This window comes from Symphalangus syndactylus, chromosome 9 (assembly GCF_028878055.3).
Source record: "Symphalangus syndactylus isolate Jambi chromosome 9, NHGRI_mSymSyn1-v2.1_pri, whole genome shotgun sequence".
Taxonomy (NCBI): Eukaryota; Metazoa; Chordata; class Mammalia; order Primates; family Hylobatidae; genus Symphalangus; species Symphalangus syndactylus.
In genome coordinates, this window is record NC_072431.2 from 104,369,064 (window position 1) to 104,424,201 (window position 55,138).

A 55,138-nucleotide genomic window follows, 5' to 3' on the forward strand; every position below is an offset into this window, starting at 1 on the left:
GAGTGGAGACCATGGGCATTTGAGCCACTTCCTCATGTAACTTACTTGTGCCTTCAGGACCTGCTCGAGCCCATATATACCACTTCCATTTGATGATGGAATGCTGCTGTGCACGACCCACTTTATGGCTAGATGGGTCAGAAAGCACCCACTTCATGACAGGCAGTTCAGGTTTACATGGTGACTTGATGACCCATAGTCAATGTTCAGTTTCCACCAAAGCCCAGTAACAGGCCAAGAGCTGTCACTCAAAAGGAGAGTAGTTATCTGCAGAAGAAAACTCTCCATTCTCCTCTTCCCCCAGCCCCTGGCAACGTCTATTCTACTTTCTGTCTCTATGAATTTCCCTATTCTAGGTACCTCATATAAAATACTTGTCCTTTTGTGACTGACTTATCTTACTTAGCATAATGTCCTTAGGTTTATCCATTTAACACACACACACACACACACACACACACCACAACACATTTCGTTTATCCATTCATCCATTGATGGACACTTGGTTTGCTCCCACCTTATGGCTATTGTGAATAATGCTATGACATAAGTGTACAAATATACATTCTTATCCCTGCTTTCACTTCTTTTGGGTATATACCCAGACGTGGAATTGTATGGTAATTCTATGTTTAAAATTTTGAAGACTCATACTATTTTCAATAGCAGCTTTACCTGTTAATTCATTTTTTGCTACATATATTTTATAGTATAAATATAATTCTTTAGATATTGCCAAACTTTTTTCTAAAGTGGTTTGCTAATATATATATAACCATCAACAGTGGATTAAGAATTCCTAGTGATCCATATTTTTGCCAATACTGAGTATTATCAGATTTCTTTATTTCTGCCAATTCAGTGGCTTTAAAATGAATATCTTATGATAGCCTTGATTTTAATTTCCTTGATTATCATTGTGATCACTCCTCATTTTATATGTTTGAAAGTTTTATTTTTCACATGGAAGTCTTTAGTCCATTTAGAATTATTTTTGAGATGGAGTTTCCCTCTTGTAGCCTAGGCTGGAGTGCAATGGTGCAATCTGGGCTCACTGCAACCTCCTCCTCCTGGGTTCAAGCGATTCTCCTGCCTCAGCCTTCCCAGTAGCTGGGATTACAGGTGCCAGCCACCACACCCTGCTAATTTTGTATTTTTAGTAGAGACAGGTTTCACCATGTAAGTCTCGAATTCATGACCTCAAGTGATCTGCCCGCCTCGGCTTCCCGGAGTGCTGGGGTCACAGGCGTAAACCGCAGCACCAGGCCCATTTAGAATTATTTTTAATGTATCATGTATGATACGGGGTCTAATTTCATTCCTTTGTTACACGGACCACTGAGTGTGCTGGCTCCATCCTTTTCCCAGTGCACCTCTTACATGCCAGGTTTCCGTATCTGGTGGGTCTGCCTCTGTGCTGTCCATCTGTTCCCTTAGTCAATTTGTCCACTTAGGTTAATGGCATCTCTCTCCATAGTGATGGATGAAGAGAGACTGATGCTGGGTTAATCAGGCACTTATCCCGTACTGTAATTGCACCTGCATATGGACTATGTGGTTAGAATTGGCCCGCTGGTTTAATAAAACATGGTCCATGCACTCATGGAGCTCCTAGACACATATTTAAATCCTGATGCAATGTAATAGTGTGGCAATGGAAGAATATTTGAAATGTTATGAGAAAAAAACAGTGGAGGAAACAATTAATTCTAGGAAGAGGGTGTCCAAGAAGGTAACAGTTATGGAAGCTGACTATGTCAAACAGTAGGTGTATAATATCACGGGTGAGAGCCGAGATCTAGAGGTAGACAAACTCATATTTGAATCCAAGCACCCACACTCATTAGCTGTGTGACCCTGACAAATCCCTGAGACCTCGATGAGCCTTGACATCCTTACCTATCCAACAGGGGTAATAATAGTGCCTACCTCAGACGGTTGTTGGGAAAATTAAAATACATCATGTGTCAAGAGCACATAGCAGTACCTGACGTATTGTTAGGTGCTCAGTAAACATAAGCCTCTGAATTCATCCAATAATACTGAGTACCTACTATGTGCCAGACATAGTAATATGCTATAAATACAAGTCTGAGCAAAGCAAATGGTCTCAGCCCTCATGTAGTTTTCAGTGGGATAGATAGGTGCTCATCAAATACTGACACAATTAGATCATGAAAGACTTTGATGAGAACTATAAAGGGAAATTATATAGTAAGCTAAGACAGAGTTGAATAGGGAAATGTGATTTATGATTATTATTTTCACTACTTCTGAGCTGAAACTTGAAGGATGATTAGGAGTTTCTGGGGGAGTGGCAGGAGGGGAAGGTCATTCAGGCATTCTGAGCTTCAGAGGAAAAGGCATGGAACGGGGAAAGCTCTTCCTAAAGTCAGGGGCAAGGGCGAGGTACTCCTCACTGCCCAGAGGCTTCAGGGGATTTTTCTTACCTACCTTTCCCAGGGGACAGGAAGGAAAAGGAAGCCAAGTGACTGCCTGTGGCCTGCAAAACATGTCTTGGCACTCAGTGAACCCCAGTTTTTGGTCAGTGTGAAAAATTCTCAACGCCACTGGTCAGCTCCTTGTTAATAATAGGCTGAACATGAATGGCGAAAATGGCTCAAATTGAATTGCAGTGAAGTCTTTTTGATGTAAGTGTTGATTAGAAAAGGATTTAGGACTGACTTTAATTTAGTGCTCCAAAGCTCAAAGATCAGAAAAAAAAGCACTCAGAGAAAAGAAAATTGTGATTAAAGGTTTTCCTAAGACATATGTGAAGTATTTTTACAGGCTGACAGTGAATACTATTTCTCATTTAGAGTAAATGTGATTAAGAGTTATATTTGCAAGAAGGGAAAACTAGGTGAGTATGAGGGATTTTTTCTGGAATGAGTACAGTCCAATAGCTCTCAAATTTTAGTGGAGCCTGCTAACAAATTTAGGCCCCTTGGCCATCCCCTAGACTCAGTGGGAGTGCTGTGGGCCCAGGGCTCTGCATTTTTAACAAGTGCCCCGTGCCACCCCATCCCCAACCTGCCCAAGGGAATTCTGATGCTGGAGAATTCACTGTGAAAATCCTTGTAGACTTAAGTCTTTAACTCTTTCCTTTCTTTGTCTTTGCTTTCAAATTCCTTTTTTAGAAGGATCTCAAGAATGGGCTCTGGCAGGGTGTGATGGTTTATGCCTATAATCCCAGCACTTTGGGAGGCCGAGGCCGGCGGATCACCTGAGGTCAGAAGTTTGAGACCAGCCTGACCAACATAGTGAAAACCCATCTCTACTAAGAAAAATACAAAAATTAGCCAGGCGTGGTGGCAGGCACCTGTAATCACAGCTACTTGGGAGACTGAGGCAGGAGAATTGCTTGAACCTGCGAGGCGGAGGTTGCAGTGAGCCAAGGTTGTGCCACTGCACTCCAGCCTGGGCAACAGAGTGAGACTCTGTCTCAAAAAAAAAAAAAGGATGGACTCTTTCCTTTCCATTTCCCCTCACCTGCCTCAGTGTCAACTGGGCACCTTAGGCAGGATTTCCTAGACAGGTAGCGTGAGAATGTGAAACTGGGGGGTGGGAAACACGAATTAAACTGATCGGGGAGCCAGCCTATCCCAGCCAAGTCAATCTGCTTTTCTACAAATTGTTCTGGCCAAAAACACATATCTTTAAGCTTTATGCTGCTCACTGCTGCCAACTGGCCACCCAACCATGGATTCATATAAAAGTGTTGGAGTTAACAGTATAGGCTCTGGACTTGGTTGACTTCAGTTAGAGTCCTAGCTCTGCCACTTACTAACATACAACCTTGGACAAATTACTGAACCCTTCTGAGCCCTTCCTTCCCCTCTGGTGTGGAAAGGCTTCTGTGAGGATGTAACAGGATAATAAGTGAGTGTGTCTGGCACAGTGGCTGGCATATAGTGAGCAGGCAACATGGGGCACACTCCTACCCATCGCATGGAAGGTGGACAGCGCCAGGCAGAGATCTGGTCCTGCAAACAGCCCCTCTTGTTCTGACCTCTGAACTTTTGCTGTTACTTCTCCTCGGATAAATTTCCATCTCATTCTCATATTCATTTTTTTTTTTTGAGACAGGGTCTCACTCTGTCACCCAAGCTGGAGTGCAGTGATGTGATCACAGCTCACTGCAGCCTTGACCTCCCAGGCTCAAGCAATCCACCCACCTCAGCCTCTGCCTCCCACAGTGCTGGGATTACAGGCATAAACTGCTGTGCCCAGCCATAGTTCTCATATACATTTAACTAAATTATTTTCAGAGCTCAACTGAAGTCCCACTTCTATGAAATCTTTCACTGTAGCAGTAGCTTTGGCTTCCAGAGATGCTTTCTTTCTCTAGATTACTGTTATGGCTTTAATCTACACCTGCCCCATTCAGGTTCTGGTTACATTCTGCTTTATACTGATCTTTAATCATTATGTGGGCATTTTGTCATCTCATCTAAAATAAAACTCTTGGAGGTGAGGGTAAATATTTTGCTTCTAGTAACTGCAGGAAAAACCTGTATATGTGAAAAGGAGGTAGAAGTTTTGCATTGCCAAGCTGGGCGTGGTGGCTCACACCTGTAATCCCAGCACTTTGGGAGGCCAAGGTGGACAGATTGCTTGAGCCGTGGAGTTTGAGACCAGCCTGGGTAGTGTGGTGAAACCCTACAAAAACTACAAAAAATAAATCAGGCATGTTGGTAGGTGCCTGTAGTGCCAGCTACTTCAGGAAGCTGAGCCCAGGAAGTCGAGGCTACAATGAGCTGTGATAGAGCCACTGCACTCCGGCCTGGGTGACAGAGTGAGACCTGTCTCAAAAAACAAAACAAAACAAAACAAAACAAAACAAAACAAAACAACAAAAAAAAGGAGTTTGCATTGACTAGCTTGAGGTAATCTCTTCTTCTTTCTTTTTCTTTCAAGATGGGGTCTTGCTCTGTTGTCCAGGTTGGAGTGCAGCGTCATGATTATACTTCACTGCAGCTGTGATCTCCTGGGTTCACGCAAACCTCCCACCTCAGCCTCCCGAGTAGCTGAGACTACAGTTGTGCACTACCTACCATGTCGGGTTAATTTTATTTTTATTTGTTATTATTATTTTTTTAGAGACAGGGTCTCACTATGTTGCCCAGGCTGGTCTTGAATTCCTGGGCTCGAGCGATTCTTCTGCCTCAGCCTCCTGAGTATCTGAGAGTACAGTCTTGAGCCATCATACCCAGCTGATGTAATTTTTCTTGCTTAGTAAAGAGCTAAGGCTCTGAATTTTCATAATTTTCATATATGAATTCTTACATAATTTTCAAAGAATCATGCATTCTTTATATTCGATTATATATTCCTATCCATTATAAATATAGAAATATGAGAAATTCATTAGCAAACTATATCTATCTACCCCTTTCTCCTCAACACACGCACACTCCAAAGGAGGGACAGTTGGAGGCCAAGATTATCATACATAAGATGTTGGTACTGGGATGCTAAACTCTGCAGTTTCCACTGGGGGCTGGTGTCCTCTCCTCTTATGTGCACACATGCTGATGGCGGGGTTGTCATCCTCAGTCCCAACCCCTTCCTGGTTGGTTGTGAATGGGTCTGGAGGCTTCTGGTGGCTGTCCCTGTCACTGCCCCACTGTGGCTGTACTCTGAGGCAGAGGCTCTGCATCACTGCTCTTCAAATGTTTTGCTTAGACACTGTTCTCTTCCCATCCCCAAAAAGGACACCCTCTTCAAGCAAAATGCCCTCGGCCAGCAGTGGACAGTCTGCACTGAATGTTATCACGGCTGCCCAGAAGCAGGTTGGCAGCTCCTGGGAGGCTGGGCTAGAGGCATTCGCATGACACATCCCTGTGTGGCAGTCTTCACCTTTGGTCTTGAAATAAAGCATGCAACTTTTGGATTTCCTCTACCTTAGTTTTCTCTCTTCTGGGGATGTTGTTTCCAAAAGGGCGGCTTTCAGGGGTCTCACCCTCATGGTCTGGGAGCTTGATCTTTCATCCCCAGCCCTTTCCCTTTTCCTCCTGGGAAGCCCAACATCTTTCCTGCAATGTGACTTCTACAGGCCTGCTGTGGCATTCCAGTGACATCCAGGAAAGGCCCCCCCCCCTTCATCTTGACACCAAATGTAAGCATCCAAGGTAAGCATCCTGCCATGAAGTGGGTCTGGAAATGGGTGAAAGAATCTTTTTAAAAAGTTACCATTTCTCTTAGAAGAAAAATCTCAGTTTAAACTCTGACAACCAGTTTCTCTGGTCAACTCTTGTTTCTCTAGTACATTTTCACATGAAGTTGGGCAGACTTGTCCTCCCACTTTTGAGAACAGAGAACACCTAATTTTCACAGTCCAGATTCCCTATTTGTATTAAAAGAATCTCTCCATATGTTTGTCAAACCCCGAAGGCTTTCTTGGCTTGTATGATATTATCCTTTACAAAACATGTTACTCAATTTAGGATGAGAAAATAAACCCATGACAAACTTTCACTGCCTGTGGGTGTTTACCATAAACTCCCCTACTGCCTGCAGAGACTTTTTGTTGTGGTCCTGTAAGTTGACGAATGAAAAGAACCTACTTTTCCAACTTTCTTTGGCTTTACTTTGTAGTGAGGTTTTGCAAGGTTCTCAGCAGGAGGAAATTAAGGAAGACCAGAACCAGACATCTACAGATCTGTCCGTTTCTAGAGAACAAGTACATTTTACAGGACTCTACAAAAGACAGTTTGCAGCACTGTACTTCAGAGCGGAGTCAAAAGACCAAGCCATGTGAAGTGCCTTACAGTGAGGAGAAAAAATGACCTGGTGTCTTTTAGTTATGAAGTTGCTAATACTCATCTTGAGGGAGAAATTCACATGAGTTTCACCAACACCATAAGCTTCCAATTCAATTCAAAAACCCTGATGTTGCCAAATAGAAACGTACACCCTTATTCATTCTCAAGTAGAATGAAATAAAATTGATTGTCTATAAAATATTTATCAGCTCTAGGCTAGTGTTTGAATTATAATATCTCCTGCAGGCTTTAAAATGTCCTGTCTCTGCTTATTTCATTATTGAGTAGGCAGACAAAATTTTTTACTTAATGCAGTGACTATAATGTGTTTACTGGGATTAATTTACACACTCTTGAGGATTAATTTAATTCCTTTATGATAGCAATTTTTCCTGGGATATTTTTCCCCCAAGGGGTCACATTCAAATTTATTAGACTGTTATATGGGCCACAATTATTTGGGTGTAACTGAATAATTTATATCCATGTTTGCCAAGCCTGGCTGCCTATCAGAGTTACCTGGGGAATGTCTTAAAAATATAGATTTCCAGGTCCTTCCCCAGATCCAGTGAAGCAGAGTACAGCCCGAGAATTCTTGCATTTAAAGGTGCTCCCCAGTGATTCAGGTGTAGCAGCCTAGTTAGTGGATGAGGGTTTGGGAACTGATCAATATAGTTTAGTTTCATGTGATTTTAAGGTAAAAGGTTATTGCTATTAGCTGTAGAATTTTCTGTTGCTAACATCACATGCCCTTATCTCTTTTCCTCCTGCCACTCACCAGAGTTGCCCAAGCTTCCCTGCCTATATCAGAAGTAGAAATGAGAGGAGGAGAACATGTGAGATGAAAAAGTTTTGGAGTGGAACTGTGTTGTCACTGATGGTGGTCACTGTGACCAGAGGAGCCAGCAGGAGCAAACAGAACAGACCCCAGATAAAGTTCTTACTCTCCTCCCTGCTGGCCTGGCCTGTCCCAAGCTTTTTGAGTCAGTGTTGCCCTATTCGACTGGGTCACTGTAAGCCCTCAAAAAAGCGAGGTTGGTCCTGGGTTATGTCACAACCTGAATTCACCTTGCTCAGTGATATGCATTGGTATCTGGGCACAGGACTTGAAAAACACTGACCAGTAAAGTTGATTGATGAGTAGAGATAGTTACACCATTTCAAAGCCATCAAGTCTAAAACAACCACAACAAAAAACACTAAAAAAAATCCTTAGGTGTTGTTTCCCTCTTCTCAATGCCAATGAAAGGCTTTTCTGTGCTGCACGAAGGACATCCATCTATTTTATTTATTTATTTATTTATTTATTTATTTATTTATTTATGAGATGGAGTCTTGCTCTGTCGCTCAGGCTGGAGCGCAGTGACACGATCTCAGCTCACTGCAGCCTCTGCCTCCTGGGTTCAAGCGATTCTCGTGCCTCAGCCTCCCGAGCAGCTGGGATTACAGGTGTCCACCACTAAGCCTGGTTAATTTTTGTATTTTTAGTAGAGACGGGGTTTTGCCATGTTGACCAGGCTAGTCTTGAACTCCTGACCTCAGGTGATCCACCTACCTCCGCCTCCCAAAGTGCCTGGGGTTATAGGCGTGAGTCACCACTCCCAGTCTAGATCCATCTATTTTGAACTAAAAATTAATCTTCTGGTTTAATCTAGGATTTTATGAAAATAAATTTATCTATTAGAAAAGTCTTACCTGTGCTACAAAAACATTTTAAGGCATGCGTTTTGGGAGCACATGACTAGTTCCAACCATACAAAAGGCATATGGTAAAAAACAAGCTCCTTCTCATCCTTTCTAGGTTTTATTCCTTAGAGACACACACTGATACCACTTTCTTGGCTATTCTTTGAAAGATGTTTTGTGTTCATATCAAATACTAGCTCATACTATGTAGGCATCCCCTTATAAAACCAGTTGTTTCCAGCCTTTTTGCTGTTATAAAAAATGCTCTAATGAACATGTATACGTATACATACCTGTATCTGTGTCTCTGAACCATGGGGCAGTATATCTGAAGGAGAAATTTTGGGAAGTAAGGTTACAGGCTCTATGAGTTTTGATAGATAGTCCAAATTGCTCCCAAGGGCTTATGCCAGTTTACCACTCATCAATGGTGTGAAAGACATTTTGCTGTATGTTCTTATTGTTTCTAAAAGCATTTTGTTTTTTGAGATGGAGTTTTGCACTGTGACCCAGCTGGAGTGCAGTGGTGTGATCTTGGCGCACTGCAACCTCCCCCTCCCAGGTTCAAGTGGTTCTCCTGCCTCAGCCTCCCAAGTAGCTGGGATTACAGGCATGAGCCACTGTGCCGGACTTTTTTTTTTTTTTTTTTTTTGAGTCAGGGTCTCACTCTGACACCCAGGATGGAGTGCAATGGTATGATCAAGGCTCACTGCAGCCTTGAACTTCTGGGGTCAAGCAATCCTCCTACCTCAGCCTCCCAGGTAGCTGGGACTGCATGTGCACGCCATCACACGCAGCTAATTTCTAAATTATTTTTAGACATGGAGGTCTCACTATGTTGCCCAGGCTGGTCTCCAACTCCTGTCTAGAACTCCTGGGCTCAAACGATCCTCCCATTTTAGCTTCCCAAAGTGCTGGGATTACAGGCATGAGCCACCACACCTGGCCCTCTAAAAGCTTTTCTGTTGTTTTTGTGTGTTTTTCATGATATATAATAGTCATCTGCAGATCAAGATAATTTTACCTCCTTATTTTCTATTTTAATACCTCTATTTCTTTCTTTTGCATTAGTAATTCTAGAGCAATTTAACCAATAATGGTGAGAATGGGTGTCTTTGTCTTTTTCCTGCCTGTAATGGAAAAGCTTCCATTATTTCCCCATTAAGCATAAAAATTAAAAAAAGAATTTTTTCTTTACTGAAATTTCTTTTTAAAAAATCAGGAATAAAACGTTAAGTTTTATCAAATGCTTTTTTGGAATCTATATAAATTATTCTATTAAAAATCATTTATTACATTAATTTAAGACTGTTCAGGAAATCCAGAACTTTTGATTGCCTTGAATCTGTCAAAAAACGTTATGGTTACAACATTATTTTTAATATGAAAAAACCCTAGAAACTATGAAAATATCTCACACTAGGGAAATGGTTATAGCACTTTCATGTAGTGAAAAACTATGCAGCTCTTACAAAAAATAATGAAGCAGATTATCTATGCCAAGATGAATCAATCTGAGACCTGAGGTCAAATAAAAATGGCAAGTGCAATACAGTGCGTGTCCTTATTTGTGTAAACAAAAAGGGACATCACATGTAAATATACATATATATACAAAGAAAAATTCCAGAAGGGTAGAGGTTGAGATCTGAGACAATATACTGTGTCTAGATTAAAAAAAATCTTGTGCATTTATTCCTTTTCCAATGAAAAAAAGAATAACAAAAAAAGTAACGTAATCATTATGTGGGTGCGGTGGCTCACACCCATAATCCCAGCACTTTGGGAGGCCGAGGCAAGAAGATTGCTTGAGCCCAGGAGTTCGAGACCAGCCCGGGCAACATGGCAAAACCTGATCTCCACCAAAAATACAAAGATTAGCTGGGCATGGTGGTGTGAGCCTGTAGTACCAGCTACTCAGGAGGCTGAGGTAGGAGGATCATATGAGTCTGGGAGGTTGAGGCTGCAGTGAACTGTGATCAGATTTGGTGACAGAGTGAGACCCTGCCTCAAAAAAAAAATAAAAAAGTAATGATTAAAGTTTTTTTTTGTTGTTGTTCCTGTTAAAAGTTTATATGCCAGTAACTAAAAGGGGAAAAACAAGCAATATTCAACACAACTAATTATGGGTAAAATTTTCATTCTTTGGTGTGGCTTTCTTGTTTTGTTTTTCATTTTGTCCCTGAGGTGGGAACTTCATCCTTTCATGCTAGTGCTAGCTCTATGATGAATCACCAGATTCTGGAATTTTCCCCCTACCTTTCTGTAGTAGGAGCTTATCCCAGCTGAGCTGGCCTCACTCTTGCATCTGAAGGAGTCACGTAGAGCTTTCATAGTAGTTGTTCTCTGAATAGAGTTCCCAACTCAAAACTTAATAGCAAATGGAAGCTTCTTTGGTCTTGTGCTGATAAAGACTCTTTCAGCCTGGATGAACAATAGGGAAATGATTTACTAAATTAGGGCCAACAATATGCTGATATACCCTTTGTAAAAAATTGTGATTATGAAATTTATAGAGAAAATAACTGTCATAATCATAAGTGAAGGCAGCAGATGAACAGATCACATATACATTATGAATCTAATTTTGCAGAAACAAAAGGGGACATACTAATCAGCTAGCTTTTAGAGCGATTTGGTAAATTGGGTATTTGGGTTTTTCCCAAACATTATCTTAATTTTGGCATTACATGAATGTATTGTATTAAAAAGTTAACAAGGAAGCAGTAAAAACTGTGAGATCCTAATATGAAAAAAGAAAATATATTTTCTTGTTTCCCTTTAATGTCCTGATATGAAGAAGGGAAGTGCCCAGGCTCAAGGTCACACATAGCTAAGAAATTCAAGACAGGATCATAGTGCAAGGATGACTGCTTGATTGCACTTCTGGGCACACAAATGGGGATTCTGCTGTGGCAAGGTTAGGCACAACTATGAGCATAAAATCCCATTATGGAGGGATTCCACTTGGAACTTCCTAATAGGAGGTGGCCACCACGGTTTGAGTTTATATCAGCGTGACTGGCCCTGCTGCTCATTCATCATTTATAAGTGCTCTGCCTCACTGTATCTTGATACAAGGCCCAAAATTCTCTAGGTTGATATAAATTATTTGTTATTGGGGGACAATGGTTTAGCAACTTAGGGAAAGCTTTTAAAAATTCTCCTTGAATGTCCAAAGAGCTTGGACTCTGGGAAATCTGACTGGTGACCATCGTTGGGAGCAGATTTGCCTCCTTTCATTCCCTTACACATTTTATCTCTCAGCTAAAATGGTAACCAGCACTGCTCTCTGCTCATTAATTGCCAGGCATATCAGGTAAGGCCCAGTCTTCCTCAATTTCTTTCTTCCTATTCTAAAATAAATAATGCCCAGGGGTTATTCTATTTCTGCCTCTTTCCAGGTATGACTTTGTTTATGTAGGTAGATAAAGCACTATCATCCTTTTGGCTAGTGCTAAACTACTCTGCTGCTTTGCTGACTGCTGCAGAAGCCTTGCCGCGACTAGAATAAATCCTCTTGTCTCTCCTGTACAGTGTACTTTGGGAAAAGTGGGTCTTCATAAGATGATGCTTGAAACCTTCCTACTTTGGTCAGTTCAGAGAATGACTAGATGGGGAGAGAAGTCACCAACTCTGAGGTTTTGTGAATTAGCAACTGAGAGATTACTTATATTGCAGGGAAAAGTAAAATCATGAAGGTTGAATTGGAAAAAGAGCAGAACTTTGGGAAAATGTGATATGTAGGGACATTTTTTGCAACCAACTTTTAGTCACATAATCAACCTTCAGCAAAAAGTTGAGACTAGCAATGAAAGGCATCAATGGAGAAATTCCAGGAAATGATTGTCAAGGAAAAATCTCAGTAAAAGCAGTAAAGAGCACTTGTCTGAAATTTGAAAACTCTGAATTTTCTTTTTCTTTCTTTTTTTTTTTTTTCTCGGGAGAAAGGGATTATAAAATTAAACCAGTTAGGCAAGGCTCGGTGGCTCATGCCTGTAATCCCAGCACTTTGGGAGGCCGAGGTGGGTGGATCACATGAGGTCAGGAGTTCGAGACCAGCCTGACCAACATGGAGAAACCCTGTCTATACTAAAAATACAAAAATTAGCCAGGCACGGTGGTATGTGCCTGTAGTCCCAGCTATTTGGGAGGCTGAAGCATGAGAATGGCTTGAACCCAGGAGATGGAGGTTGCAGTGACCCAAGATTGTACCACCGTACTCCAGCCTGGGAGACAGAGCCGAGATCCTGTCTCAAAAAAAAAAAAAAAAAGTTCGTGGAAAAGTGGTATTAAAAGATAAAAAATATAAACTTTATAAACTTTATTTCTCAATGTAAGCTCCACCAAATTCAAGACACCTTTGTAAGTGATGACACCAGCCATTTAGTCCATTTCTAAAGAACTGAGGGTCCTGGGAATTTAACCATTTCAATGCTGTTTTTTTTTTTCCACATTATCAACTGAAGAAAAATGGATGCCCTTTAAATTTTTATTTATCTAATTACTATTTTTTGAGACAGGGTCTCACGGTGTTGCCCAGGCTGGAGTGCTGTGGCATGATCTCTGCTCACTGCAACCTCTGCCTCCTGGGCTTAGGTGATCCTCCCACTTCAGTCTCCTGAATAGCTGGGACTACAGGCTCCCACCACCACACCCAGCTAATGTTTCTGGTATTTTTTGTAGAGTTGGGGTTTCACCACATTGCCCAAGCTAGTCTCAAACTCCTGGCCTCAAGCAATCCACCTGCCTTGGTCTCCCAAAGTGCTGGGATTACAGCATGAGCCACCACACCTGGCCTAAATTTTTTCTTAAGATTAGAAAATTAAGAAGGTCAGAAGGAGCCAAATCAGCACTGTAAGATGGATGCCTAATGATTTCCCACTGAAACTCTAGAAAAATTGCCCTTGTTTGATGGGAGGAATGAGCAGGAGCATTGCTTTGGTGGAGAAGGACTCTCTGGTGACACTTTTCTGGGTGTTTTTCTGTGGAAGCTTTGGCTAACTTTCTCAAAATACTCTCATAATAAGCAGATATTATCATTCTTTGGCCCTCCAGAAAGTCAACAAGCAAAATGCCTTGAGCATCCCAAAAAACTGTTGCCATGACCTCTGCTCTTGACTGGTCTGCTTTTGCTTTGACTGGGCTTTTATCTCTTGGTAGTCATTGCTTTGATCGTACTTTGTCTTCAAGATCATACTGGTAAAGCCATGTTTCATCTCCTATTACAATTCTTCAAAGAAATTCTTCAGGATCTTGGTCCCACTTGTTTAAATTTCTGTTGAAAGCTCTGCTCTTCTCTGCAGCTGATCTGGGTGCAATGGTTTTGGCATCCATTGAATAGAAAGTTCGCTCAACTTTAAGTTTTCCTTTAGAATTTTCTAGGCTGAACAAGTTGAGATGTCTATAGTGTTGATTATTGTTTCTGCAGTTAATTGTCAGTCCTCTTTAATTAGGCACAAGCAAGATGAATTTTTTTTTTTTCAAATTGACGTGGATGGTCTGCTGCTGCGGGCTACATCTTCAACATCATCTCATCCCTTCTTAAAACAAGGCTGGGTGTGGTGGCTTGTGTTTGTAATCCCAGCACTTTGGGAGGCTGAGGCAGGAGGATTGCTTGAGCCCACGGGTTCGAGACCAGCCTGGCCAACACAGCAAGACGCCCCCCCCCTACAAATTAAAAAACAAAGAGACAAACAAAAAAACAAAAAACTAAGTTATCTATTTGCAAACTGCTGATTTCTTTGGAGGCATTATTTCCAGAAACTTTTTGTAAAGCGTCATTGATCTCACCATTCTTCCACCCAAGGTTCACCATAAATTTGATATTTGTCCTTGCTTCAGTTTTAGCAGAATTCATGTTGCTCTGACAGAGGCTCTTTTCAAACTTACGTCTTATCCTTTTTAGTGCCTTAAACTAGATCCTGTTCAGACACATAATGTTAGTCCCGTTTATTTTTGAAATCTTTGCATAGTTTTTTCATAATATGCATTTTCCATGTACTTTTTTTTTTTTTTTGAGACGGAGTCTGGCTCTGTCCGCCAGGCTGGAGTGCAGTGGCGCGATCTCGGCTCACTGCAAGCTCCACCTCCCGGGTTCGCGCCATTCTCCTGCCTCAGCCTCCCGAGTAGCTGGGACTACAGGTGCCGGCTACCGCACCCGGCTAATTTTTTGTATTTTCAGTTGAGACGAGGTTTCACCGTGTTAGCCAGGATGGTTTCAATCTCCTGACCTCGTGATCTGCCCCCCTCAGCCTCCCAAAGTGCTGGGATTACAGGCGTGAGCCACCGCGCCCCGCTTTCCATGAACTTTTTGCGGCGGAGAGACAGGATCTTGCTCTGTCATCCAGGCTAGAGTGCAGTGGCATGATCATAGTTCACTGTAGCTTCAATCTCCTTGGTTCAAGGGATCCCCCGGCCTCAGCCTCTATGAACTTTTTGAAGACCGTGTGTGTGTGTGTGTCTGGGGCGGGCGGGGGGGGCGGGTAGAGAGAGAGGAGGTATTTTTTATTTTATTCTGGAAAAAGATATTTAAACAAAAACTTAAAATCATTAGATAAGGAGTTGGAGCTACTCAAGTGCACATGAATCCTACCCCTGAAATCAATTTACCAGTCTCCAGGAAACAGAAGAATCCACCAGGTGCCCAGGGATAAATTGTGATTTGGGGTTTTGGCCATCAGGTTTCTCATTTGTCAAAGCAGCAGGCTGTTTCCGGGCATCTCTAAGGCCTTCTCAATTCTAGCTCAAGGACATTCTTTATTTAGTTATGGTGCCAGTATGTGGCAGAAATGCCATCACCAAGCTCTGCCGGGGTTTCAACCAGTGCTCCAAGTGGTCCTCACGGAGTGGGTGGGGGTGTGAGGCTGGCTGAGCGCGGCACCCAGTCATGCTCCTCAGTGTCTTCTCTTTCCTACCTTCTCTTCCAGAGTGCCTGGCTTCCCCCATGGCAGCTTTGAGGCTATGCCCACATTTTACAAAAGTCTTCACATTTCATGAGCCGTCTTCAAGGTCCGTATAAGACAATTTAGTGACTGAATACGGGCAAGTTTCCACTTAACATCTGGGCATTTTTCATTTGTCTATTTGTCCCATGATGCTTTTGAGCAATGGCCAGACTCAGATGAGTTTTGGTACTTGTGGTGGACATCTGTTTTGGTCTGACCAACAACCCTTTCCCTGCCATTGGAAAACAGCAGCCAGCTTTTCCTTTGGGGGAACTACCCTGACTCCACTGCCTGCAGTCTTTTTTTGTTTTTTTTTTTTTGTATTTATTTATTTATTTATTTATTTATTTATTTATTTATTTATTTATTATACTTTAGGGTTTTAGGGTACATGTGCACAATGTGCAGGTTTGTTACATATGTATCCATGTGCCATGTTGATTTCCTGCACCCATTAACTCGTCATTTAGCATTAGGTGTATCTCCTAATGCTGTCCCACCCCCCTCCCCCAACCCCACAACAGTCGCCGGAGTGTGATGTTCCCCTTCCTGTGTCCATGAGTTCTCATTGTTCAATTCCCACCTATGAGTGAGAACATGCGGTGTTTGGTTTTTTGTCCTTGCGATAGTTTACTGAGAATGATGTTTTCCAGTTTCATCCATGTCCCTACAAAGGACACGAACTCATCATTTTTTATGGCTGCATAGTATTCCATGGTGTATATGTGCCACATTTTCTTAATCCAGTCTATCGTTGTTGGACATTTGGGTTGGTTCCAACTCTTTGCTATTGTGAATAGTGCTGCAATAAACATACGTGTGCATGTGTCTTTATAGCAGCATGATTTATAGTCCTTTGGGTATATACCCAGTAATGGGATGGCTGGGTCAAATGGTATTTCTAGTTCGAGATCCCTGACGAATCGCCACACTGACTTCCACAATGGTTGAACTAGTTTACAGTCCCACCAACAGTGTAAAAGTGTTCCTATTTCTCCACATCCTCTCCAGCACCTGTTGTTTCCTGATTTTTTAATGATGGCCATTCTAACTGGTGTGAGATGTTATCTCACTGTGGTTTTGATTTGCATTTCTCTGATGGCCAGTGATGAGGAGCATTTCTTCATGTGTTTTTTGGCTGCATAAATGTCTTCTTTTGAGAAGTGTCTGTTCATATCCTCTGCCCACTTTTTGATGGGGTTGTTTGTTTTTTTCTTGTAAATTTGTTTGAGTTCATTGTAGATTCTGGATATTAGCCCTTTGTCAGATGAGTAGGTTGCAAAAATTTTCTCCCATTCTGTAGGTTGCCTGTTCACTCTGATGATAGTTTCTTTTGCTGTGCAGAAGCTCTTTAGTTTAATGAGATCCCATTTGTCGATTTTGGCTTTTGTTGCCATTGCTTTTGGTGTTTTAGACATGAAGTCCTTGCCCACGCCTATGTCCTGAATGGTATTGCCTAGGTTTTCTTGTAGGATTTTAATGGTTTTAGGTCTAACATATAAGTCTTTAATCCATCTTGAATTAATTTTTGTATAAGGTGTAAGGAAGGGATCCAGTTGCAGCTTTCTACATATGGCTAGCCAGTTTTCCCAGCACCATTTATTAAATAGGGAATCCTTTCCCCATTTCTTGTTTTTGTCAGGTTTGTCAAAGATCAGATAGTTGTAGCTATGCGGCATCATCTCTGAGGGCTCTGTTCTGTTCCATTGATCTATGTCTCTGTTGTGGTACCAGTACCATGCTGTTTTGGTTACTGTAGCCTTGTAGTATAGTTTAAAGTCAGGTAGCGTGATGCCTCCAGCTTTGTTCTTTTGGCTTAGGATTGACTTGGCGATGCGGGCTCTTTTTTGGTTCCATATGAACTTGAAAGTAGTTTTTTCCAATTCTGTGAAGAAAGTCATTGGTAGCTTGATGGGGATGGCATTGAATCTATAAATTACCTTGGGCAGTATGGCCATTTTCACGATATTGATTCTTGCAACCCATGAGCATGGAATGTTCTTCCATTTGTTTGTATCCTCTTTTATTTCATTGAGCAGTGGTTTGTAGTTCTCCTTGAAGAGGTCCTTCACATCCCTTGTAAGTTGGATTCCTAGGTATTTTATTCTCTTTGAAGCAGTTGTGAATGGGAGTTCACTCATGATTTGGCTCTCTGTTTGTCTGTTATTGGTGTATAAGAATGCTTGTGATTTTTGCACATTGATTTTGTATCCTGAGACTTTGCTGAAGTTGCTTATCAGCTTAAGGAGATTTTGGGCTGAGACAATGGGGTTTTCTAGATATACAATCATGTTATCTGCAAACAGGGACAATTTGACTTCCTCTTTTCCTAATTGAATACCCTTTATTTCCTTCTCCTGCCTGATTGCTCTGGCCAGAACTTCCAGTACTATGTTGAATAGGAGCGGTGAGAGAGGGCATCCCTGTCTTGTGCCAGTTTTCAGAGGGAATGCTTCTAGTTTTTGCCCATTCAGTATGATATTGGCTGTGGGTTTGTCGTAGATAGCTCTTATTATTTTGAGATACGTCCCATCAATACCTAATTTATTGAGAGTTTTTAGCATGAAGGGTTGTTGAATTTTGTCAAATGCCTTTTCTGCATCTATTGAGATAATCATGTGGTTTTTGTCTTTGGTTCTGTTTATATGCTGGATTACATTTATTGATTTGCGTATGTTGAACCAGCCTTGCATCCCAGGGATGAAGCCCACTTGATCATGGTGGATAAGCTTTTTGATGTGCTGCTGGATTCGGTTTGCCAGTATTTTATTGAGGATTTTTGCATCAATGTTCATCAAGGATATTGGTCTGAAATTCTCTTTTTTGGTTATGTCTCTGCCAGGTTTTGGTATCAGGACAATGCTGGCTTCATAAAATGTGTTAGGGAGGATTCCCTCTTTTTCTATCGATTGGAATAGTTTCAGAAGGAATGGTACCAGTTCCTCCTTGTACCTCTGGTAGAATTCAGCTGTGAATCCCTCAGGTCCTGGACTCTTTTTGGTTGGTAAGCTACTGATTATTGCCACAATTTCAGAACCTGTTATTGGTCTATTCAGAGATTCAACTTCTTCCTGGTTTAGTTTTGGGAGGGTGTATTTGTCAAGGAATTTATCCATTTCTTCTAGATTTTCTAGTTTATTTGCATAGAGGTGTTTGTAGTATTCTCTGATGGTAGATTGTATTTCTGTGGGATCGGTGGTGATATCCCCTTTTTCATTTTTTATTGCATCTATTTGATTCTTCTCTCTTTTCTTCTTTATTAGTCTTGCTAGCGGTCCATCAATTTTGTTGATCTTTTCAAAAAACCAGCTCCTGGATTCATTAATTTTTTGAAGGGTTTTTTGTGTCTCTATTTCCTTCAGTTCTGCTCTGATTTTAGTTATTTCTAGCCTTCTGCTAGCTTTTGAATGTGTTTGCTCTTGCTTTTCTAGTTCTTTTAATTGTGATGTTAGGGTGTCAATTTTGGATCTTTCCTGCTTTCTCTTGTGGGCATTTAGTGCTATAAATTTCCCCCTACACACTGCTTTGAATGTGTCCCAGAGATTCTGGTATGTTGTGTCTTTGTTCTCGTTGGTTTCAAAGAACATCTTTATTTCTGCCTTCATTTCATTATGTACCCAATAGTCATTCAGGAGCAGGTTGTTCAGTTTCCATGTAGTTGAGTGGTTTTGAGTGGGTTTCTTAATCCTGAGTTGTAGTTTGATTGCACTGTGGTCTGAGAGACAGTTTGTTATAATTTCTGTTCTTTTACATTTGCTGAGGAGAGCTTTACTTCCAACTATGTGGTCAATTTTGGAATAGGTGTGGTGTGGTGCTGAAAAAAATGTATATTCTGTTGACTTGGGGTGGAGAGTTCTGTAGATGTCTATTAGGTACACTTTATGTAGAGCTGAGTTCAATTCCTGGATATCCTTGTTAACTTTCTGTCTCGTTGATCTGTCTAATGCTGACAGTGGGGTGTTAAAATCTCCCATTATTATTGTGTGGGAGTTTAAGTCCCTTTGTAGGTCACTCAGGACTTGCTTTATGAATCTGGGTGCTCCTGTGTTGGGTGCATATATATTTAGGATAGTTAGCTCTTCTTGTTGAATTGATCCCTTTACCATTATGTAATGGCCTTCTTTGTCTCTTTTGATCTTTGTTGGTTTAAAGTCTATTTTATCAGAGACTAGGATTGCAACCCCTGCCTTTTTTTGTTTTCCAGTTGCTTGATAGATCTTCCTCCATCCCTTTATTTTGAGTCTATGTGTGTCTCTGCACGTGAGATGGGTTTCCTGAATACAGCACACTGATGGATCCTGACTCCTTATCCAGTTTGCCAGTCTGTGTCTTTTGATTGGAGCATTTAGCCCATTTACATTTAACGTTAATATTGTTATGTGTGAATCTGATCCTGTCATTATGATGTTAGTTGGTTATTTTGCTCGTTAGTTGCTATAGTTTCTTCCTAGCCTCGATGGTCTTTACAATTTGGCATGTTTTTGCAGGGGCTGGTACCGGTTGTTCCTTTCCATGTTTAGTGCTTCCTTCAGGAGCTCTTTTAGGGCAGGCCTGGTGGTGACAAAATCACTCAGCGTTTGCTTGTCTGTAAAGTATTTTATTTCTGCTTCACTTATGAAGCTTAGTTTGGCGGGATAGGAAATTCTGGGTTGAAAATTCTTTTCTTTAAGACTGTTGAATATCGGCCCCCACTCTCTTCTGGCTTGTAGAGTTTCTGCTGAGAGATCAGCTGTTAGTCTGATGGGCTTCCCTTTGTGGGTAACCCGACCTTTCTCTCTGGCTGCCCTTAACATTTTTTCCTTCATTTCAACTTTGGTGAATCTGACAATTATGTGTCTTGGAGTTGCCCTTCTCGAGGAGTATCTTTGTGGCATTCTCTGTATTTCCTGAATCTGAATGCTGGCCTGCCTTGCTAGATTGGGGAAGTTCTCCTGGATAATATCTTGCAGAGTGTTTTCCAACTTGGTTCCATTCTCCCCATCATTTTCAGGTACACCAATCAGACGTAGGTTTGGTCTTTTCACACAGTCCCAAATTTCTTGGAGGCTTTGTTCATTTCTTTTTATTCTTTTTTCTCTAAACTTCCCTTCTCTCTTCATTTCATTCATTTCATCTTCCATCAGCGATACCCTTTCTTCCAGTTGATCGCATCTGCTACTGAGGCTTCTGCAATCTTCGCGTAGTTCTCGAAACTTGGCTTTCAGCTCCATCAGCTCCTTTAAGCCCTTCTCTCCATTGGTTATTCTAGTTATCCATTCTTCTAATTTTTTTTTCAAAGTTTTTAACTTCTTTGCTATTGTTTTGAATTTCCTCTCGTAGCTCAGAGTAGTTTGATCGTCTGAAGCCTTCTTCTCTCAACTCATCAAAGTCATCCTCCATCCAGCTTTGTTCCGTTGCTGGTGAGGAACTACGTTCCTTTGGAGGAGGAGAGGTGCTCTGTTTTTTAGAGTTTCCAGTTTTTTTGCTCTGTTTTTTCCCCATCTTTGTGGTTTTATCTACTTTTTGTCTTTGACGATGGTGATGTACAGATGGGTTTTTGGTGTGGATGTCCTTTCTGTTTGTTAGTTTTCCTTCTACCAGACAGGACCCTCAGCTGCAGGTCTGTTGGAGTTTACTAGAGGTCCACTCCAGACCCTGTTTGGCTGGGTGTCAGCAGCGGTGGCTGCAGAAGAGCGGATTTTCGTGAGACCACAAATTCAGCTGTCTGATAGTTCCTCTGAAAGTTTTGTCTCAGAGGAGTACCCGGTTGAATGAGGTGTCAGTCTGTCCCTACTGGGGGGGTGCCTCCCAGTTAGGCTGCTCAGGGGTGAGGGACCCACTTTAGGAGGCAGTCTGTCCATTCTCAGATCTCCAGCTGCGTGCTGGGAGAACCACTACTCTCTTCAAAGCTGTCAGTCAGACAGGGACATTTAAGTCTGTGGAGGTTCTTGCTGAGTTTTTGTTTGTCTGTGCCCTGCCCCCAGAGGTGGAGCCTACAGAGGCAGGCAGGCCTCCTTGAGCTGTGGTGGGCTCCACCCAGTTCGAGCTTCCTGGCTGCTTTGTTTACCTAAGCAAGCCTGGGCAATGGCGGGCGCCCCTCCCCCAGCCTCGTTGCCGCCTTGCAGCGTGATCTCAGACTGCTGTGCTAGCAATCAGCGAGATTCCGTGAGCATAGGACCCTCCGAGCCAGGTGCGGGACACAATCTCCTAGTGTGCCGTTTTCCAGGCCCGTTGGAAAAGCGCAGTATTAGGATGGGACTGACCTGATATTCCAGGTGCCGTCTGTTTCCCCTTTCTTTGAATAGGAAAGGGAACTCCCTGACCCCTTGCGCTTCCCGAGTGAGGCAATGCCTCGCCCTGCTTCGGCTCGCGCACAGTGCGCTTCACCGACTGTCCTGCACCCACTGTTAGGCACTCCCTAGTGAGATGAAACCGGTACCTCAAGCAGAAATGCAGAAATCACCCGTCTTCTGTGTCGCTGGGGCTGGGAGCTGGAGACCGGAGCTGTTCCTATTCGGCCATCTTGGCTCCACCCACTGCCTGCAGTCTTGAGGGAACTGTCAATCAAGGAGCCTTGGGTAGGTGAGATCTGAGACCCACAGCAGGCCAGTCAGACTCTTCAGGGAATTTGATCATGAGTGGAATGACGTCAGATCGGAAAAATAATTCAAGTCTGACAAAGCACCATTAATTCCTGTTACATCAAGTAGCACAGTGATGAGACTGCAACAAACTGAATGTGTCCTCAAATTTGTATGTTGAAAGACTAACCCATGGTGTGATGGTGTTAGGGTGGGGGCTTTGGGAGGTGATTAAGTTGTTAAGGTGGAGACCTCTTTTTTTGTTTTTTTGAGACGGAGTCTCGTTCCTGTCATGCAGGCTGGAGTACAGTGGCGTGATCTCTGCTCACTGCAATCTCTGCTTCCCAGGTTTAAGTGATTTTCCTGCTTCAGCCTCCCGAGTAGCTGGGATTACAGGCATGCACCACCACATCTGGCTAATTTTTGTATTTTTAGTAGAGACGGGGTTTCACCATGTTAGCCAGGCGGGTCTCGAACTCCTATACTCAGGTGATAGATGGAGCCGCCTTGAATGGGATTAGTGCTGTTACTAAAGGGACCCCAGAGAGCTCTCTTGCCCTTTTCTGCCATGTGAAGACTTGAGAATTAACCTGGATTCTCAACCCAGAAGAGGGTCTTTGCCAGAACCTAATCATGCTGACACCCTCATCTTAGACTTCCAGCCTCTGGAGCTATAAGAAATAAATTTCTGTTGTTTCTAAGCCACCTCGCCTGTGGTACTTTGTTAGAGCAGCCCCAGCTAAGACAGAGGCAGCGAAGCCTTTGGAGTGTGGCCTGAGGAGCTGGACTGGGGTGGATTGAGCCAGAGACCCACTTACTAAAGAAACCGCCACTTACTAAATAAGCCCTGGGGCAACCTTATTAACCTCCTGTGCCTCAGTTTCCTCCTACTGTAAAAGGGAATACTAGTCCTTCCTTCATAGGGTTCTTGTGACATGATTAGTGCAGGTATATTAGCCAGGGCTCTTAAATAGGATCCATTCAGAGTATTTTAAGCAGAACCAAATTGATGTATGTACTAGGAACATAAAAACCAATGGAAGGCTAGAGAAGTGGGTCCCAGGCTGCAGGAATGGGTTCTGGAGCACGCTTCCCAACTGGCCTGCTGGGAGCTGCCTCCTTTGCCATCATTGGGAAGGAAGATTGTATATAGACCATCACAGGACGATTGACTTCAAGAATGCAATGCCATAGCTGTGATCCAGGGACCAGGAAGCCACTTGGCTGCTACTTAACCACCTCTCATCACTCAAGAAGTTGGAGACTGGGCTGGGGGCAGTGGCTCACCCCTGTGATCCCAGCACTTTGGGAGGCCGAGGCGGGATCACGTGAGGTCTGGAGCTTAAGACTAGCCTGACCAATGTGGAGAAATCCTGTCTCTATTAAAAATACAAAATTAGCCAGGCATGTTGGTACATGCCAGTAATCCCAGCTACTTAGGAGGCTGAGGCAGGAGAACTGGTTGAACCCAGGAGGTGGAAGTTGCGGTGAGCTGAGATCATGCCATTGTGCTCCAGCCTGGGCAACAAGAGCGGAACTCTGTCTCAAAAAAAAAAAAAAAAAGGAAGTTGGAGACTGGACAGTGGACAGTACTCTTCCCAAAAGCATGAAGATTATGGGGGCTCATTTGTTAGTGCTGAAACAATGGTAAAAGTGATTTTTACCATTGTGCTACAAAAAAGCATTTGTAAACAAGTGATGCAACTTGCAGGGAGTGATCTAACTCTGAGGACCCTCTCAGCTTTATAATTTTATAATTCCCAAGTCACATGCAAAAGTCAGTTCCATTAACTTGTAATTATGCATCATATCTTTTGTGATTATAAAGAGGGAGGATTGCAATTCATGGGCTTTCCAGCAGACTAGAAGCATTTATTACCTGCATCTTACTGACAAATTTTCAAGGAGTTACTGCCTCATTTCGATGCAGTTATAATAGTGTAATTCACTTTTGTGATACTGGCCTGGTGAACTGGAGTTGGCACCAGGCAGTTGGCAGTGTAATCACATATGAGGCTGTCACTGAGCCAAAGGAGAAGGATCTGAACGTGAGTCTGGTAGGGAGAAGGGAGAGAAGGAGGATGAGGAAGCTGATGCTGATTGGGACCTCACAGTCAGGTGTCAGCTGTGATAGAGAGTTGGGAAACTCACCTGCCCTGCAGAAGGCTGGAGATTGGAGTGGGGTGGGATGAGGAATACTTTGGGTTCAAAGACGGCAATGTCAGCTGCAACTCCAGCTTGCATTCCTAGCAGGAGAGCTGACCTAACAGCAGAACACTTCACAGGAAAACTAGGCTTTGGGAATGCTCAGGGGCTTGACAAGTGGAGATGAGTTCAGGAGTCTCAGTTCTTACCCAATAGGCCTTCCCTAGTGAGGAGGGCATGCTGGGCTGTGAGGAGAGGATCAGAAAGGCTTACAGAGCTAAGCCAGGCATCGGAGCCACTTCCTACTTCATGTCACCACTGGGATTTATAATGGATCCCAGCTGGGCACGGTGGTTCATGCCTGAAATCCCAGCACTTTGGGATGCCGAGATGGGTGGATTGCTTGAGACCAGGAGTTTGAGACCAGCCTGGCCACCATGGCTAAACCCTGTTTCTACAAAAAATACAAAAATTAGCAGGGCTTAGTGGTGCGCACCTGTAGACCCAGCTACTCGGGAGGCTGAGGTGGGAAGGACTGCTTGAGATCAAAGCTGCAGTGAGCTGTGACTGCGCCACTGCATTCCAGCCTGGGCAACAAGAGCAAGATCTTGTCTCAAAAAACAAACAAACAAAAACAAAACAAAACAAAACAACAACATCAAAACAAAGAACAGGTCCCAGTTACTCTGAGCAGAAATTCTACTGAAACAGCATTTCTTTCACTTGAATAGTACATAGACCTTTCTTTTTCTTAAATCAGAAAAGAAATTTTTACAAGCTAAATATTGGATTAAGCAGTTTTTATAACTACTTAAATATGTAAAAAAAAGTAAAAAATATAAAATGAAATCATGAAATCATATCATTTAATATATAAAGTGATATATAATCATATATATATAAAATGATATAATGATAAACAGTATAGCATTGCATTAAGAACACAATTTTTGGAGCAAGACCCACTTGGGTTTAAATCCTAGACCTGTCACTTACATGATGTGTAACCTCAGGTAAGTTCATTTCTCTGTGCCTCAGTTTACTGACTGGTAAGACACAGGAAATAGTATCTATCTCATAGGATTGTTTTGAGGATTAAAGGGTCAATCCACGAAAAAGGCTTAGCACAGTGCCTGGCATGTGGCAAGCACTAATTAGTACTAGCTATTATTATAAAAACAAAGCTGATGTATGAATGAAGCCCAAACACCACTGCAAAACCAGTATTTTATAAGTAAAGCAACATTAGTTTAATATGACAGATGATGCTCTTGTCCTGAAACTAATGGTGTAGTTATTGTCTTTGGCCTTTGGGTTCAGTGCTAATGCAAAGAATACCTGTTAGCTTTGCCTTGTATGCTAGCTCAGAATAATCCAACCTCATAGTTAATTAAAACTCTGCCCTTGAGCATTCCTGAAATGCCGATTTTAATGGAAGGCCAGTTGATCACTCTGAGGAAGTGTCTTGCTCACTCAAAAGTAAAGTTAGCATTGTCACATGCTGGAAATCTGCCTTTAAGAAGTGTCTAATTGCATAATTGCTAGAATGAGGAACAGAAAGGTTTTTCATTGTTCATGCAGTGCCACATTCATAACAAACTTTTACAAGATGGTAGGTACAAAATGGGGTCCATGAACACGAGAATGCTGCTTTGATTGCTACAAGTTTCTTTTGAGCTTGGATAACAAAACGTTGGGCACTTTATTTAAATCATTTTGGATCCTTCATGGTTCATCACCACATGGTATCATTTGGCCTTCACTTGAAGAGAATGTTTATGAATATAAATGCAGACTGTAAATTATATGGCAGAGACTGGGTGTGGTGGTTCATGCCTGTAATCCTAGCACTTTGGGAGGCCGACGCGGGCGGATCACCTGAAGTCAGGAGTTTGAGACAGACTTGGCCAACATGGTGAAATCCCATCTCTACTAAAAATATAAAAAATTAGCCGGGTGTGGTGGTGGGCACGTGTAGTCCTAGCTACTCAGGAGGCTGAGGCAGGGAGAATTACTTGAACCTAGGAGGCAGAGGTTGCAGTGAGCCAAGATTGTGCCACTGCACTCCAGCCTGGGTGACAGAGCGAGACTCCATCTCAAAAATTTAAAAAAAAATTATATGGCAGAATATCAATTTTTAAAAAAAAATTACCATCAGGCTGGGTGCGGTGGCTCACACCTGTAATCCCAACACTCTGGGAGGGCGAGGCAGGTGGATCACGAGGTCAGGAGATCGAGATCATCCTGGCTAACATGGTGAAACCCCGTCTCTACTAAAAATACAAAAAATTAGCCAGGCATGGTGGCAGGCACATGCAGTCCCAGCTACTCGGGAGGCTGAGGCAGGAGAATGGTGTGAACCCGGGAGGTGGAGCTTGCAGTGAGCCGAGATCATACCATTGCACTCCAGCCTGGGCAACAGAGCAAGACTCCGTCTCAAAAAAAAAAAAAAAAAGATTACCATCAAAATGGAAAAACCAAACCAAACCAATACTCTTGTGGAGAAATGGAGACCCCTAGGAATTCAAATCTTCTCTCACTTTGGTAACCCAGTGCCTGGCATATATACAGTGGGTGCTCAGTACATATTTGTTTCTGAATTAGGGAAAGACTTGAATGAGGGAAGTGAAGGCAGTCACCCATTCCTGTGTGTTAGGTCAGTATGGTGGGGGCAGGTGAGATGCTGGGATCTAGAGGTATTGTGGACCCCCAGGGCTCACCGTGGTACTCCAGCTCTGGGGCACCTTCAGGGAACAATTAGGAGCAGGGATGCTTGGGCCTGGGATGTCAAGTCTGAAAAGGATGACCTAATTATCAGCACAGTGGGTAGAGGATAGGGCCGAGATTCCTGCCATTGGGATTGCACAGGAAACTGGGACTGCCCAGCCCTGCAGCTGGCCCTGTAGGTAAAAACAGATCTGGGCAAACCGGTCCAGTGTGGAGGCAGGGAATGAGATAACCTCCACCTGAAAAATGGGACGAATCACACCAGATACATTCATATGAATACTGTCACTGCCTCAATTTTGCTCAATTGGGGGAAAAATTAATTTTAACCTGAAATTTAAGGCAAAGAGTACCCAATATAATAACAAGTTTCTCCAATAGAACAAGGCGACCCACAGGTACAGCCATGTAGCCCAGTGTTATACAGATTCCTGGGCCCCAGGCCCAAGAGGTTAGGATAAAGTCTCTTTCAGAGCCCTGGTATCTGTATTTTCAACAAGCCCCAATCCCCCACCCCCACCAGGTGATTCTGATGCAGGAGGGCTGCAGCCCTGCCTTAACACTGATCCAGTTTCTTTAAAGACTCAACAGACCTGGCTGAGCTAAATAAGCTGCTGAGTTAATTAACGAAACAGCCAGACAATCTTTATTGATTTCCTCCCACGTGCAGGACTCTGTGCTGGGTCTTAGCAAGAGAGGCAATTGTCTCCCATCTTCCCTCACTTTCTGCCCCACATTCAGTACCTGCTATCTTTTTCCGGTAATTAAACCTTCTTCTTGTGCCCCAGTTTTACTCACTGGGCACCTGTATTGTTCCCCTCTGCCAGAATCCGCGTTGGTATTTGTCTCTTTGTTCCTCTGGAATCAGACTTCCAGGCTGCACCCAGGACTTGAGTCTCATCTGAGCTCTGCCCGTTTCCTGCTGTCGTACTTCCTGAAGCTGCAGGGGTCATGCGGACTGGTGGCCCCTGCCTACCCTCAGCCCCGCTGTCTAAGCAGCCACGCTGGGTCCCTGGGGCACCATTCCTCTCCCAACCCTCGGCCGATTGGATAAGTTTGACCCCAAAACATCCCGCCCTGGTCAGGCTAGAGGCGTGTGTTCTGGGAAAGAGGAGCTGATTCCTTCCTTGGGAATTTGGAAATTTGGAGTCCAGCGATGGGTACTGAAAAAGCACGAGGAACTTAGGTGTTAGTTTCATAGTTTTGTTGGATTTATTACATAGTTGTTAAAAATTAAGTTCCTGTAACAAGTACGTTAAAGGAACATAATAAAAAGTACAGACAGCAGAAAAGAGAATGGCCAGTTCTCAACTGCATCAGTTCCTCTTTCCTGAGATCGAGCTGTTTAGCTTACCCTGGGATTCTGAGCCTGTGGTCGTTTCCTTAGGTCTTGTTTTTCCAAGGCGGCAGGTCCTGGCTAGAACAGCTCAACTGCCTGTCTCCACACACTGTGTCCTTCCGCACCTGCCTGGACCACCCCTCGCCCCTGCCAGCACACTCCATATCATGTCATTTCTCTTACTGGGATGGAGTTTCCTCCCCTGTGTGGGATGTGGCCCCAGGGGCTTGGGCACCCTCATTTGGGCATGAGCCCATCCCATGGCCAGCCATGCTCATGATGTGGCCTAATTTTATGCTTGTAAAAAGTTAAGTTTTAATGTCTTAATTTTAAAAATACATTTTAAATGTCATTTTGAAGAGATTGGGGGGGGGGTCTCACTATATTGCCCAGGCTGGTGTTGAACTCCCAGACTCAAGTGATCCTCCCGCCTCCGCCTCCCAAAGTGCTGGGATTACAGGCATGAACCACTGCAGTGGGCCCCTTAAGTTTTAATTTCCGATCTGTTCTTATATTTTGGAAAAGCAATTTCACTTCCTAATTTTTTAAAAGACTGAGAACCATAAATATGAACCTTCTCCATTTCTGTCTTTTAACAAACTTCAGAATTACCCATGGAAATAAGTGTGATTTAAGAGGAAATGACATTTTTCCTCTTCAGGATGCAGAAATTTTTACTTGAAGTCCTGATTATATGGAAATTCCTGCATAACTTTTGGTGGCGGGGCAGAGTAGAAAACAAAAGGGTTCCCTAATAGATTTGTTATGTAAAAATTGCTAACCTTTATTCTTTCTATACCCTGCCATTATAGAGTGACAATCCATAAAATTATACTTCCTGTCAATGTGCAGGCAGTGCCTGTCATATTTCACCCTCCTAGAAGTCATTAACTGGGTGCAGTGGCTCATGCCTGTAATCCCAGCACTTTGGTAGGCCGAGGCAGGTGGATCACAAGGTCAGGAGTTCGAGACCAGTCTGGCCAATATGGTGAAACCCTGTTTCTACTAAAAATACAAAAATTAGCCGAGCATGGTGGTACGTGCCTGTAGTCCCAGCTACTCAGGAGGCTGAGGCAGGAGAATCACTTGAACCCGGGGGGCAGAGGTTGAAGTCAGCCGAGACTGTGCCACTGCACTCCAGCCTGGGTGACAGAGTGAGACTCAGTCTCAAAAACAAAAACAAAAACAGGAAGTCATTGTTGGTGTGTGATTAGTGCGTACCCGTTTTTCATTCTAGGATCTATCTTTTCCTTCTTTTTTCTCCTTTGCTTTTCCCTTGTGTATTCCTCTCTTCAGCAGTTGAACCAGGTTGTTCTTGAAAAGAGTCTTTTTTTTTTTCCTTTTCCTTTTTCTTTTTTTTTTTTTTGAGACAGAGTCTCACTCTGTAGCCCAGGCTGGAGTGCAGTGGTGCGATCTCAGCTCACTGCAACCTCTGCCTCCTGGGTTCAAGCGATTCTCCTACCTCACCCTCCTGAGTAGCTGGGACTACAGGCACGCACCATCATGCCCAGCTAATTTTTTTTGTATTTTTTAGTAGAGACGAGGTTTCACCATATTAGTCAGGCTGGTCCGGAACTCCTGACCTTGTGATCTGCCCGCCTCAGCCTCCCAAAGTGCTGAGATTACAGGCCTGAGCCACCGCACCTGGCCGAAAGAGCATCTTATCTCAGGGTCAGACTTTGCATCTGCAGTGGCTGCTGTTGCATCATTGTGGCCTTTACTGGGCTGAGTTCTCTCCAGTTGAAAGGCAAAATTGTTCAAGAGCCCACGCTCTTGCTGTCTGGGACAACCATCCAGCCCTGGGACTTCTGCTTTTGCTGGAGCTGGAAGATGGCACCAATGATGATGTTTGAGTGTGTTCTTGTTGGTATGTTGGAATATAAGACACATTTCTTGGCTGAGCATATGGCTTATGCCTGTAATCCTAGCACATTGGAAGGCTGAGGCAGGAGGATCGCTTGAGGCCAGGAGTTTGAGACCAGCCTGGGCAACATAGGGAGACCCTGTCTCTACAAAAAATAAAAATTATTAGCTGGGCATGGTGGCACACACCTGTAGTCCCAGCTACTTGGGAGGCTGAAGCCGGCACATTGATTTAGCCTGGGAGGTCGAAGCTGCAGAGAGCTGTAATTGTGCCACAGCACTCCAGCCTGAGTGACAAGTGAGACTGTCTCAAAAAAAAAAAAAAAAAAAGAGATAAGAAACGTTTATTGACAGTGACCTAAATGTAAGACTCTGTGCTGGGTGCTATAAAAAGGTGAAGGACAACTTTTCCTTACAATAATAAAAGAGAAAAACAATTTATAAAAATAATATAACCCAATGCCCAGTGAAGGAAGTCCCATGGGCTCTAGTTACCAAATCTCATGACATGTATAAGAGAAGAAATTATTAGGATGACTTCTGTAGGATACAAAATTCTAGAGCTGGTAGAAAGTTTGGAGATTGTTCCATATATGGACTTTGCAACCCACACTAAGCACTAGATTTTACACTGAGACCCAGTACACATGGACATAGATATGTAGCTGAACCATATTTTACAAACAATATTTCCTTGCCATGTGCAATGCCCTCTCACATATTCTATTTTATTCTATTATTTTAAAATGCTGTTTGCAAGCCACTACATTAATTTCCTGGCCCATGAAAATCAAACTGTTGTCTGGAGTTTGAAAACACTGATTTGGTGCAGCTCCTCACCTATGCATTATATCTCTGAGGCCCAGGAAGGCAGTGTGGCATAGCTCAAGCTTCACACCACAGTGGGGACCCAGAGCTTACTGTCATTTTCTTCTCTTACCATGTTGGGTCACAAGCTTGGGAAAGTTCTTGGAGGTGAATACCAGCCAAGTAGAACAAAATGACCTAATGGCTGATGTGAGGATTGCTGGCTTCCATTCTCGATGGGCAGCTGAAATATATCTTATGGCCTCATGTGGGCTTCCTTTTCCTCTGACCAATGGTTTGTTCTGGTTTGCCTGGAACTGAGAGGTTTCCTGGGATGTGGGGCTGCCAGTGCTAAAATCAGGACAGTTCCATGCAAACTGGGACAGTTAGAAGACATTTATGCCCTACTATCCATGGTAAATGAGGGAACACCATTTGACCTCCATGTGCAAACAGCCACAGGCGCAAACAGCCACAGGCACAAACAGCTATGATTTTTGTCTTTGGTATGTATTTTGACAACCACTGGGGAATGAATTGTCTCTGCAAGACAATACAAGCCCAGTGACATAGACTGTTTCCTGTGTGTACCACTCTTCCCTGTGCTACCAGAAAACCCCAATTCGACCCTTCTCTACAACATTTTTCAGAATTGGCTTAGAAGTATTGGCCTAGGAATCCTTCTGGTTGCTTCTGGTTGTCTTATTAGGTTGTAGATATTCTCCCTCCTTCTCTCAACCCCAAGGTTGTAGATATTCTCCCTCTTCCCCTACCTAGGTTCAGTAACTTGCTCAAGGTTGTAGATATTCTGATGCAATGAATGAGTCTAGTGAAAAGGACTAGTTGTAAGAAATGTTAAGAAATGATGACTCGGCCAGGCACGGTGGCTCACGTCTGTAATCCCAGCACTTTGGGAGGCTGAGGTGGGTGGATCACGAGATCAGGAGTTGGAGACCAGCCTGGACAACATGGTGAAACCTCGTCTCCACTACAAAATACAAAAATTAGCTGGGTGTGGTGATGGGTGCCTGTAATCCCAGCTACTCGGGAGGCTGAGGCAGGAGAATTGCTTTAGCCCGGGAGGCAGAGGTTGCAGTGAGCTGAGATTGCACCATTGCACTCCAGCCTGGGTGACAGAGCAAGACTCCGTCTCAGAAAAAAAAAAAAAGAAAAAAATGACTGTAAGGGTAACAACAAAGAACAAAGATATTTGATTTGGATTTAAGATCTCACATTTCTTGTGGCCTTTTAACTTCCTGTTTTCCTCCTTTGCTCTGCTGGTTTAGCCTTTGTATATGATGAGGAGGTTTCACTCACTACAATGTCACCTATTTGAAAGATGACTTCTCTGTTCCTGATACAATAGAGAAATATTGATACATTTTTATTATTGACTATTTAAAAATATATCTTAATTATAGAGTGCTACAAAAAAACTTATTATTTTTTTTTTTTTTGAGACAAAGTCTTGCTCTGTTGCCCATGTTGGAGTGCAGTGGCATGATCTTGGCTCACTGCAGACTCTGCCTTGTAGGTTCAAGTGTTTCCTCTGCCTCAGCCTCCTGGATGGCTGGGATTACAGGTGTGCACCACCATACCCGGCTAATTTTTGTATTTTTAGTAGAGAGGGAGTTTCACCATGTTGGCCAGGCTGATTTCCGAAAATGCTGGGATTACAGATGTGAACCACCATGCCCGGCCCTCAGTATTGTATTTTGTAGATACCTCTGAGGTTATTTGAACCACGGGTCAGGCCAATGCGGGGGCAGATGAGAATACAAACGAGGCACTATTATGCTAGATGTGGATTCTAATGTACAAGTGTTAGATGTAATGATGCTTATGATGCATTCTTCTTGCTTGTTTTGTCCCCTCTGTGGAGTGGATAGATTTACTAAATCAACCCTCAGAAGTCATTTCTGGAACTATTTCTCTGGATTTGCTTTGAGAGCCAGTGTATAAGCCACGTAAGAAAATTAATTCTTATTACATGGCAATCACATTTCCCTTTTGGTTTATAATCTAGGATTCTCAACCACCAACCAGTTCCTAATGCCCTTTTGTTATCTACAAGAATCAAATTTCAAATTTACCCTCCAAATATGAAGATTTGCCACGACAGCAGATATTAAAAAGAACAGGCCTCGGGCTCTGTGTAGTGTTTCTAAAGAGGAATTTTAAAATGCTTTGAACAATGATATCATTGTTGGAATAAAGATGTAGCCTCCTGAGGTTTGTACTAATGAGGATGTGTAAGTTCTGATGAATTTGTTTACCAATCTGTCACAGAACTTTAGGGTTTCTCTCTCTATAGATGCAATACTGCAAATAACTTGAACTGTGTGTCAGTTTGCTGTTGTTTGCATGCATAGCCTGCGGAAATATGTGAGTGGCTTTCTAAATGATTCTTAATGGAGCATGAACATTTTTCATAACTCAAAATCATCATGTCATGTGTTTCATTGGATTCTTCATCTTTTTGTGATATGAAAGTGTTATGTCAATCTTTTTTTTTTTTTGAGATGGAATCTTGCTCTGTCATGCAGGCTGGAGTGCAGTGGCATGATTTTGGCTCACTACAACCTCCGCCTCTTGTGTTCAAGTGATTCTCCTGCCTCAGCCTCCTGAGTAGCTGGGACTACAGGCGCGCACCATCAGGCCCAGCTAATTTTTGTATTTTTAGTAGAGACGGGGTTTCATCATGTTGGCCAGGATTGTCTCGATCTCTTGACCTCGTGATCTGCCCACCTGGGCTTCCCAAAGTGCTGGGATTACAGGTGTGAGCCACCGCACCCAGCTATGTCAATCTTTGGACCTGTTTCTGGACATTGGGCCAGATTTGAGCAAATAATTTATTGGGCCATGGAATAAATCTTTACTGAGCACTTACTATGTGCTTGGCTATATGGAAAGAGTGATTTGAATGTTGCCATGGTTCTAATGAGTTAGATTTTCATTTGTGTTTGAGGATTTCCTCTAACGTCAAGCATGGAAAGAAATTCAAGCATTGTGAACACCATTCAAAAGAGAACAAAAAAATCCCCACAAGTCCTCTGTAAAGTGAAACCTTGCTTCTCCCAGCAAGCAGGATCATTCTCAGATGACATGGGGTATACTTTTCTTCCTTGAACTCCACTAATCAAAGCATTAACTCATCTTGAACAAGCTTTACCTGGTTCAAATGCCTTTCATCTCAGATGCCGAGGCTCTCCATAAACAGCAATTATGTTTCATAATGTCCTCGTTAGTCTCATTTGATGGAGAAGAAAAGCAAGGAGGAGCAAGAGTCCACGACTTCCAGAGGAGCCACCAAGGAGGAATGATGCCCGTGGCCTGCAGAGCCAAGTTGCTCAGTCGGCTCCAGTGTAACAGCTTGCTGAATACAATACTCCAGTTTCTTAATTTGATTTTCTGGCCACCTGGGTTCACAAAGTGAGCTTTTTAACACCCACCTTAGAGAACAGTAGGGAACTGTTATGAGGTCCTGGAAATCTTTCCCTAAACATTCTCTTTCTCTTTGTATGTAAGATATTGAAAAATTGCTCTGGCCTCTTTTGAAATGAGAATAGAAAGACACATAGACCATATTTTCCGAACCCCAAATTGGGACACCTAGTGTGAAAAATTATAAGTTAATTTATAGGAACAATGAAAGAGAAAGTCAAGATTAAGATTGTAGTGGAGAATCCTGAACACTCAGCAACCCTGGGCACAGGAGTGTAAGTGCCTTTAAGAGGGTTATAATAATAGATAATATTTTAGATCAACTGATGTGAACAATACTGCATCCAGCAAAAGTTGGTGGTGATACGGGACGGGGAATAGAAACATGGTGACCTTCAAAGTTTAGACAAAGAGAAGGAATTTGAATACAAATTCATGATACTCAATGATGGAAACGAGAGGGAGGTTGGATAATCAGTCTACATATGCAAGGACTTTAAGCAAGTATACATAGTAAGCTCATTTTTTGCTGTGGATGATTAAAGATTTTCTGAGTTTCAGCTATCATCAATGCTCAAACATAATTTAAGCATCACTTTTTCTTCAGTTTTGGGTGTTTTGGAAGCCGCTGTGATCATACAGACACACATACTTTTGGAAAGAGCATTTCATTTGGCTCCCCTTTCTTGGAGGCCCTCTGGTTTCTTCTTTAACTTAGGTGGTCTCGCTGTAGACTATCACATTTCACAGAAGAAGACGGCCAAGATGCTTTGGGGAGAGGAGTTGGGGGAAATGGGTAAAGAAAGGTGGAGGAAGAAAGGCAGAGAAAGAAAGGGGAATGGTGAAGAGGGGGTCTAGGGGAGAACTGTAGGATCAGCACAGCCATCATTAATTGCTCCTTTAGGGGAAGCACCTACAGATACTCCTAAGAATATGTTGGGAGGTGCTCTCCTAATATGCCCAAGAGAACAGAGCTGCTTTGGGTTATGTGAGTTATTGTAGTCGTAACAATGATGATGGCAAGGTAATAACTCTCATAGTAGTATCTACCTTTTTTTTTTTTTTTTTTTTTGAGATGGAGTCTCACTCTGTCACCCAGGCTGGAATGCAGTGGCTTGAACCTGGGAAGCAGAGGTTGCAGTGACCCGAGATCTTGCCACTGCACTCCAGCCTGGGCGACAGAGCAAGACTCCAAAAACAAACAAACAAACAACACACACACACACACACACACACACACACCAAAACAAAAAAACACAGTACTTGGCCTTGGAGGAAGTAGACTGAAGGGAATATTATTTAAATGGACTTTTAAAAAAAACATACAGTGGAATATATATACATATACAATGCTATATGTTTTTAAAAAACATACGATGGAATATATATATACATATACAAGGTGGTATATATTTTTTAAAAAACATACAATGGAATATTTTATAACAATGAGTAGGAACAATCTATTGCTTCTCACAACAACATGGATATTTCTCAGAGAAATATCATGCTGGGTAAAAAAAGCCAGACACAAGGAGTACATACTGTAAGATTCCATTTAGATCAAGTTCAAAATGAGGCAAAACTAGTCTATCGTGTTAAGTGTCAGGATATGGTTACTCTTGGGAGGCAATGAGGTGCTGGTTACATTGTTTCTTAATCTGGGCGTGTTTGCTGTGAAAATCTATCATTAGTTTATGATTTGTATACATATATATAGACAAGTTATTTAGTAAAAAATGCATGCCTTTACTATTTGTAGAAAAGTATCCCCATTATACCAGCAAGATGGATTTTGTTATTGCCATTTGATAAATGAAGAAACTGAGATCTAAGAGTTTAAGTGACTTGTTGAAGGCCACATAGTAACAGGTGACAGAGCCAGGCTCTAAGCAGGCCTGTCTGGCCACCAGGACCACGGCTTCACACTCTCCCCCTGGGTTCTGACAGCTCCTCCCTGCCAGGTCTCCAATTCCTCTTCTTTTTGGCCACAAGTGGAGTTTTCCATGGAGAAACTTCTGTTTTTTGATAGGACAGCTACAGGGCTAGAAGGCCTTCCTCCCACCTAGATTACAGCTGGGGAGGATCTGCGGTGCAAAGTTTTCATAGGCCTGATCTAACACTGTGGGCAGCTCTATCGCATTAGCTGTGGCTCTCTCTGTTGCTGGCAACTTCAGCTCCAAATTCCTCTGAAAGCTTCTGTAAGGGGAGCAACATTCAAATAGTTGGATGGTGTTCACCTGTCAGAATCTAGCTAAAAATGAAAAAGAGGTTTTAATGAGATGCCACTGGTGGCATAATATTAGCTGATTGACACGTTCTGGTTATTTCCAGTGAAAAGAAACATCTAAAGCATAGCTGGCCCTGTTGTCCAACATGGCAGTAAATTCTGGTCACTCATTAGTACAGTCTGAGCCAGAACAGGCGGTTATGCAAGGAAATAACACCGATGGCAGCTTCTTCCTTGAATACAAAGGCAAGTGATATACAGTGATTACATGAACTCTAGACGTGCTTAGCACAGGAGAATTGGATCAACTGCATCAAGGCATCAAGCTGCATCAAGGCTGCATCAAGGCTGATGCTCTCTCCCATACACAGGAGAGGTTAGTATGAGAGTCAGGCCAACATTCAGCTGGAAAAACACCAGAGCTATGTTTGGGCTGAGATCCCTAACGTGCCCGTCATTTGAAAATGCATTTTTCAATATAAGTTGATTCGTTGAACTGAAATAGAATTTTAAGTGCAATATTGAGATCTTCTGAATAAATTTACTGGAAGTTCTTGAGGTTTTATTTCTCTTAGGGTCAGTCTATTCCTAAAGTGCTCCTTTTGGTGTGTACGTGTGTTTTTGGGTGTGAAATAGAAATCGATGAGTTTGGCTTAGTGGTCAGGATGTAAAAAGGTGTTGCCATAGAAACCTGAATCTTGACAAGAACACTTTGCCTGGGGCAAGATTTCAGTTTTTGGCACTTCCTGTTTGGAGGTTCTAGACAAGAAGGTTTCCCTGTTTCCTGAGGGTCCTGCTGGCCAAAAAGGGTTCCTACAGGACTAGGCGTGCTTTGACACAGGGGAGGCATTTCTCAAGGGTCACATGGATTGCTTAGGGAGAAAAAAACTCAGCAAATATTAATTAGTATTTTCTACTTAATTTTTAAATTCAGAGTTATTGAGGGGAAAAGGCATAACAGGAAGAAAGTAACAGAGCCTCTGGATCATACATGGTAGAGATATTTTAAATGAAAAATGACTTCCATCATAAGGTTAAATTCTTTTTCAGCATCTCTTCTATCACAAAAACTTCCAAAAGGAGATGTTCCATCTCCACTCAAGATGGACTTATTTATTCATAAAAGGTGTTCCATTAATAAACTTTTACTTTGAGAGCACAGAATTTAAACTTTTATCGAAATCTACTTTCCTTAAGCTAATTTTGCCAATTCATGAGTGGAATTTACAGTAAGGACTAAAGTTGAGGGTAATATATTCTTTGGTATAAGGTTGGCTTTTTTCTCCCCTCAATTTTTTTTTATTGTGATAAAATACACAAACGTAAAATTTACCATCTTATCCATTTTTAGTGTACAGTTAGTGGTAGTAAATACATTTATAATGTTGTGCAACTATCACCACCATCAATCTCTACTCTTTTCATCTTATAAAACGGAAACTCTGTATCCACTAAATAATAACTCTCCATTCCTTTCTTCCTCCAGCCCCTGGTAACTACCAGTATAAGCTTGGTTTTATAAGATTTACAAGAAATGGGTATATGAGACTTGAATGCTGATTTTTAAGAGAATGAGAAACTATTCCATTACATTTCTCCATTTTAAAAATTAAGGAGGAAGAAAATTCGTTGCTTTTAAGCATGTTGGGATCTCTGGGGACAATCTGAGAAAGGGTTTTGTTTAATTGGATCTGAAATGGAGTGGCTGAGAACAGAGGGAGCCCTATTCATTTAGGCAAAACAGAGACATGTGCTGGTGGATTGGCAGACTTACTTTTCCACAACTTCCAAAGACCCCTGAAAGGGTAGTATTTGCAAGACAGGGACAAATCTGTCACCGTTTATGCTGTCTCGATTTTTAAAGAGCTGTTGTCTAATCATGGAATAAGAATGTTCATAAAAGAGAAGAAAATGTACATATGCAATTTACTAAGCTATGTTGTTTTGGTAAGACTTTTCTTGACTACTTTCTTTTCTTGACTATACCTGCATTGAAAAGCCAGAATTCTTTCAGAAAAGAATCACCAAGCTGTGGATTAAAAGGTGAACTTTTGCCTACACCTTTCAACCCACAGCTTGTGTGTGGCAAAAGGGCCCTCAACTCAAGAGCAGTTCCGTGAGAAGGGCTCACTTATTCCTAGACGAGCCAAACCGCACCCTGCTGGGTGTGGCTTCTCGGGTAGGAAGTGTCTGGCTGGGGTCTAGCCCAGTTTTTCTGTGGGCTAGCTACTTAATGCTCAGCATGTTACTTTTTTTTTTTTTTTTTTTTCTTGAGATGGAGTCTCGCTTTCTCAGCCAGGCTGGAGTGCAATGGTACAATCTTGGCTCACTGCAACCTCCGCCTCCCGGGTTCAAGTGATTCTCCTGCCTCAGCCCCTCGAGTAGCTGGGATTACAGGCACTCAACACAACGCCCAGCTAATTTTTGTATTTTCAGTAGAGACAGGGTTTCACCATGTTGGTCAGGCTGGTCTCGAACTCCTGACCTCAGGTAATTGACCTGCCTCGGACTCCCAATGTGCTGGGATTATAGGCGTGAGCCACTGTGCCCGGCCCAGCATGTTAGCTTTCAAAGGGCCTAAGCAATACCCATTTTATATGGATTAAATGAGATTCGAGATGCAAAGGTCAAGGATGGTCGATAAGCGCCAGTTTCTTCCCTTCTCACAGAGCCTTCCTAGCCACAGTCACTATCTCTCAGTTGGGCAGTCTCTTCTAATCTCAGAGATGATGCTGTGAGAATGCCGGCTAGGATTCTCAGCTCCCTGAACCAGCGTGTCCCTCTGTTAGCTCAGACACAACAAATGCCAAACAGAATTCATCACCTCTGTATCAGTTCGTTTTTGCGCTGCTCATAAAGGCACACCTGAAACTGGGAATAAAAAGAGGTTTAATTGTACTTACGGTTCCACATGGCTGGGGAGGCCTCAGAATCATGGTGGAGGTGAAAGTCACTTTTTACATGGTGGCAGCAAGAGAAAAATGAGGAAGAAGCCAAAGCAGAAACCCTGATAAACCCATCAGATCTTGTGAGACTTATTCACTATCACAAGAACAGCACAGGAAAGACCGGCCCCCATGATTCAGTTACTTCCCCCAGGTCCCTCCCACAACACGTGGAAATTCTGGGAGAAACAATTCAAGTTGAGATTTGGGTGGGGACACAGCCAAACCATATCAAACTCCAACTACCTCCCTGACCTCAAATGGCTTTGAAGAAGCCAAAAGGAGCTATTCTTGAAAAGAAATTGAGGCATCCAAAGCATTGCCAGAGCCTGTTTATGTCACTAGAAGCATAGGCGGTGAAGTTGGGGCCTTGGTTTTCTTTTCTTTAGGATGGGGACAATAACACCCCTTCTCCCAGGTTTGCGGTGAGGATGCAGTGAGGTAAGCTCACAGGCTTGGTCTCGAGGTTACCTCGTAGGTACGCTGACCTTATAGCCCCAACTGGTGAGCTTACCTTGTTGCATCCTCTAGGGCCTGGCCCAGAGGAGGTACTCAGAATGGCTACTGAATTTTTAATAATATATTCTCACAGCTGTGTCTTTTCTCCATTTCTGTTGTCTCCAGGCCTGGATTAATGCAGCCTCTGCCATATTGGTCTCCAGGCCTTCAAGCCGCTGCCCTCTCCCACTGTTCTTACAGGCTGTTGGCCAAGCTAATGCCCCTTAAGTTCACTTCTTGTTGGGCTATTTCCTAGTCAAGAAACCAGACAGGCTTCTTAAACAACCAGCCAGGCTCCCTAGCCTGTGTCTAAGTCCTCTGTACTCTGACTGTACCCCACAGTATCCAAATTTACATCTTGCTAATCCCTGAGGCACAGTTTCCGTTCCAGGCAACAGGTCTCTGGGCACACCTTCTATATTTTGGCCCCAGGCCTTTGTTTTTGCCATTTCCCTTATCCTTCAGTCTTGCCTCTATCTTCAGAAGTATTTCAAATCCCACCTCCACCGTGACCTTTTCTCTAATTCTACAGCCTAGGATGATTTTTCCCACAGGCTAATTCCTATTGCTTTAATACATCCAAATTCCTATTTGGATAATAAATCCCATGCTGCACCCATCAGTTAGAATTTAATTGTCCTAGAACTTTTCTTATAAGCATTGTGAAGTAAGGCTCTGTGCTGCTTTACCTCTCTGTGCCTCAGTTTCCTCCTCTGTGAAATGGTGATAATCATAGTTCCTGTTTCATAGGATTGTTGTAAAGATTAAGTCAACATATGTAAAGCAAGTGCCTAGCCCCTAGTAAGTGTTTAATAGTGTTAGCTATTATTATTGTTCTGGGAACATAAAAAAGGGATCAATACAGCTTGTTTGATTATCAGGCATGTTTTGTGGGGAACATCAGGTGCTGGACTAAGGCTTTCACAGCCATCTGACCCAACATTGTGTATCTTTTAAACAGCACATTAATTCATCTGACAAATATTTATTGACTGCCTACCATGTTCCAGGTACATACTGTACTGTAGGTGCTGGTCTTAGCTTTGTTTATTTTTGTATATGTGGCCAGCTAGCTATTCATATCTTGAAAAAACAGTGTAGGTCAAATATAGTCATCAAAGGGGCTTTAAGTTCAAGTCTTGGCTCCATCTGAGTGGCCTTGAACACATAATTGACCACATCTGGGCTTTAATCTCTGCTGCATAATGAGTGCTGAAGTTCAGTTCTCCATCTTAATATTTGTCAAAAGAACTAACGATGCTTTAAGTCACACATTAGCCAGGCAGAGGTGGGTCCTCTCTCTGTTCTTGTTCCCAGCAGGCCTGGATATGGGATCTGCTTGTCTGGACCTGCACTCCACATGCTTGTTCTGCGACTATTAGTTAATCACCTTCTGTTTAAAGAAGGGCCTCTGAGGAACTCCCTGGCCTCATTCACATCACTACCCTTTTTGTTATTTTAGGTGAATAGAAGAGAACATGATTTTGCTCCCCAAATGTTATGAGAGAAGAAGGGACGTGTATACCTTTATCTATTTGTCATCTCCCTCTTTTATTTGCCTATTTTCCTGCCCTTTCATAATTAAATTACACACGTGCAAGCATATACACACAGCTCACTTATATGCTCCTTAACAGAAGGCCCTAAGATATATTTTTAACAAATCCAAAACATTCCTGGCAGCGCCTAGCACACTCCTAGTCCCATATGCTTGCCTAATACATACTTGCTGAGAGATGGAAACTGCCCTAGTTGCCATCATGGAAATGGAATGCTTTGTTTTTTTCCAGTGATATCCAAGTGTGGGTTGGTAGTGAACTCTACCATCTCCTTCTCTCCCCTTCCCAACTGAGTCAGAATTTCTGGAGCCAGGACCAGGGACCCGGATGTTTGACAAGTATCCAGGTGAAGTATCCAGCATACTGAAGTCGGAGGCCCAGGGAGGCTGGCCCACCTGTGTCAAACTCAAATCAACTACAGCTGCCCATGAGCTAGATGAGGCCCCATTGACTGTTGGCTCAGAACTGCAGCTTCACAGAAAGAGGCAGCAGATGCCATTTAGCTCTGGCTTGTCTGGCCTGGGTTGCCAGTGCCTGCTCCCTGTTGCTCAGTCCTGAAGCCTGGTGTTCCCATGCACTCCCTCAGTGGCCTCAGTCACCAATGGCTCCTTTTCCTTCAATTGTCAGCCTTCGTCATGTGTGGCTTCCTGAATGAAGTTCAATTTCCCTTGAATATGTGATTTGCAAACCTGGGCATGATCTAGTTGCTTGGATTTTTCAGGACTAGATTGCTATATTCTGGGGAGTAACATATTCTAGAGCAGCAGATTTAAAACTTTCTGGACCCTGACTTAGTTTAAGAACTCCATTTTACTCTGAGACTCAAGCTATATACAGATGCACACACACACACACACACACACACACACATAAATATGCCCAGTGGCCAGGCACGGTGGCTCACGCTTGTAATCCCAGCACTTTGGGAGGCTAAGGCAGGTGGATCACTTGAGGTCAGGAGTTTGAGACCAGTCTAGCCAACATGATGAAACCCCATCTCTACTAAAAATACAAAAAAATTAGCTGGGTATGGTGGCGCATGCCTGTAATCCCAACAACTCAGGAGGCTGAGGTAGGGGAATTGCTTGAACCCAAGGCAGAGGTTGCAGTGAGCCAAAATCACACCACTGCACTCCAGCTTGGGCGACAGAACGAGACTCTGGCTCAATAAATAAATATATATGCCCAGTGAACAAACATATCCATCATATGTTTGTGCTTTGACATTTTCTATTTCATCAAGAAGACAGTCTTTAGTTGCGAAATCCAAATCTAGAGTCTCTGTAGAGAATGTGATGGAAGCTGTAGCTCTACCCCTCATCATTTTCAAATGATTTCAGGGTCTTCCATTGTTGTGCCAAACCCCTATTAACCTCCGTAGGGAAGGCACCAGGCTCAAGAGGCCAAAGAAGAGACCCAGAGCCAGCAAATGAGACATGGGGCTTTATTAAGGGATTACATACAGGGGAGAGAGTCCATTGGCAGCGGGCTGGGCAGGAAAACCACTGCCGCTTGCAAACAGCTTGCAGCGTATATACCATTTCACTCAACACCCTACCCCTGAGGACCTCCACCTGGCAACCTTCATCTAACCCAAAACTCAGGGCTTCAGTCCCTGCACAGCTGGTGTTCCATGGGAGAGGCTGAAGGCTCAGATGTTCCTCAAAGACAAGGAATGAATCTCTGGCTTGGCCACACCCGGATTCCCTAGTTCAGAACACACATTCAGGTGCGTCTGCAATACAGGGTCATCCTCAGGGTATGCTGAAGTTATTGCTCTCAGGTGCATTTACCATACAGCATCTTCCTAATCCATCTATAGAATCCAGCTGATAATGTACTTGCTTGTCCACTCTGGAAAGCACACCACCCTGCTAGTGAAGAAGGGTGACATTAGGATATACTTTTTAGAATTAGATGTGGAATTATTTTCAAAATATGCTGCTTCCCGTCTCATACACTTTCAGAATGCCTGGGACAGGGTGGGGGTTCTCAGCCCATGGAAGAGTAGTTGAAAGCGTTTCAAGTGGATTTTCTAACCTCCCCACTGGCCCTGGGGGTGGGCGAGGCACAAACCCTCTGAAAATACCTGTAGCTGGGACCTACTTCCCTAATAGCAGCAGAGACACCCTTAACATTTTAAAAGTGGACAAAAAGCTGAGAATCTTTCTGCTATTTATAGCAAAGTACTTGTAATATATTCCACAACCAACAGTGTGTGGTCACACCATGGCTCCCTCAGCCCTTAATAAGATTTTATTTTATTTTTTTTGTTAGACAAAGTCTCGCTCTTGTCCCCTAGTCTGGAGTGCAATGGCACAATCTCGGCTCACTGCAACGTCCGCCTCCCAGGTTCAAGCAATTCTCCTGCCTCAGTCTCCCGAGTACCTGGGATTACAGGTGCATACCACCACACCCAGCTGATTTTTTTAAATTTTAAGTAGAGACGGGGTTTCGCCATGTTGGCCAGTCTGGAACTCCTGACCTCAGGTGATCAGCCAGTCTCGGCCTCCCAACAGGCGTGAGCCACCACGCCCGGCCCTTAATAAGATTTTTTAGAGACTTTTCTGCATCCGTATATGTAAAGCTGAAACTTCAATCAGACTACCCAGTGTCATCTGAAGCGTCTTTGAGGGACGCCTGCAAAGCTGGTTCCACTTGACCTGGCTACAGCTTCCTCACGGGCCTTCCAAACACATCTCCCAGCTGCTGGCTTTCCTTTCCTCGTGCCATTCCTTTTCCACCCGGGCTTCCCACCTTCCTTTCTGAACAGTTCTCACCTTCCAAGATTTCTTTCCCTGAACCCCATGGACACTGTCTGTACTGCGCAACTCTTGGCTTGCATGATTGAAATCAGGCCTACGCATCTTAACTCCAAATGAATGGAGGCAAGGACTAGGTCTCACACCTCTTTGGGTTTACCTCCATGCCCTAAGAAGAGCAGCAGCTCAATGAGAATTCCCCCTTGAAACTTAGCACCAGTGCCTTCTGTTAACCTCCCCACAGGCGTCCAGAGGCGATGTAGCAAAAAGGTTGGGGGTGCCCAGAGGTGATATAGCAAAATGGTTATCAGCACAGTTTTGGTGCTGGGTAGTCTGAATCAAGTTTCAGCTTTACATATGCAGATGCAGAAAGGTCTCTAAAAAGTCTTACTAAAGGTTGAAGGGGAGAAACAAGTTACAGGACAGTGTATTTTGCTACCACTTGTGAGTGAAAGAGCATGTACACACATGTTTGTTAATGCATGGAATTTCTTTGGATGAATCCAAGAGAAACTAGTAGTAGCAACTTCCTCCATGGAGAAAGAAAAGGAGATTTATTTGCTTATTTTTCACTAGAGACCTTTTGAGTTTAGTAATGTGTGCATGTATTGTCTAATTTAAAACTTAACATTTCAAAAATTCCAGCTTTTTGCAGCCAGGCGTGGTGGCTCATGCCTGTCATCCCAGCACTTTGGGAGGCCGAAGCGGGCGGATCACCTGAGGTCAGGAGTTCGAGACCAGCTTGGCTAACATGGCGAAACCCCGTCTCTGCTAAAAATATAAAAATTAGATGGGTGCGGTGGTGGGGGCCTGTAATCCCAGCTACTCGGGAGGCTAAAGCAGGATAATCGCTGGAACCCGGGAAGCAGATGTTGCAGTGAGCCGAGATCACCCCACGGCACTCCAGGCTGGGCAACAGAGCAAGACTCCATCTCAAAAATAATAATAATAATAAAAATAAATAAAAAATTACAGCTTTTATGCTCACTAGCTGTGTAAGTTGTAGAAAGTTATTTGATTTTCCTAATCCTCAATTTCCCATCTGTAAAATGGAGCTATGAAACCCTATGTAACTGGATTGGGTAATGCACACAAATTATTTAGCAGACTGCCTGGCTCATTCATTGTATGAATTCATGAGATGGTAGCTATTATTATTTTGTTGGCCGACCCAGGTACTTAGAATTCTGTTTCTTGCCTTCTTATTTTAACCCAAAGCCTAGAAGCTTGGAAAACAATGATCATTACCTTGTATTTCTCACACGTTGTAGCATTTGGTGACCTGCGCCAGGTCAGCGTCTGGTTGAGGGCAGTATAACCACACCGCCTGTGCTAGGAGCTGACCCTTCCCTTCATTTCTTCCCCTCCATCATCCTCCCTTTCCCTTTTTACCCTTAAGGCACTCTAATCTTTGTTCCTTCCAATGATTATTCTGTAACTTAATCCCTCAAAGATGCCTCAGATGACACTAATGAGCACCTTCAAAAACTGGAAATTCTTGAATCAAAGCACAAGATTCTACCCAAGGTACTTAACTTCCAGTTGGTTGCTTTCGCCACAGTGAGGGAGCTCTATAAGCAGTGATTCATTTCAGCTGCTGTTGCCTGAGCCTAAGTAACTTTATCAGAATTATTGTGAGTCACATCAACTCTCTGCCTTAATTAACTTTTTCTGCTAAAGTGGTTTTAAGATAATGTACTTGCTTTTATTTAAATCATGGGAGATAGACCTTCTAGAGGCTAGAGCTTGATGCAAAATGATTGTCAACTCTTGCTATTTAATATTTTTCTGAAATCTTTTGGTAGTTGTGGCCATACCAAAGTGGATTACTTTCCAGTCTTATTCAGGAACAAGACGTCTTATTCTAATTTGTAATGGGGGACAGGGAAGTGTGGAAGAATAAGATTATGTGTCAGTGTCTAATCACATTAAAACATAATAATAGCTAATATTTATTGAACACTTACTATGCACCAGACCCTGTGCCAAACATTTATTTATTCAAACACTTATTTAGTTTTCGCCCTAATTCTACAAGGCCTTGTCCTCATCTTACAGATGAAGAAATTAAGGGACTTGCCTGAGGACTTGAGTGGCATCGCTTCCACTCAGAATACTGGCCACAAAGCACATCTTCTTAACCAACATTTTCTTAACTAATATCTAGATCATGGATCCAGATGCTTTTTCTGTAAAGGGCCAGACAGTAAAAGTTTTAGGCTTTGTGGAATATACCTTACAGCAGAAGGCAACTACAGACAATATGTAAAAGAATGGGAGTGACTCTGTTCCAATAAAACTTTACTTATGGGCGGTGAGATGTGAATTTCACGTAATTTTTTTATGTCATGAAATATTATTTTTCTTTTGATTTCCCATCATTTAAAAAGGTAAAAACCATTTTTAGCTTATAGGTACAAAACAGATGCTGGACCAGACTTGGCTGCAGGCCATAGATTGCCAAGCTCTGATCTAGATCGTTGAAAATAGGACAAATTATGCGAGAATGAAATAATCACTGTAAGAGGACTCCCCAACCTGTTCTAGATCCTTCTGGACTTTAGCCAGGGTCTAAGTCTCATGCTGGATGTTCCTTTTTCAAGAAATCACTTTCCACCTCAATCTCCTCTTCAACCTCGGAGTCAGCCTGCTCTCCTGGGTTGCTCAGCACTGGACCCCTACTTAGACTGCCCCTTCCTAGGCAGTTTTCCTTCCTGCCTCTTCCCCCGGGCTCCTATCTCCTTAGAGAACTGGTAAAAGCTAAAGTGCTTTTTCAAAATCTCTATTATGTGTATTTGCATTTTAAAGGAGGTTTCTGGATAGGGCAATTCAAAGATAGAGCTCTGGAGCATTTAGCCTGGGAAGATGGGTGTGGTGCATTTGGGGGTGTGGTGCATTTGGGGGGTGTGGTGCATTTGGGGGGTGTGGTGCATTTGGGGGGTGTGGTACATTTGGGGGTGTGGTGCATTTTGGGGGTGTGGTGCATTTGGGGGGTGTGGGGCATTTGGGGGGTGTGGTGCATTTGGGGGGTGTGGTACATTTGGGGGTGTGGTGCATTTGGGGGGTGTGGTGCATTTGGGGGGTGTGGTGCATTTGGGGGGTGTGGTACATTTGGGGGTGTGGTGCATTTGGGGGGTGTGGTACATTTGGGGGTGTGGTGCATTTGGGGGGTGTGGTGCATTTGGGGGGTGTGGTGCATTTGGGGGGTGTGGTGCATTGGGGGGTGTGGTGCATTTGGGGGGTGTGGTGCATTTTGGGGGTGTGGTACATTTGGGGGGTGTGGTGCATTTGGGGGGTGTGGTGCATTTTGGGGGTGTGGTGCATTTGGGGGGTGTGGTGCATTTGGGGGGTGTGGTACATTTGGGGGGTGTGGTGCATTTGGGGGGTGTGGTGCATTTTGGGGGTGTGGTGCATTTGGGGGCTGTGGTGCATTTGGGGGGTTTGGGAGAAGGAACTTTTGCGCAGACAGATTCTTATCACCCTTACAGTCATACTGAACAGAGCCTGAGAGGCTGGCCCTGACCAAGAGCCCCAGGGCCTCCAAGATCTCTGGACTAGGCTTGGCTGAGGGTAGGGAAAGGCTATCGCTGTACTGTGGGAACCCCCAGGGGTTCTTTACCTAACAGCTGTGATTAATGTGTTGAACGGAGGAGGGGATGACTTCCTTCTTTGGCCCACTCAGAGTTCCCTGGAGGTGACAGCCACTCCAGGCACTCGTGTCTGTGGCAGGCACCCGATGGGAAGAGGTTGCAATCAGCTCCAAGGTCTTTCCAGTTGCATCAGGTGGTCCTTAAGAACTGTATGTGGTTGAGACTCCCAACTCTTGGACACAGCAGAGGAGCAGAAAGTTGCCTTCTCAAAGGGGCATGTGCTCCCTGAGCTGTTTTATGTCCTTGAGCTTTCCTGTGTCTTGTGATTGTTTTCCCTCCGCTCCCTCCCCAAATATACATCACAGACATTTAATCTTATGTTAATTATGTATATGTTTCTGAGCCTACCAAATTCATCTGCATGTAGAAGTTTACTTTTATCCCATGTCATAGTTGTGGGGGCCAAGGCTCTTGGTTCTGTAAAAGTTTGCTGAAAATCACTGAGATGAGGCAGGTTGATTAATTGGAGAAAAGGAATATCCATTTATTTAACGTGCATTCACAGAAGCCTTCAGCATGAAGACTCAGAGATACAGGGGAAATTGTCCATTTTTATGCTTAGGTTCAACAAAGTATGGACAGCCATGTAGGAATACGATTGGAGGAAAATGGTAGATCTAAGGCTAATAGGATGAGCGGGGAAGCCCAGCAAGAGATGTCTGTCTAGATTCTCCCCGGCCTCTCAGAGTGCACATTTATTCCTTCTGGGTGTGGGGCAGGACCCTCTCTGGAATGGGTGTCTTATGACCTACTATCAAACAAGGTAGGTCGGATAACTTATTTATGGCCAGTTTTAATTTTTATTATTTATTTATTTGAAACAGAGCCTTGCTCTATTGCCCAGCCTGGAGTGCAGTGGTACCATCTCAGCTCACTGCAACCTCTGCCTCCCGGGTTCAAGCAATTCTCCTGCCTCAACCTCTTCAGTAGCTGGAACTACAGGCATGAGCCACAACGCCTGGCTAATTTTTGTATTTTTAGTAGAGATGGGGTTTCACCATGTTGGCCAGGCTGGTCTTGAACTCCTGACCTCAAGTGATCCTCCCGTCTCGGCCTCCCAAAGTGCTGGGATCACAGGCATGAGCCACTGCGCCCGGCCCATATGGCCAGTTTTTATACAGATAGGGTGAAGGGAAAGTTAAACTAATATTTTTAGGCTTTATGGCTGGCTTTGGAAAAGGCTTCTGGTTTCTATGGCTAGCCTCCGAGGAGAATGGGACTGAGAGACAGGAGGGCAAGAGAAGGTCAGAGAAAATAATTTGCTTCTGAGGCTGCTGCTGAGGGCTTCATTTTGGGGTGTTGTTTTCTGAGCCCTAGCACAGTCTTTCTGGGAAGGTGGGAGGGTACCTGACTCTGTTTATTGTAGATCCAGCTAAGACTCCATGGCTGTCCAGAGCTTTCTCCGTGGTTTTCTCATGGTAACTGCAAATGGTGAAAGGAGGATATTTGGCAGGCCTGTGCTCAAGGAATAGCAAGACAGAAGAAATGCCTGACCGCTATCCTCCCAGAGGTAGAATATTCCCAGGGAAATGCATTTCTTTGTCAAAGTCTATTTTCTTTTCTTTTCTTTTTTCTTTTTGCCAGCTAAGTATATGCATGTACTTTTGGACCCAGAGAAACAATAGAGTGTACTGTTGTATGTTTATTCTCTTTGATTTTTTAAATTCCAGAATTTTCCTTTTCCTTTTTTGGGGAGGAAAAATAAGTAAAATAAATAGTTAAACTGTGATATGATTTGACATTCCCCCGTAGCTTCAGAAAGGAAATTTATATAATAAATATCTGTCTTTGGCCCTTTTCTCCCTCCAAGGTCAAGTTTGGTTTTTAGATGTGGCTTATAATATCTTTATATTGTTAGAGGGTTTGAAACTCATCAATATTTGAACAACATCCTGAATTGGATGGTGTGTGGGTAGTGTTATATTTGGCCTCTGTGTCTGCCTCAGAGGTGGGGGTTTTAGGATGGATTGATTAACACAGAATGTTAAGCCTAATAATGAAATTGTGGATGGTTCTGAGCTTGGAGCTCTCTATTCAGACTTTCTGCCACTGAACAGTGTGGTGGCTCCATTCACCCCATGCTGCTTTTTCTAGACTCGTCTTCACTTACTACACTCACAGATTCCAATTTCTATTCTTGCCTGAACAGAGGAAGGGAGCCTTGAATACACAGGCAGGATTAGGCACATGAGTGGATAACCCACTTAGAGTAGCCGACTTCCAGACAGCCCAAATTCTAGAAGAGCGTCTAAAGAGGAATGGGTATTATTTAAATTTGTTTCCATTTAATTCTCTGCATCCTTGGTCTAAGCACAGCTGTGTCGCTGTGGTGATGTCCCTTGCCTATTTGGGATGATGATTAGAGCTGGGATGGCATATGGTAATAACAGATACTGTTTATTATTGAGCATCGACAGCAGAACTAAGAAGATGTATATGGGTTCTCTCTTTAGTCCTCACAGTAACTCTGCAAGTGGCATTTTCTTCATGCGGCAGATGGAAAAACCGAGGCTAAGAAGGATTACTCAACTTGCCCCAGACCACACAGCTTGAGTAGCAGGGCTACTCCAGCTAACTCCAGCTGTCTGTGCGCTTTCAACTCTTACCCCGCTACACCTGATCCCGCAGGCACAGGGCATGCGCGGGCGGTGAGGGCGCGTCGGCTCCTTCTCCCTTTGTCTGCAGCGAGTGATTCGCGCGCCCCCTGCCTGAGCCGTCCCGGCTGTGCTTTGTCTGTTGCATTATTGGCGAGACCTCTACTGCCCGAGTAGTTTGTTCAGTGCACAGTAAAGAGCTCTTTAGTTTTATTGAAATTATGTTTATGTTAAAATTATGTTATCCAAAATCTTGGATTACAGAGCAGCAGAACTGTTTGCAAGGACTACTGTTTGGTGAGTTGTTACAGAAACACCTTGTAAAATAATGAGTTATGTGAGCTGGAAGAATCAAAGACGTGGAACTGGGCAATGTAAACACTTTATTCCCGCCAGTAACAGCTGTAAAATGATGATAGCGCAAGTCTCTTGACTTTATTCCCTTACTCTGATTTTTATTTTACAGTACATTCATTTCTAGATCTTGTTGCTAGTTTTTTAAAAAATTTTAATTTTTTATTTTTGAGACAGGATCTTGCTCTGTTGCTCTGGCTGGAGTGCAATGGTGAGATCACAGATCACTGAAGCCTGGAACTCCCTGGCTCCAGCAAGCCTCCCACCTTAGCCTCCCAAGTAACTAGGACTGCAGGTGTGTGCCACCATGCCTGGCTACTTGTTTTTTTTTTAGTTGAGATGGGTTGGTGGGGGGGAGGTCTGCCTATATTGCCCAGGCTGGTCTTGAACTCCTGATCGCAGTGGATCCTCCCACCTCGGCCTCCTGGTGTTAGAACTACAGGTGTGAGCCACTGCTCCTGGCCATTGATCTTTTTGCTTTTTTTTTTTTTTTAATACCTCACTCAATTTTTTAGAATTTTTTTTGGTATCAAACATGATGGATTTCACATTGTTTTAAAAAGTAATTGGGAAGGAATACTGTTTCAGAGGACAGCTTACAGAAATCTCTACTATATGACAGTTTCTTGTTGGTAAACACCATTAAAAAAGTTCAGAAGATTCCATGAGAACTTATAGTTCCCCATGGTCTATTTAGAATCCTAAACAAATACGCAGTGATTTACAGTGAACTGAGAGAGGAAGATCTAGGAAGAAGAAATTTTAAATTTGCTTGGCTCTTTTCTTTTCCTTTCTTTTCTGAGACAGAGTCTCACTCTGTCACCCAGGCTGGAATGCAGTGGTGCTATCTCGGTTCACTGCAAGCTCTGCCTCCCAGGCTCAAGCAATCCTCATGCCACAGCCCCCAAGTAGCTGGGATTACAGGCGTGCACCACTACGCCCGGCAAATTTTCTTTGTATTTTTTGTAGAGACGAGGTTTTACCCTGTTGTCCAGGCTGGTCTCAAACTCTTGGGCTCCAGCAATCTGCCTTCCTCGGCCTCTCAAAGGGCTGGGATTACAGCTCTGAGCCATTGTGCCCGGCCCCCGATTTTATTTTCAAAAATACATTTAGTGACAAAACATCACTTTCTACCTACATACTTAATTTTGGTTTCTCTCAGTTTTATTTTGTTTTTTGACACATTTAAATTCCCTAAATACATTCTAAATATTTTAAGCCATTTTTCCCCTCTCTCCCTCCTTCCCTCCCTTCCTCTTTCCTTCCCTTCCTTTCTTTCTTCTTCCTTCATTCCATCTTTCCTTCTCCCTTTCCCTCTCTTCTTCTTCCTTTTAATCACAAGGTGCCTTCCTCTGTTGGGAATGAGACAATCATTTTGTAAACATATTAATTTAAAAAATTTGTTTAGAGATGTCCTTTGAAGTGAAGCTTCCATACTTTTCATACTTTGGAATTTTTCAAAAATATTTGTCTTGAAGGAAGTCTTGTTAAAATTTAAAGGACCAAGAAACATATTTTAGTTCTAAGGTGTTTTTATAGAGACTCTGATAGCTAATGAATTGAAATAAATACTGCTTTACGCATTATGGAAATGCAATGATTATCCTGCTGCCAACGTAACCTGGAGTGATATATAACCACCTCTCCCTGGCCTGGGAGATTAATGAAATGACTCTAATTTTGGCAACCCTTCACACCAAGAGCGGGTAACATAACTCTAAGTTGATTTGAGCAAAGGGCAGAGCAGACTTTAAACAGAGCGTCATGGCTTCTACTCACTTTGGCGACATTTGGAGTTGCTATTTCAGCCCTATTTGATAAAGGTTGTCTGGGACCTCCTTAGCCTGTTTCCATGCCTGCGCCAAGATGACACTGTGACTGCAGTCCAACTTGCCTCCTCTGTGAGATGACATACCCTTCAGATGATTGTGTTTGCCAGTTAATAAACAGTCACTTTTTGAAATGGAATCTCTCTCTGTTGCCCAGGCTGGAGTGGTATGATCTCGGCTTACTGCAACCTCTGCTTCCCAGGTTCAGGCAATTCTTCTGCCTCAGCCTCCCAAGTAGCTAGGACTACAGGCACCTGCCACCACGCCCAGCTAATTTTTGTATTTTTAGTAGAGACGGGGTTAAGCTGTGTTGGCCAGGTTGGTCTCCAACTCCTGACCACAGGTGATCCACCTGCCTCGGCCTCCCAAAGTGCTGGGATTACAAGCATGAGCCACCGCGTCTGGCCCACTTGGTGTTTTGATCAATCTTATAGGAATGTATACCTTGTGTTTTAAGAGTCAACCTTTTTTTTTTGGTTACTGCTTCACTTCTACCTCTTGCAGTTATTCATGGTACCTAAGTCAAAAGGGGCTTCTCCTTTGCAGCCAGCCCATAAGACTCTCAAGGCGATCTGTTTCTGTGGTAGCTAAGAGAATGAGCTTTGGAGGCTCACTGGCTGGGTTCAAATCCGCTCCCATTAGCACCTCATGAGGGTGTTATAATGATTAAATGAGGCACTATGTGAAGGAAAACACAGTGCCTAGAACAGAGAAAAAGGATTTTAGTGTTTTTTTTTTAAACAAAACCTTTTGAATGTTTTGATTCAATGGTTTTCTTCTAACAGCTTATATTATATTATCAGAGCCCATTGATCACAATGGCCAATAACATCATGAAAGGAGACATGGCACTTCTGGTGGAGGAACATGACCCCTCCAATAAAGCTGTCCTGTCAAAACATCAAGCCCATATCTATTCAAGCCTCCGTCTAACTACCTCTTCTCAGAAAATAATAGGGCACAGGTGGCACAGCCCAGAACATGGGAACTCCTAGAACAAATGACTCAATGTCTTCAATAACGGAATAGCCAGAAACGGTGTGTGGGGAGGGAACCTCAGACTAAAAAAATGTCAATGGGATGGCAGCCAAATGCCACATGTGGACAGGCCCATTTAGGAGACAATTGGGAAAAGTAAACATTGACTGGACCTTTAATACAATTAAAGACTTATGGTTAACTCTTAGTAGTTTTTTTTTTTTTTTTTTGAGACAGGACCTCACTCTGTTGCCCAGGATGGTCTTTGCTCAGGCAATCTGCTTGCCGTGGCCTCCCAAAGTGCGGGGATTACAGTCGTGAGCCACCACACCTGGTCAATTTTTTTAGTAGTGATAATGATTTTGGATTGGTTTTTTTTTTTTTGAGACGACGCTCTCTCACCCAGGCTGGAGTGCAGTGGCGCGATCTCGGCTCGCTGCAAGCTCCGCCTCCCGGGTTCACACCATTCTCCTGCCTCATCCTCTCTGAGTAGCTGGGACTACAGGCGCCCGCCACCACACCCGGCTAAATTTTTTTGTACTTTTAGTAGAGACGGGGTTTCACCGTGGTCTCGATCTCCTGACCTCGTGATTCGCCCGCCTCGGCCTCCCAAAGTGCTGGGATTACAAGCGTGAGCCACCGCGCCCGGCCTGGATTGGTTTTTAAAAGGTCTTTATTTTTAGAAATGTATACGTAAATATTTTAGAAATATGCACTTAAATATTTATTTAAAATTTACGGATGAAATGATGTGATGTCTGAGTATAGAGGGAACGAGAGTGGCACTGCCTTGGTAATTGTTGGAGCTCCCTGGTCGGTAGATGGTGGCTTATCATGCTGTTCTGTCTACTTTTATGTATGCTGAGATTTTTCATGAGATGAACTAAAAATGATCAAAACAAAGCAAAATAACTACAACAAAAACAACCGTGCCAAAATCTAGTGGACCCTCAATATAAAGAAGCACATTCCCGCAATTCCTCCACCAGCTTTCTGCTCAAATCATGGTGCCTGTTTCTAGGTCATTGATTACAAGAGGCTTCCTTACTAGGGCAGGTGATTTCCCCCATCATGGTTTATTATCCCTAACAGAATTTGAGAAAATGGCTGTTTCAGGTTGGTTGCTGTCACCTGCCTCTGAGGTCAAATACTGCTATCAGGAGTTGACAGTTGCTATTTGGCTCAAAGTACTTGAGGTCATGGTCATTCCATTATCTTTCTAAGACCGCAATTTTTGAACCTGCCTTTACTGGATATCAGGTGCTCAGTTGGTTGTCTTTTTATAGATGGCATCAATATCAGGTGGCATATAAAAGCTTTCCCAAACCATGATTGCCTTATTAATCAATTCATAAAACTGATCAGGAAAGTGTTAGGGTATCTGTTAATGTAGTAGTTAGGAAATAAATCTAAACGCTACCTTTGTCTGATAAGTAGGTTTTTAAAAAGGAATG

At 43.1% G+C, this 55,138-nt stretch overlaps 1 long non-coding RNA gene across 2 annotated transcripts; it reads right to left on the reverse strand.

The window, feature by feature from the left end:
- Positions 1 to 5,378: 5,378 nt before the first annotated feature.
- Positions 5,379 to 27,740, reverse strand: LOC134731383 (uncharacterized). Of its 2 annotated transcripts, none has more exons than XR_010113607.1 (4): positions 27,631 to 27,740; positions 10,713 to 10,877; positions 8,747 to 8,781; positions 5,379 to 6,159 (listed from the first exon to the last, which is right to left on the reverse strand). It is a non-coding gene; the product is annotated as an uncharacterized lncRNA (long non-coding RNA). The 2 variants fall into 2 exon arrangements; XR_010113606.1 differs by lacking the exon at positions 5,379 to 6,159 and adding an exon at positions 8,114 to 8,232.
- Positions 27,741 to 55,138: the final 27,398 nt, after the last annotated feature.